We start from the raw sequence: 72,089 nt of genomic DNA, 5'->3' as shown, positions 1-72,089 counted from the left end.
TCCCAGAAAGCGGGAAAATCTCCGAAGGAAATTCAAGAGGCGACAGTTGAGGAGCTAGGAACGCGTCGACAAGTTAATTGTGCAGTGTGCTTACATTTCCTAAGTCTTTGGAGGATGTTTCCCCTCAGTAGTGGAATAGACTTTTTGATTCTTATCGAACTAAGATTTTCGGTAACCTTGGGAGTAATTGTGGAAGTTTTCTTGGACTAGTTTTGGTATTAGTATAATCGGATCAGTCTCAATCCAATATGGGCTTTGTGGCGAGTGAATGTGGAGTTAGGGATTCCCAATTATGTACATGGTAGTGATTCTTCCTGAGTAACGGCGGGTATACAAGGTGACAATAGGTTTGGTTTGGCTTTCGTGCTTGATCAGGTTGGGATGTAGTTAGCAATTGGATTCAGAATTCGGTTATCATGCTATTCTAGGGTCGTGTGTAACAAAGGTTGCAGGGTATTGCTTGGGTAAGCAACTTTTTATATAGGTGGATCGTGCATAGCCGGATTTTAGCATTGTGGTACAGGTTGGTGTTGTAAACGATGTTGGTTAGGCCTTTTCTTTTGGATAAGGTTGATCGTTTAGAAGGAGCATTCCAGTCATGAGCTGAGGGCTAGGTGGGGCATACCAAACTCATGCTGTGGGCTTAGAGGCAATCCAGACCTATGTTGAGGACCTCGTGGGGGTACTCCAGACATAGGCTGTGGGCCAAGTGATCTTAGTAGTTCATTCATCTGTTGGAGCACTTTCGGAATGGGTACATTGTTGAGGTTCAAGCGAGCCATAATCGATTGCGACGAATCAGAAGATTTAGTACGAAATACATAAGTAGGTCCCTGAACCTCAAGTTGTGAGTGTAGACCAGAGTTCGTATATAGTGGTGTTATGATCTAGGGTATTCCATTCTGAGGATGACTGGACCCGTCGGGGACATGCCTGGTATTCCAGCCCGAGGCTAATTGGGTCAGGTATGAGTGTTTGAGCTTATGAGGCGGTCATTAGGGGTATACGATTCAGGAACCAAAGGAAACATTATTATGTTAACCCAAGCGGGTTCTGATGGGTTTTGGTCATAAGACATCCTATGTTCTCATACAAACCCTAATGCTTGGATCTAGGTTTCTCTATTGTACATGCTTTGAATCCAAGACTATAAACCCTAATTCTGGCATGCAAGTAATCATATTAACATGTAATTAGGTTTAAGATCATACCTTGATTGTTATGTAGCAATAACAATCCCAATTCCTTCTTGTATTGACTTTGGAAGGCTTAGAGTCACAAGTGTCACTCCTCTAATGGCTCACAAACACCATAAGCAAGAGGATGAAGAGGAGAGAGGATGGAGGCTGCCAAAAACGTGTGTAAACCCTTACAAGAAGATTAGCCACGTTTTTGAGCCTTAAGGGGTCTTTATATAGTTGGGCTATTAGGGTTATCTAACAAGGAAACCCTAATTTGGATGCTTAAGCCCTAAGCAACCCATAGACTCCTTTTATCAAGCCCATGGACGATTTCCTTATGGGTTTCCCATTAGAATTCGTCCATCCCTTAATACAAGGCAATCCATGGCCCAAATTGCAATTATCCTATAATTACAATTCCAGTCCCTTAAGTTTAATTAATCTCTTTTAGTCACAAAACTAATTACCAATTAATTATTGACTAATATTAATTAAACAATATGATTTCTCCTTTAATATATTATTCCCATAATATATTAATAAAACATATTTAATCCTTACTCTCCATAATTCATCCTATCAAGTTGCTTTGGTGAAGGCAACCCAAAAGGACCATGCACCATCGGGTCAAGTACATACCAAAATAGTTATGGACTTAGACACTAATCCAACAGTCTCCCACTTGGATAAGTCCAACAACTATTCTGCGTATGACTTCAAATCCTGATCTGCAATCGTAGCTTTCCAAAGCCGCTATCAACTCTGATCATATCAGATACGCGTGTCCTTAGATAAGGGATCATATATTCCTCCATTCTAGATATCGTATGAGATATGATTTCAAATCATTCTCTTTGTACTATATCTTGATTTTCGATTTATGACGACAGACTAATTGAACAAATCAAATTAGCCCTAGCCCAGCCGAGCATTTACGTATGTCATCACTACACCATCGAGGGGCCCAAAGATATCGCTTTTATTCTTTGAATAAAAGGAACGGATAAACTTTGATACAATGCTTGCTTGCACTCACTAACCAAATCACACACAACAATATGTTTTATAACACCAATTTACTAGTGCGTTTACATATTATCAATGTGCAACCGATTAGCAAGATACAACTCACACATCTCGGTTTCAAGAATATAAGATGTTATCGTCTCACTAATCACTCGAGATAGTGATCCAAGTGAGCGTGGGTTTAATCCAATGCTCAAATCATATTCATAAGCACTCATGAACATTGCAGCAAACATTTGCTTATGTCTAACACGCTTTTAGACAATCCATACACCAATTCATGACAGTCTTCATTCATATCTACTTCCAACATATGAACGACTGTGGCCCGTTCGAATAATTCGATTATTCTTAATAAACTCAATTATTCTGGAAGTCAAAACATGCAAGGTGAAACACAAGAATAATACTAATCCCATATGGCCTCAAACCTTTGAGTATAAACAAAACACGTTTTATTTATCACCATATCGATTACTCATTATTTGTCGTTTCGGGTAATCAACTTTTTACTTGAATTATTACACTTGTCCCATGCTCCTAGCATGCACACAATGTTTACCTATGGTTCTTACTTTTGTGAAATAAACAAATTGAACACATTTCCAATCATTCTCATTTTACAACTCCAAATCCATTTTCTTAAGTGTAAGAATATCAAATTCTTGTTACTTATAGAATATACTATATTCTAACACTTTATGCAACGATCCTTTTGTAATGTCACCGAACCAAAGTCTCAAAGACTATTGCCAATGATATTACAAAGTCCTCTATCGGAGATTGTTACAAGACAATTCCTTAGATATGATGTCTCTCTCTCAAAGTACATTCCTTTGAACATCCTTTTGCATAAAAGTTTCTAATCTAGACATAGATTTTCAATATTTACTTCCCAATATGGACACGCTTCCATATTTTCCATATGACAACTCATTCTTAATAGAATCTTATCTATTTGTAATGATGTCGATATTGTCCATCTAATATGGAAACATTTCCATAATTTCCAATACTATACTTCCAACTACTCACAAGCAACCAATCCTCGTCGAACTTTGGATTGTCCTTTGATAGTTGTTTAATTATTTTAGTCAAAACCGATTCTAGTCCTTTTTCCCTCTAAATGCACTAGACATTTGGAAAATCTTAGAATGGTCAAACATTAAATCATTTGCAATCGATCCTATACTCGAAGCGTATGGGACACGACGCATAAGGTTTTATTTGCTATGTTCTCAAAATTCGAATTGTGAAGAGGAATGCCATAATCATAATCGAAATTTTAAGAACACACTATGTACCCTTGACAAAGTTTATTAACATTTCTCAACCTAATCCTTTAGATTTGAAATGAAGCATAATATTCTCTCCCTTAATTATAGCAAAACAACTATACAACCCTTACGACTTTGCAAGGTATAACTCTTGTTTTTCTATAATTAATATTGCCAACTTGCAAAACTTTCCATAATAATCATACAATCATAACTTTTATGCTCCCACTATCATGATGATTATTATAAAACATAACACTTATGCTCCCACTAGCTTTGACATGTATTCATAAACATCTTAACTTTCAGAAAAACAATACTTATTGAATTTCTTAAGTTCATGTTTCTAATACTTAGTGCTTTGATAATCTTTTATCAAGGCTTCTTGAACTTATACACTTTTGCCTTAGATAGTTCATATGTGTGTCTTAACAATTAAGACTAATTGCCAAACCTCACAATTCAAATTATGGAAAGGGATGCCGTAACCATGATCGAATTCGAGAATGCAATTTTACAATCACTATCTTTTAAAATCTTTCTTAGTGAAAGCATTTTCTCACAATCATTTTCATGAAGGAGGAAATCTTATGACACTTAGATTTAAACGGTGTATGTGTTCCTATCCATGTGAATTTGTTAAAACCAAAGTTTACGACAAATTCAAACTCATATGGATCGAACTTTCTTAATCTTGATTTCTTGCCTTATGGTAGCACAGCTGCCCACCACGTCTTCCAAGTAGTTAAGCAGCTCACCTTTTCCTATCAATGTACTTTCCATTGATCAAGGTCCTTGCCTTTTATGCATTCAAATGAGAACTCATAGGACTCACATGCATAATTAACTCGATTGGATTGGCACAGAAACAAAATAATGTCTTCACGATAGGTTATAAACCTCAACTCGTGTGCTAGTGATAATCGATAAGGTTTATTTGATTTGTTCTTGAAACTTTTCAAGACTATTAAGACTCCCACTGACTCCTTGACATATACGATTCTCTTATCAAAACATTTCTTGACAAACAAATATTCAAGAGTTAGTGTAGCTTTTATCAAAACAAAACACTTCATAATTTTGGTCTTAGTTGGTCTTTGTCTTATCCAAGACATCACAACTTTCCACAATTGATGAATGTTATAAACCTTCTTAATACTATTCACTCAATGTCACAATCTTGACTTTAAGACTTGTTTTGGAACGAAGTATGATTGACTTCTTGATTTGACCATTTCTTGAATCTTTGATTCCTCTTCTTGGACATACAATTGTACCAAGACTCACTTAGAGGATCAATTGAGATATGGTTCTTAATCATTAAGACTTATCATAAAGCATAAAAGCTACTCTCCCTTCTTCTTAGAATGGAGAAACTCTTATCTTTCTGCCTACTTGATTCTTCTTATTCGCTTTGATATTGATCTAAACCCTTTAATCAATTCAAAACTACACTTAATCTTGTAAGTGTAATCATATTTACTAAGCCTTTAGTAAATCATGACGAATATCTTTGTTACTCTTATGGTGAACTTGATCAACACACAACTTTGTGTACTCGATCTCCTAGTCCTTCACTTGACACTTTGTCAATGAATTAGTCTAATTTTCCAAATATGAAATTTCTCATTCCTCGTGCAACCAGGTTGCATGATTCCAAGTTTCTGTCCAATTGAAACTTGGGCGATGAGAAACTCTCCCTATTTGGTAAATTCTCGATGTTTCCATAAATAACATAACTAAGAATCATATCCATTCGTTGTAGAAATATGCAAACATCAATTTTTTTTCATAACGATTTCATTGCAAGGAAGTAAACAAATAAATAAATAAGTCAAACAAAATTTATTTTATTTATAAAAGCAGTGGAAAAACATTTGTCCTTACAATGCAAAATCTATTGAAAACTATGTAAAAAGAAAATTTCTAACAACTCTATCATAACTATCTATGCTCATAATCCAATCTTCAAGTCCATGAGATCGAGATCCATCTCTTGTGACTAGATTCATCTTGCTCTCTTATCAAGCTTCCTTTCTTTTCACCGATCCTTCAAAACATTCAAATGCAATCTTATCACATCATGTATTAATAATCAATGAATAGGAACCTAATGGAGTTAGATAGTGGATTCTTACCTAAAGCGTAGTCATACTTTTGACTCTCCCATCTCTTAGATCTCTTAGGTAAATAGGGCAACTTCGTCTCCAATGCCCCTTCTCTTGGCAATAAAAAGCAAACTGACTCTTTTGGAACAACACATGGAACTACCTCAGACATCGCCTTTCTCTTATGATCAAACTTTTCGATCATTGCATGTCTTTCATTGCCATTGTCTATATCCATAGAGGTCTCGAAGGCAGATTCACCAATCAACTTTGCTTTTCTATTGCGCCAAATCATTGCTGATTCAGCAACAATAAGCATATAGGTGAGATCTATAAGGGTCACGTCGTAGTTCATCATATAGTACTCTCTTACGAACTCACTATATGAGTTAGGAAGTGACTGAAGAACCCAATCAACAGCCATCACTTCACCGACAATGGATCCCATCATTCTTAATCTATCAATGTGTGATTTCATCTCTAAGACGTGTGCACACACTGACTTGCCCTCTTTATGTTTACTTGCCAAAAGGGCTTGAGTGATATTGAACCTTTCAATTTTACAATCTTGTGGGTTAGGGAGAATAATTGGAGGAGGAGGAGGAAGTGAAGCATGATTTCTTGTTCCTCGATCGAATCGTGGAATATCATCTTCATGTGGAATGCTTGTTCCACGGGATTTGGGAAGACCATAGTTGTCGAACTTTGACATCGGGAGAAAAACAAATTCAAGTTAGTTGATTGATTGAGTCCTTAGTAGATCACCCAAATGAAATACTAAGGCTAGGACCCAAGACAATATTCTACAACTCGGGAGAGGGATGCCGTAACCCTAATTGCAGAATATTTGAAGGTAAGTGAATGACGATTCACTAATTTCCACCATGAAAAATGAAAAACAAATTTAAGTTTTAAATCTATGAAAACTCCTAGATCCTTTGAGATTCATTGAACTTTCAATGGCATGTTTAAATCTCGATATGCCCTTCTTGTTTGTGACTGGGATGCCGAGGATCACAAAGCGGGTGTGAATAACCATGCAAACTACATGGTGCCCTCACATGTTACAATCACCTATTCGATGTGCCGGTAAACCACACACGCTCCACCGAACTATGACAAACATTGAGTCACCCTTTGGTACCTTTGCTTAGAACCATTTAGTGTGCTGGTAAACCACACACGCTCCACTAACGTCTTCGCAAGGGCACAAAGTGTAATTTCATGGAATTGCATCAATTCACTTTGCCTAAGTAACTAAGATTGGGAATTTGAAAAACATTTAGTTACTTGGTATTTCATTATACTTATAATGGAAGGTTTTGTCCTATCCTACCCGTTCGGCTAACGACCCTCCACTAGTCAAGAGTGCGGTGGGTAAGAGTGGATACCCATTCAATCGCCATTTTATAGGCAATTTCCTTAAACACCCCTTATAGACCAGCTTCGTGAATGAGGCCTACTAACGGTAAGACTGACTTTTACTCATACATATATATAATGTTATATTGTTAATGTTATATATAGTATAAGGTGTATTTTATACTTTTAAAATACTATATGGTTAACTTTAACAATTACACTTTTAATTCAATTAAATGGTTAACCTAAACCTTTATGGATTTATTAAATCTCTTTTAATTATACTCCTTAATTAATTAATAAAACCATAAGGGTGTGATTTGAACTTTTCAAAACATTACTAGGGTTTCAGAATTTAACATTCTTAATTAAACTTTTAATCAACTTTTAAATTCCAAAACTTGATGGCAAGTTTTGAAACATTTCAAAACATTAGGGTTTTAACTATTAAATTTCAAAACTTCAAAACTTTTGGGTTCAAATTTAAACTATAAAACCTAAAGGGGAAAATATGAAACTTTTCATAACTACAAGGATCAAATAACAAATAATCTAAACTAACATTTAGTTACATAATTATCCATATTTGATTTGTTTAATGATTTCTTGCAAAACAATTTATCAATTTACTCAAAATAATTAATCAATTATCTTATAAGGAAACAATTATCTTGTTAATTGATAATTATCTTTAATTAGATCAAGAATATAGTCATATATATCATAAAATCGGATTTATATTGATCTAGCATGATAGGGTAACTATCCATATGCAAAAATAGCAAGAAATCCCGAGATAATCATTATCTGACGAGTTGACTCGTCGAGTCAGGCATGGACTCGTCGAGTCTGCATGGACTCGGCGAGTTCAGCCATGGACTCGGCGAGTCCAGCCTCCACAATCCAAAAAATTGAAATTTTCAGTTATGCAATGCATCAATACAATTGAAACCAAGCTAGGTTCTGATACCACTGATGGGTTTTGGTCATAAGACATCCTATGTTCTCATACAAACCCTAATGCTTGGATCTAGGTTTCTCTATTGTACATGCTTTGAATCCAAGACTATAAACCCTAATTCTGGCATGCAAGTAATCATATTAACATGTAATTAGGTTTAAGATCATACCTTGATTGTTATGTAGCAATAACAATCCCAATTCCTCCTTGTATTGACTTTGGAAGGCTTAGAGTCACAAGTGTCACTCCTCTAATGGCTCACAAACACCATAAGCAAGAGGATGAAGAGGAGAGAGGATGGAGGCTGCCAAAAACGTGTGTAAACCCTTAAAAGAAGATTAGCCACATTTTGAGCCTTAAGGGGTCTTTATATAGTTGGGCTATTAGGGTTATCTAACAAGGAAACCCTAATTTGGATGCTTAAGCCCTAAGCAACCCATAGACTCCTTTTATCAAGCCCATGGACGATTTCCTTATGGTTTCCCATTAGAATTCGTCCATCCCTTAATACAAGGCAATCCATGGCCCAAATTGCAATTATCCTATAATTACAATTCCAGTCCCTTAAGTTTAATTAATCTCTTTTAGTCACAAAACTAATTACCAATTAATTATTGACTAATATTAATTAAACAATATGATTTCTCCTTTAATATATTATTCCCATAATATCTTAATAAAGCATATTTAATCCTTACTCTCCATAATTCATCCTATCAAGTTGCTTTGGTGAAGGCAACCCAAAAGGACCATACACCATCGGGTCAAGTACATACCAAAATAGTTATGGACTTAGACACTAATCCAACAGGTTCATCACCCAGTTTACATCGCGTCATTCATTATACCCCTGGGAATTGATTATCGAAGTGAGTTTCTCTTGAAGGAGTACCTAATCTCTTGACAAGAAGAGAGATACAGGAAGCATTGTGTGAATTATAGTTATGCTTTCTGGTGAAAACCTCAGGTTATCAAAAGTTAAGTAGTCAGTTAGAAGTTAAGTGCAGTGAAACTGACAATGCATCTGAATGGGCAATGTGTCAGGGAGACGGACCACCTCGAGACTGAAGATTCGGATTGAGTAAATGTAATTATATTACAAGGGCTTCATTCATTTTCACGTTTTAGAACCCTGCAAGGGTTCGTTGCGATTTCATTGGAAAGGCTAGGGTTATGTATCTTTGCCGGGGCTTCGGCCTCTTTCCCAAAAAAAAAAAAAGGCTAGGGTTATGTGCGGGGTTGTAGCCAAGTAATTCAAGTTGTTAGCATGTAAAGGATGATAAGAAACGATTTCGAGGACAAAATCAAATTTAAGTGGGGGAGAGTTGTAACATCCCGTTTTAAGTAGAGTAATTAAATAATAAATCAAGAACCCCGGGAAGTAATTATTATTATTATTTTATATTATTTGAGCCCAAAATGTAATAATAATTAGTGGGGTGTTGGTTCCAAGAAGCCGAATGACAAGAATTGAATCTCCATGGATTAAAGTATAACTTTGGGGACTTAATTTGTAAAGATTTATGGAAGTAGGGACTAAAGAGTAAGTTTTTGACCTAAGATGAGAAGATTTTGTAGAGGAGGGGCTGATTGGTAACAATTTGGACTTGATTTGTAAAGGTTTCAGAAGGCAAGGTTAGAAGTGTAAAATATGGATTTAGTTGGAAAGAAATAAGGAAGAGAAGGGGTAAACTTGTCATTATGGGGCAATGTTTCATAAATCGGGTATATAACCCAAAGCATCACCGGTAAACCCTAGCCCTAACCATTCTAACTTCAGTCGCCACCCTCCTTCTTCTCCCTTCCTCCATTCTCCAACCGTCGCATCCATGGCTGCTATGTTCGGCAGCCGCATCCAAGCCAACCGACGGTGCAACCACGACTGCGACGAGTAGCCTTCCGTGACGTTGGTTCTGTGGGTCGCTGGACCAAATAACACCGCTGTCGTCTCTATTGAAGCCGGAAGATCGTCTGTCGGGTGCTGCCACCGTTCCACCGATGATAGCGACCACCAGAATCCCCACGTTTGCTGTCGGTCGAGTTCAAGCATTTCCGCCACCGTCGCCTCCTTTTCGTGCTTTTCTTTCCCTTCTCCATCTCTGTTCCGACGTTGCGCCGCTGCTGTGGCTCCGTCCACTTTCTTCTTCGTGACAGTTAGGACCCATCAACCGTCACTGCTGTCGGACTCCTTGTGCTACCATCGCCGCCAGGTGGGTGGGTTGGGTTATTTCACAATAGTAGTTGTGCAAATGTGTTTGTGTGCATGTTTTCTGTAGGTCGGAAATTGTATGGGAACCACCATGGCCGCCAGACCTGGTGGCTGTAGCCATTTACCACCACCTACCGCCACGGTGCGGCTGTGTGTGTACTTAGTATGTGTTATTAGTGGTGGGGTGTGTGTTGAGAGGGTATTATTGTAATTTGTAACAAAAATATGAATAATGAAATAAAAGTCTAAACCACCACCGTAGGGTGGTGGTTGCCGCCACCAGCCGCCGTGCCGGGTGGTGGTGTGCTTGATTGCATTTGGACCTCGTTTGGGGGATGTTTGGATAATATGGAATCAATGAAACCCTAGTGGGCCCAAAGAAGCCCTAGTGGACCTAATGGAACCCTAATGGGCCAATAAGGCCCAATGTGACCTAGAAGCCCAACCAATGGACTAATGGGCTAGTATTGGGTTGGAAAACCCTAATTAGGGTTTGGAAGACTCTAAGGGCATAAACCCTAATTGTGGGAATCGTTTAGGGCACACACGAGAATTAATTATTAAACCTAAATAATAATTAATAATCATTGGCAAAATTAACCTAGAAGCAACATGGGACTTAATGGATTAAGTACTTAATGGTTAAGCAGGAACACTTAATCCTAATCATTATTTCAAGTGAAAAACCCTAATTTTAGGATTATGGGCTTGGATTTACTGGGACCCACATTTGGGCCAATGTAATGGACTTATGTATTAAGCCCAATCACATCATAAGAATTATTTAGTAAAGTGAGGGACTTAATGCATTAAGTCCTTAATGGGTTAAGTGAGAAACACTTAACCCTAATTGTCATTTTATGTGAAACCCTAATTTCACATGGGCCTTGAATTGGGCCTTCCTAGTGGGCCTTGGTAATTGGACTATTAATGGACTTCCAAGGATAAGCAAATGGACTAAATAATTATATGGGTTTTAGGATAAGGCCCATGTGAGAGTCTTGGGCCCAATTTGGAAAATTGGGCCATAAATAGGCCTTTATGATAATGTGATATTGGGCCATGGAAATTGGATTGGGATAATTGGATGGGCCTTAAGGAAAGACCATGTAGAGGTCTAGGCCCAATTTGGAAAGTTGGGCCATATGTTGGGCTTTGGCCCATCATTTGGCTATTAGGCTTTTATAGTGTGAGTTGAACCTTGGGCTTGTAACCCAATTATTAATTGGGTATTGTTTGATGTTGACAGTGCGGGTATCTGTCAACCAGCAGCTGGAGTTGTATCCGCGGGACTTCAGCAGTGCCATGTGAGTTATCCTCACTATACTAAGGGGTTTAAGTCACCAAGGCCGGCCCATTGGATGCATTATCCTAGCAGTGTTAGATGTTGATCATGAGTTAGTATTGCATGCTAGTGATGTATGCCAGTTGATATGCTAGTTTGGTAGGTCTGTAGGACTACCTGTGATATTGTCTGATTTCATGTATGTGTATTTATCTATTAAATGCCGACATGTTATGTGGGATGGGTTGAGGTTGTACTGCTCCGTGCGGTAGCCAACAAACCCTAGAGTATTCCAGATATGAGCTGAGGGCCCGATAGGCATTCCAGACTCATACTGAGGACTCGGGAGCATTCCAGATACGAGCTGAGAGCCCGGTATGCATTCTAGACTCGTACAGAGGGCTCGATGGCATTCCAGATACGAGCTGAGGGCTCGGTAGGCATTCCAGACTCGTACTGAGGGCCTAAGGGGTAATCCCGCTTGTAAAGTTGTGGACCCATTACATGCTATTCAGTTGTTATGATATGTTATTTGTTCATATGTTATTGGACTGTATGTGTATCGGTATTTTGGGGGTAACTCACTAAGCCTTCGAGCTTACATTTATTGATTATTGTTTCAGGTGCAGCAGATGACCGCAGGAAGGCAACGGCGTGATCGTACAACTCCTCATTTTCATGGGTTTTATGATTTGATTCTGGGGATACTCTGATGTTTAAACAATTTTGAAACCAAACTATAAAAACTTAACAGTTCTTAAATGTATTAAAAAGTTTTAAATTGGCTTAAATTTTATGGGTGTTACAAGTTGGTATCAGATCCTTGGTTTGAGTAAATTGGAGGAACACTTGTGTAACTCCAGTCTCAAATCAAGGAAAGGATTTTCAAAATGATTTTTCAAAAAGGTTTTCAAAATAAGTAAAGAAGGATGCAGGGTGTACGATCAGCCGAAGCCAGTAAGTATACCCCAAAATACCATACAGGTTATTTGATTATGAGATGTTAGAACAACATGTTAATACTAGGCTAGGGATCTTTAGGAATTGCATGATAGAATTGCCTGATGCCTACTCGCCTAGGGTTTCTTTTATATGAGATTGACATCATTAATGTAGTTGCTTAGTGTATGCATCACGGTTATACATAATTAAGATCTTATAGCTTGAGAATGTTTGATTTGGCCTTATGTTATGTTCTTGTTTTATTGGTAGCTTAGGGTAGAATCGGATATTCGAAAGTCTATAGGGTCCAGTCTTATGTATGGCTAGCATACACTAGTGTTGCAGGGTTGGTGGAAGTCTCATGGATGGGTGGGTTGTGTGAAGCCGAGAGGCCAGTTATGAGATATTTAGCATTCCTCTAGGAGTGAGGATTGAGTGCTCGCCATGTTGTGTATAGTGTTACGGTGTTGTGGTGATACTTGAGACAAATATGGGTAGGTGTGGAAGGTAGTAGGGGCCCATACTGCTGAAAGCACAGGACCCATAGGCGTGTCAAGTAAGTCACAATCCCTAGGGTTGGGTTAGGAGTTGGTCCCCTGTCATTATATGGATTATCAGAGATCTTTTTGGTGTCTTACCAGAATGGTGGTTTTGAGACGTCTTGAGATCGGATCCGGGTTAGGATCGGGAGCTGACAACCATGATAGGCCAGCATTGTGAGAGGGCCATTCCAATGAGATCATTCGGGAGGAGGTGATCGAGTTTGTCTGCGGACAGTTTCCGGAGACGTTTCGGTCTATTAAGACCGTCATGGTTGAATAGTTGTCGTGCGCCATGCAGCCATTGCTGGGACAGCTGCCGCAGCAGCTTCAACAGCTGTAACGACGACAGTGGGAGGAGCTGGTCGAGCTTTCCAGTACCGGGACTTGTTACTCGGACATATTCTGATGTGTAGAGGGCTGTAGTTACTTGGGAACAGAGAGATGTTCTGTAGTTGTTACATTATGCAGGTTAAGCGGGAGAGTCTAGCACATGAGTTTCTGGATTTGAGGCTTCGGGGGTTTACTCGAGGTCGGAATGTGAGTCATAGGGACTCCGGAAAGGAGTAATGATTATGTTCAGCTGGATTTTTGCAGCTGGAGGTAGAATGGTTAATTGATGGATGTGAAAGTCATTTTCTAGGAAAAGGATTATGCCCTTTCAGTTTACGAGCTCAAAGGATTGTGCAGGCTTGTGACCCTAGGATCAGGTTGTGTTCCAGCTCGAGTCAGTTAGTCGTAGGGTTTGGCGACAGTATTTCAGCACTGGTGAGCGCAGATGGGTCGATGTAGCATGCGTATCATGTAACGCGTGCATGATTACCGTTCCGACCCATAGGAGCTTAGATCTGATTCATCTTGGATCTTTTGCATCTGAGAGTAGGGATTGATTGTGCGATCTATTGCACTTCTGGGGATTGGAGGCTATGTCTGGGGAGTATTTTGTGGCCGGTTTAGGGCAGAGGTTGTTTCAGCTATTGCAGTTCAGTTGTGCATGATTGAGCTGGTGAGTAAGTCAGGGTGCGAGACCCTGAATGATATGATTTCTAGAGCCGAGAGCGGGAGATTTGTTGGAGCATTTATCCATTTGGACTTCAAGATTTGGGGGTGCGATCATTCGAGCGTTAGGGACTGTTGGTTTCCCAGGAATTTAGGAAATGTTTATCCAGTTATCAAAAGCATGCGATCATTTGGGATTGGCTGGTAATGGAACACCAGTTGGAAAGAGTTGGTTGTCATCATATCGATCGTTGGAGAGTGAGAAGGATTGGAAATTCTCCAACTTTCATGTATTATGAGGACTCAATCGAATCTAAGCGGGGGAGAATCGTCCCGGAATGCAGAAGTCGGAACGGTTTTGAAGGTGGGATAAGTTTCTCATTGTTGTCAAAAAGGAAGACAACCCAAGTGGCTGGTTGGTTTGAGGCTTGTGTGAGTTGGGAGTTCGGTAAAACTCCCCAGCGTGTGAATCAAGACATCTCGGTGCTTGACAGCAGAATTGGGAATTTCCATATTGAGCGTCAGCCATTGAAGGTTTTGTCTGTTGTTGTTCAGATTGCGGTTTCAAGAAGAGCCGGACATGCGTTAATCGGTGAGCCTCCTAGAAAGCGGGAAAATCTCCGAAGGAAATTCAAGAGGCGACAGTTAAGGAGCTAGGAACGCGTCGACAAGTTAATTGTGCAGTGTGCTTACATTTCCTAAGTCTTTGGAGGATGTTTCCCCCTCAGTAGTGGAATAGACTTTTTGATTCTTATCGGACTAAGATTTTCGGTAACCTTGGGAGTAATTGTGGAAGTTTTCTTGGACTAGTTTTGGTATTAGTAGAATTGGATCAGTCTCGATCCAATATGGGCTTTGTGGCGAGTGAATGTGGAGTTAGGTGAAACGACCCAAAAACACGACCCAAAAATTTTCGTTTTTCCATATAATCAAAACCATAATATAAGTATCATAACATAAAACATACGCGATGTATCCCCAAAACATAATAAAATATTGTGCGGAAAACTGTATCATACTACATCAATCCAAAACATCAAGAGACATCCCCAGGATAAAGGCTATGTTGTGGTGTGTGCGATGCTGTCACCCTGAGCTCTTCCCTTTGCTTGCGGAAGTACCTGAAACCAAACTGAAACTGTAAGCACGAAGCTTAGTGAGCTCCCCCAAACTAACACATACCATACAATAACATATAAACACATATTGGGCCTTGCCCACTGCATCGGGCCGAAGCCCGGAAACTGCATCGGACCGAAGTCCGGAACTGATTGGGACCTTGTCCCCTGCATCGGACCGAAGTCCGGAACTAACTGCATCGGACCGAAGTCCGGAACTGACTGGGACCTTGTCCCCTGCATCGGACCGAAGTCCGGAACTAACTGCATCGGACCGAAGTCCGGAACTAACTGACTGAACATGGCATAGCATAACACATCAACTAGCATAACACATATACGACATGCTACATCGGGCCGTGGCCCGGAACACATAGTACTTAACACATGAAACATAGCATACAAATCCTGTTCGAGCCACGAAGGCATCGAACATACTAACTACTGCATCGGACCTAAATCCGGAAACTACTGCTAACTAAACGGGCCGGCATTGTGGCCTTAGACCCGTTCCTACTGGAAGGAAACTCACCTCGTAAGCTGGCTGCTGAGTGTGTGGCTCGGAAAGCTAACGGCGGCTGCTCCTGAATCTCCTCGGCTACAAGTCCATAAACACACTCAATCAAATACTAAACACTGCGCTTGGGGTAAAATGACTCTTTTACCCTCGGTCAAAGTCAATTATCTTTTGGGCTGACTCGCCGAGTTGGGCCACCCAACTCGCCGAGTCCCACTCTCACTTTCACTCTTACTCACTGCTACTCGTCGAGTCTGGCATCGACTCGACGAGTACCCTCTTGATCCAAGAACTCAGACAATCTTCATCCGACTCGCCGAGCCGGATGAACAAACTCGACGAGTTGTTCTTGATCTTTAAGAAGATTGCCTTGGACCCACCGAGTTGATGAACAACTCGACGAGTCCCTCCATCACTGAGTTTACCCTCAACTCGCTGAGTCCACTCCCTAACTCACCTCGTCCACTCGACACTGATAAAACTGAAGAACTCGGGACTCGCGACCCAACTCGTCGAGTCGTTCTTCCGACTCGCCGAGTTGCCGCCATGCAACTGATTTTTACTTGATTTTGTTTGAATCCAACACATACAATTGATAGATCTGGGTCCAATAAGCTGATTTACCACGTAAAGTTTCCAACTTTACGTGTACAACCTCATGAATAAGGGAAATAAGGCTAAAAGATGCACAAAATGGGTAGATCTATGGTTATCATGCAATATAACTCCAAAAAGACAGTAGATCTGGGCTCTACAACACCCCAACATTCAGATCCATAGCTATTTCGACTTAATAAGGCGTTCATGCAAGTGCAAGGCTTGGAACAAGCATCGACTAGCTCTTAGGAGAGCTCTAATGGAAGTTTAAAGCATATAACAAGATGGAACTCCGAAAATACCTCAATTAACTCTGATTTGGCCTTGGATCTTTGCACTACAACCCTTCTCCTTGCTTCTTCCTTCTTCTCCTTCTTCACACCTTCACAAAATGGCACCAAACACATATAAGCTCTTCAAGGGAGGTTTAGGGTTCTAACACTGCGTTCTCAGGGTGAGGGAGGCGAGGATGGGGGCTATAAGGTGGTATAAATAGTGGGCAACCCGGGGATTTTAGGGTTTCACCCAGACAGATGGACTCGCCGAGTCAGGGATATGGACTCGCCGAGTCCCCGGCTCACGCGTGCCCTCAGGCGCGACCCTACTCGGCGAGTCAGGCTAGAACTCGCCGAGTCCCTCTTGAAAAACTCACTATAATTACCAATAAATCAACATACCGGGAACGGGTCGTTACAATTATCCCCCACTTGTCTCAGACTTCGTCCTCGAAGTCTGCTACGGCTGGATCTGCAAATAACTCCGGGTAGTGCGCTCTCATTTCCTCTTCAGCCTCCCACGTCCATTCAGACCCCTTCCGGTGCTGCCACTGCACATTTACTAGCTGAATTACCTTGTTCCTCAAGGTCTTGGTCTTCCGTTCCAGAATCGCGACTGGCTTCTCGATATAATTTAGGCCGCTATCAACCTGAATGTCCTCTAAGGGAACGACTGTTGTCTCATCCACCAAACACTTCCTCAACTGCGGCACGTGGAAGGTGTTGTGTATCTGACTAAGCTCCTCAGGGAGATCTAACCGATAAGCAACCCGACCCACCCGGGCCAAAACCCTGAAAGGACCAATAAATCTGGGGCCCAATTTGCCCCTCTTCCAGAACCTGATGACACCTTTCCAAGGTGAGACTTTCAGAAGAACCATATCTCCCACCTGGAACTCCAAGTCCGAACGCCTCCTGTCGGCGTAGCTCTTCTGCCGACTCTGCGCAGTCTGCAGCCTACTACGGACCTGCTGGATCAATTCCGTCATCTTGAGCACCACTTCGGTGCTCCCTATAACTCGCTGACCGACCTCGCCCCAACAAATCGGGGTCCTGCACTTCCTGCCATATAACATCTCAAAAGGGGGTCGATCAATACTCGCATGATAACTGTTGTTATACGAGAATTCCGCTAACGGAAGATACGTATCCCAACTGCCCCCAAAATCTAGAACACATGCCCTAAGCATGTCCTCAAGAGTCTGAATCGTCCTCTCGCTCTGCCCGTCAGTCTGAGGATGAAAAGCGGTGCTGAAATGGAGACGAGTACCCATCTCGTCGTGAATCGCTTCCAAAATCTGGACGTGAAACGAACATCTCGGTCCGACACCACCGATACCGGCACTCCATGACGTGCCACAATCTCTCGCACATAGATATCGGCTAACTTTTCCGCCGATATACTCTCCTGAATCGGAATAAAATGGGCACTCTTCGTCAACCGATCCACTACTACCCATATCGAGTCCACCCCGCGTGCGGTCCTGGGGAGTTTGGTGACAAAATCCATGGTGATATCCTCCCATTTCCACACGGGAATGTCTAACGGCTGCATCTTGCCGTGAGGTCTCTGGTGCTCCGCCTTGACCTTCCGGCAGGTCAAACATCTCTCCACATGCCAAGCGACATCTCGCTTCATGCAGGGCCACCAATAATCAGGTCGAAGATCTCGATACATCTTCGTCGCTCCTGGGTGGATAGAAAATCGAGACTTATGAGTCTCGTCCATCAATACTTGCCGTACCCCACCCCAGTACGGTACCCACACCCTACCATGAAGCGTCAACAAACCCCGACTGTCGTAATCAAACGAAGCTACTCGGCCCACTATCCTCTCGCACTTCTGCCTCTCCTCCTTGAGGCCCTCCATCTGAGCCTCCTTGATCCGCTCCAACAACGGAGTGATCACTGTCATCCTCATACACAGATCTCTGATAGGGGCCGTCGACACCTTGCGGCTCAGGGCGTCGGCCACCACATTGGCCTTCCCTGGATGATAAAGGATCTCACAGTCATAGTCCTTCAGCACGTCTAACCATCTCCTCTGTCTCATGTTCAAACTCGGCTGATCCATAAGATATCGCAAACTCTTGTGATCCGTGTAAATAGTACAGCGGACCCCATAAAGGTAATGTCTCCAAATCTTGAGGGCAAACACAACTGCCCCCAGCTCCAAATCGTGGGTAGGATAATTAGCCTCGTGAGGCTTCAACTGTCTCGAGGCATAAGCTACTACATGGCCTCGCTGCATCAATACTGCTCCCATACCTGTGATCGATGCATCACAATAGACTACGAAATCCTCTACTCCTTCTGGCAAGGTAAGGATCGGAGCCTCGCACAATCTCTGCCTGAGAGTCTCGAACGCCGCCTGCTGCTCAGGCCCCCAACGAAAAACCACCGACTTCTTGGTTAGCCGGGTGAGCGGCACTGCTATCTTGGAGAAGTCCTGAATAAATCTCCGATAATACCCTGCCAGCCCCAGGAAGCTCCGAATCTCAGATGGAGACCTCGGGACCTCCCACTGCATCACGGCCTCAATCTTGGCCGGATCTACCAAAATACCCTTCTGGTTGATGAGATGACCAAGAAACTGCACCTCGCGCAACCAGAACTCACACTTGGAGAACTTTGCGAAAAGTCTCTCCCTCCTCATAGTCTCCAACACCTCCCGCAGGTGCTCCTCGTGCTGCCCCTGTGTCTTGGAATACACCAAGATGTCATCTATAAACACTATCACCGACCGATCCAGCATCGGTCTGCACACGCGGTTCATGAGATCCATGAACGCGGCTGGGGCATTGGTGAGCCCAAATGGCATCACCACGAACTCATAATGACCATACCGGGTCCTGAAAGCAGTCTTCTATACATCCTCATCTCTAACCCTCATCTGATGATAACCGGAGCATAGATCGATCTTGGAGAACCAAGACGCTCCCTGAAGCTGATCAAACAAGTCATCTATCCTCGGAAGTGGGTAACGGTTCTTCACCGTTACTTTGTTCAACTCCCGATAATCAATGCACATACGATGCGACCCATCCTTCTTCCTCACAAATAAGATCGGCGCTCCCCAAGGCGAACTGCTCGGCCGAATGAAACCCTTGTCTAACAGCTCCTGAAGCTGTGTAGACAACTCCTGCATCTCAGGGGGAGCAAGTCGATACGGTGCTTTGGCTATCGGAGCCGCACCAGGAACTAGGTCGATCCTGAACTCAACCTGCTTCTCTGGAGGTATCCCCGGCAAATCCTCGGGAAACACATCCGGGTAGTCACGAACAATAGGAACATCATCAATCGTCGTCTTGCCCTTCTCCCGGGCATCCAAGACGTAAGCTACAAAACCGGCGCAACCCTGCTGAACATAGCGCCTCGCCCTTGCGGCGGAACAAAAGATCGGTCCTCGCTGGGGCCTCTCGCCCTGAATCACTATCTCTCCCCCACTGGGAGTGCGAACGCTCACTAGCTGAAGCTCACAATCAATCACCGCCCCATTGGGGCTCAGCCAATCCATGCCCACAATAACTTTATTCCCACGCAGGGGAATAGGAACCAGGTCCACTGAAAACTGCTCATTAAATATCTGAAGGGAACACCCTCTATGTACTCTGCCGACCCTCACGGTCCTATCATCTGCTATCTCAACCTCTAATGGACAATCCAGCTCCCCTGGAGCTCTGCTAAATCTCTTGCTAAGCGCAAGCGATACAAATGATCGGGTAGCCCCCGAATCGAACAATACCAAAGCAGGGATGCCGTTCACCGAGAACGACCCTAAATAAAACATATCATCAAGTAATATTCAAACGATATTATAACAATTAAGAGATGGAGGAAAGATACATACCCGTCACCACATCAGGAGTCGCTCGCGCCTCCTCTGCTGTCATCTGAAATGCCCTGCTCTTCGCCACTGGCGCATCAGATCGGCCCTGCCGGCCATCCGTAATCCTCAAGGTGGCAGGGGCAGGTGCAACCACCTTCCCTGCTGCAGCTAAACTGGGACACTGGGACCTTTTATGTCCCCTCTGATTGCACTGAAAGCAAATCAGATCTGATGTTGTAACCGTAGTAGCAGGGGCCGTACAATCTTAACTCAAATGCCCAGTCCGACCGCACTTGTAGCAGCCGGAACTCCCTGCCTTGCACGCCCCCTCGTGCAATCTCCCACACTTGCCACACCGACCGTGGCTCTGCTGACCCCTAGACCTGTGATCTGAAACCTTGGGCTTTTTGCCCACACTGCCTGAACCCGAAAACGCCTCTGGTTTCCTCTTCTTCTCCATCTCGAGATCAATCTCCCTCTCTCTAGCTCTGGCAATCATGTCGTCCAGCGTTTTACAACTGGACCGGCTCACAAACATGCGAATGTCACTCCGCAGCATCTCATGATAACGGGCCTTCTTCATCTCCTCATCGGCTGCATACTGAGGAACAAGAAGGGCCCTCTCCCTGAACTTGGCGGTGATCTCCGCCACTGTCTCTGTAGTCTGGGTAAGGTCCTGAAACTCCCTAGCTAACTGCTGCACCTCAATGACTGGTGCAAACTCCGCCCTGAACCTGGTAGAGAAATCAGCCCAGGTCATGGCATCCAATGCCGCATCATCCCCGATGGCATGTCCGACCTCCTCCCACCAATCCCGTGCCCTGTCCTTCAGAAGACAGGACGCCAATCTGACCTTGTCCCCCTCGGGACACCTGCTAGTGCGGAAAGCGTTGGCCACATCCGCCAACCATCTGGTACTCGCTATGGGGTCCCGCGCCCCATGATAGTCTGGAGCCCCGCATGCCCTGAACTCCCTGAACGTAAGTGTGCGCGACCCCATCACGGCCGCCATCTCAGCACGGAAAGTACTCGATCTCTCATCCATCAGCTCTAAAATACCCTCCTTGATCGAACCGAAGATCACAGGAGTCTGCTCCAGTATGATGCGGGTAACCTCAGAAGAAAGGAACTCTCTAGTCTGCTCATCCATCTGCCCGACCTCCGGGCCTGATCCCGATCCTGATCCCCCTCCGGCATCTGAGCTGCCGACTGCTGGTCTCGGACGCAAAACTACCATTCTGAAACATATCATAACCACATCAGAACACTGAAATATCTCAAGGGATCATGATACTACTACTAGCTTCCTGGTCTTGTCTTGGCCTTCCTTGATTCGAGTACGGATCCTCTGCTTTCAGTAGTATGGGCCCCTACTACCTTCCACATCTATCCGTACTTTCCTCAAGAACTGCCTTGACTCCACCAAGTCACTTCTACCGCTGCTATTCTCTGCTACTCTCATCCTAGGCTTGCCCTAGAGAAACCTCAAGCTCAACACGACTGGTCCTCAGCTACTGTAGGTCTCCTCATAATGCCAGCTAGCCACCACCTAAACACCATCACATGTGATGAGGATCAGATAATCCTTCAAGTAAAAGATCCGTCCCTACAACGGCTGGACTCAAACAGGAGCTGCGCAATAGGGCCAGTTCCAGCACTCTGGGATTATTCAAACCTGATTACATGTGGTGTGACGTGTTCACCTAATGGCTAACTCCCAATACTCAGAACCCCACCAAGCACGAAGCAAGCAACATTCGGACAAGGGAAATAGACTCAGGCAAAGCTATTCTTATAACAAGAAACTGCACTAGCATAGGATGCTAAGATCATACTATCAGGCATAACCTAAACAGGCTATCCTACTGCTGTCTACTCAATTCTAGCATGCAATACTCATAAAGCTGTAACACATAAGCAGGCACATAAGGCATTCTCCTAGATCCTTAGCCCTATACTAACATGCTGTTCTACTGAAACTGAAACTGAACAAATAACTTGTATGGGTAACTTGGGAGTACTTACTTGAGCTCGGCTGACCGCATGCACACACCTCTATCTTGTTAAAAACAATTCTTTCTTTCCAAGTGCTTTCAAAATTCTTTTTGTAAAACATTTTTATTTTACTAAAATCTTTTATTTCCCTTAGTTTGAGTTCAGATACACCCGGAAGTGTATCCGAATCCCTCAAACCAGGGCTCTGATACCAACTTGAAACGACCCAAAAACACGACCCAAAAATTTTCGTTTTTCCATATAATCAAAACCATAATATAAGTATCATAACATAAAACATACGCGATGTATCCCCAAAACATAATAAAATATTGTGCGGAAAACTGTATCATACTACATCAATCCAAAACATCAAGAGACATCCCCAGGATAAAGGCTATGCTGTGGTGTGTGCGATGCTGTCACCCCGAGCTCTTCCCTTTGCTTGCGGAAGTACCTGAAACCAAACTGAAACTGTAAGCACGAAGCTTAGTGAGCTCCCCCAAACTACCACATACCATACAATAACATATAAACACATATTGGGCCTTGCCCACTGCATCAGGCCGAAGCCCGGAAACTGCATCGGACCGAAGTCCGGAACTGACTGCATCGGACCGAAGTCCGGAACTGACTGGGACCTTGTCCCCTGCATCGGACCGAAGTCCGGAACTAACTGCATCGGACCGAAGTCCGGAACTGACTGGGACCTTGTCCCCTGCATCGGACCGAAGTCCGGAACTAACTGCATCGGACCGAAGTCCGGAACTGACTGACTGAACATGGCATAGCATAACACATCAACTAGCATAACACATATACGACATGCTACATCGGGCCGTGGCCCGGAACACATAGTACTTAACACATGAAACATAGCATACAAATCCTGTTCGAGCCACGAAGGCATCGAACATACTAACTACTGCATCGGACCTAAATCCGGAAACTACTGCTAACTGAACGGGCCGGCACTGTGGCCTTAGACCCGTTCCTACTGGAAGGAAACTCACCTCGTAAGCTGGCTGCTGAGTGTGTGGCTCGGAAAGCTAACGGCGGCTGCTCCTGAATCTCCTCGGCTACAAGTCCATAAACACACTCAATCAAATACTAAACACTGCGCTTGGGGTAAAATGACTCTTTTACCCTCGGTCAAAGTCAATTATCTTTTGGGCTGACTCGCCGAGTTGCCCCACCCAACTCGCCGAGTCCCACTCTCACTTTCACTCTTACTCACTGCTACTCGTCGAGTCTGGCATCGACTCGACGAGTACCCTCTTGATCCAAGAACTCAGACAATCTTCATCCGACTCGCCGAGCCGGATGAACAAACTCGACGAGTTGTTCTTGATCTTTAAGAAGATTGCCTTGGACTCGCCGAGTTGATGAACAACTCGCCGAGTCCCTCCATCACTGAGTTTACCCTCAACTCGCTGAGTCCACTCCCTAACTCACCTCGTCCACTCGACACTGATAAAACTGAAGAACTCGGGACTCACGACCCAACTCGTCGAGTCGTTCTTCCGACTCGCCGAGTTGCCGCCATGCAACTGATTTTTACTTGATTTTGTGTAGAGTTGTAACATCCCGTTTTAAGTAGAGTAATTAAATAATAAATCCCGTTTTAAGTGGGGGAGAGTTGTAACATCCCATTTTAAGTAGAGTAATTAAATAATAAATCAGGAACCCCGGGAAGTAATTATTATTATTATTTTATATTATTTGAGCCCAAAATGTAATAATAATTAGTGGGGTGTTGGTTCTAGGAAGCCAAATGAAAAGAATTGAATCTCCATGGATTAAAGTATAACTTTGGGGACTTAATTTGTAAGGATTTATGGAAGTAGGGACTAAAGAGTAAGTTTTTGACCTAAGATGAGAAGATTTTTTAGAGGAGGGGCTGATTGGTAACAATTTGGACTTGATTTGTAAAGGTTTCAGAAGGCAAGGTTAGAAGTGTAAAATATGGATTTAGTTTGAAAGAAATAAGGAAGAGAAGGGGTAAACTTGTCATTATGGGGCAAGGTTTCATAAATCGGGTATATAACCCAAAGCATCACCGGTAAACCGTAGCCCTAACCATTCTAACTTCAGTCGCCACCCTCCTACTTCTCCCTTCCTCCATTCTCCAGCCGTCGCATCCATGGCTGCTATGTCTGGCAGCCGCATCCAAGCCAACCGACGGTGCAACCACGACTGCGACGAGTAGCCTTCCGTGACGTTGGTTCCGTGGGTCGCTGGACCAAATAACACCGCTGTCGTCTCTATTGAAGCCGGAAGATCGTCTGTCGGGTGCTGCCACCGTTCCACCGGCGATAACGACCACCAGAATCCCCCACGTTTGTTGTCGGTCGAGTTCAAGCATTTCCGCCACCGTCGCCTCCTTGTCGTGCTTTTCTTTCCCTTCTCCATCTCTGTTCCGGCGTTGCGCCGCTGTTGTGGCTCCGTCCACTTTCTTCTTCGTGACAGTTAGGACACATCAACTGTCGCTGCTGTCGGACTCCTTGTGCTACCATTGCCGCCAGGTGGGTGGCTTGGGTTATTTCACAACAATAGTCGTGCAAATGTGTTTGTGTGCATGTTTTCTGTAGGTCGGAAATTGTATGGGAACCACCATGGCCACCAGCCATGGTAGCTGTAGCCATTTACCACCACCTACCGCCACGGTGCGGCTGTGTGTGTACTTAGTATGTGTTATTAGTGGTGGTATGTGTGTTGAGAGGGTATTATTGTAATTTGTAACAAAAATATGAATAATGAAAGAAAAGTCTAAACCACCACCGTAGGGTGGTGGTTGCCGCCACCAGCCGCCGTGCCGGGTGGCGGTGTGCTTGATTGCGTTTGGACCTCGTTTGGGGGATGTTTGGACAATATGGAATCAATGAAACCCTAATGGGCCTAAAGAAGCCCTAGTGGGCCTAATGGAACCCTAATGGGCCAATAAGGCCTAATGTGACCTAGAAGCCCAACCAATGGACTAATGGGTTAGTATTGGGTTGGAAAACCCTAATTAGGGTTTGGAAGACTCTAAGGGCATAAACCCTAATTGTGGGAATCATTTAGGGCACACACGAGAATTAATTATTAAACCTAAATAATAATTAATAATCATTGGCAAAATTAACCTAAAAGCCACATGGGACTTAATGGATTAAGTCCTTAGTAGATTAAGTCCTTAATGGGTTAAGTAGGAACACTTAATCCTAATCATTATTTCAAGTGAAAAACCCTAATTTTAAGATTATGGGCTTTGACTTACTGGGACCCACATTTGGGCCAATGTAATGGACTTATGTATTAAGCCCAATCACATCATAAGAATTATTTAGTAAAGTGAGGGACTTAATGCATTAAGTCCTTAATGGGTTAAGTGAGAAACACTTAACCCTAATTATCATTTTATGTGAAACCCTAATTTCACATGGGCCTTGAATTGGGCCTTCCTAGTGGGCCTTGGTAATTGGACTATTAATGGACTTCCAAGAATAAGCAAATTGACTAAATAATTATATGGGTTTTAGGATAAGGCCCATGTGAGAGTCTTCGGCCCAATTTGGAAAATTGGGCCATAGATGGGCCATAAATGGGCCTTTATGATCATGTGATATTGGGCCATGGGAATTGGATTGAGATAATTGGATGGGCCTTAAGGAAAGACCATGTAGAGGTTTAGGCCCAATTTGGAAAGTTGGGCCATATGTTGGGCTTCGGCTCATCATTTGGCTATTGAGCTTTTATAGTGTGAGTTGAACCTTGGGCTTGTAACCCAATTATTAATTCGGTATTGTTTGATGTTGACAGTGCGGGAATCTATCAACTAGCAGCTGGAGTTGTATCCGCGGGACTTCAACAGTGTCAGGTGAGTTATCCTCACTATACTAAGGGGTCTAAGTCACCAAGGCCGGCCCATTGGATGTATTATCCTAGCAGTGTTAGATGTTGATCATGAGTTAGTATTGCATGCTAGTGATGTATGCCAGTTGATATGCTAGTTTGGTAGGTCTGTAGGACTACCTGTGATATTGTCTGATTTCCTGTATGTGTATTTATCTATTACGTGTCGACATGTTATGTGGGATGGGTTGAGGTTGTACTGCTCCGTGTAGTAGCCAACAAACCGTAAAGTATTCCAGATATGAGCTGAGGGCCCAATAGGCATTCCAGACTCATACTGAGGACTCGTGAGCATTCCAGATACGAGCTGAGGGCTGGTAGGCATTCCAGACTCGTACTGAGGGCCCAGGGGGTAATCCCTCTTGTAAAGTTGTGGACCCATTGCATGTTGTTCAGTTGTTGTGATATGTTATTTGTTCATGTGTTATTGGACTATATGTGTATCGGTATTTTGGGGGTAACTCACTAAGCCTTCGAGCTTACATTTATTGATTATTGTTTCAGGTGTAGCAGATGATTGCAGGAAGGCAAAGGCATGATCGTACAACTCCTCATTTTCATGGGTTTTATGATTTGATTCTGGGGATACTCTGATGTTTAAACAATTTTGAAACCAAACTATAATAACTTAACGGTTCTTAAATGTATTAAAAAGTTTTAAATTAGCTTGAATTTTATGGGTGTTACAAAGGTGGTGTTAATCTTGTTCATACATGAAATTTTATGTGTTGATCCATGATATTCACACACACAAAATCGATAAAACCTCCGTTGTTGGATCTGAAAATCCTAAATCATAGGTTTGGAAGACAAGACCATCACACATAAGAAATCGACACCACCTCCATATGTTACCTCGAGGTGGATTTGTAAATAGTGGTGGTCGAAAAACACCAGAAGAATGTGGAGAGATAAGGAAACAACGAATTGGTAACCCTGATGTTGCAGTTACTGGAGAATGATACTTTGAAAACCGTTAAAGTAAACCTAATGTCGCCTTTATCTTCATCGGTAGCCCTAGGCTCTGAAACCCTAGCTACACTAAGAGATGAGGTGCTCGTGTTTTTAGATCTTTGAGAGAAGGAGAGAAACAAGGTTTTTTATCTGGGTTTTTTGGTTTGTTACGAGAAGGGTGACGATCTGATGAGAAGGGAGGGCGGGACCGATGGTAGGATTTTTTCAACATATTTTCTTTCTCCTTCAATGACACTAAATTCCTCTCTTTCCTTATTCGGCTTGGCTAGTGGTGATCATTGCTTTGCCTCTCTCCTTCTCCGGTGAGCTGTTACCTTCATCGGAGCTAGAGGTATGGTGATGACAATGTTATAGATCTAGCCTGCAAATTTAAGGTTCAAGTGTTCTTGATTAGAGGGAGAGAGAGAGAGGAGGGTGGAGTAGGGGTGATTCATTTTGTATTTAATTATTGAAATGTAAAAGAAATAGAAAAAGAAAATGATAAGCACAAATTAGTTCGTTCAACTAATTTCAAATCCATTACGAACCAAAACCCCAATAAAAAAACATCTATTTTAGACCGGTAGTACTGGTCCAAAACTTTTTGGACCAAATGACAATTTTTGGCCAACGATAATGACCGATTTTGCAATTTTATCAATTAATAAAAATCAAGATTTTAAAAAGTTCGACATGGCACATCATGACTTTAAGGTTTGTACTTGACACCACACTTTGACAAAATGTTGCCTTAATATATATATATATATATATATATATATATATATATATATATATATATATATATATATATATATATATATATATATATATGAAAATGAATAATAATAGAAAATATGTATAAAATTATTTATTATATACAAAATCGCCATCTTAATTCACGTCTTACAAACGATTTGACTCACCACGACTCGTAAAAGCTTGAGGCTTGAGATTGTTGTCAAATAATGCCTAACTTTATTTAGAACATTGATAAAAATTAAAGGGATAATATGAGTAAATAGTAACCAAATTTTATAAATTTCAACAAAGTACCTCAAGTTTTTTTACAAAATGTCTAACAACCAAGTTTAACTTTTGCTTCACTATTGTGTTTTTTTTTCCTATTGTTATAAATCTTTATTTATGTAGCCGTGATGAGTAGATATGATGTGGCATGTTTTAGTGAAATAATTTCATTAAATTAACCAAGTTTCAAGTATGTTCTAATGTTATGAAGTGTTGCAACATTACAAAGACAGTATCATTAAATAACCAAGTTTTTTTTTCTGCATAAAAAATAACTAAGTTTAATGATTGTCGTATTGTAAACTATATTGACTATTTCAAACAACCGAATTGATTTTATTAGCAAAACTTGGTCACTATTTAGTAATAATGCCCCAAAAGTAAATGTAAACTTCTGGTGAAAACTCTAAACTTATATTAATTCAAGGTCTTTGATATCAAATCTGGTACCTCAACGACAAGTGATTTATCTTCCAAGTAATATTAGGATCAATATTTAGGCACATATAACAACAATGTTCAAAAATCCAAAAATTTAAACATGTAGTCGGATAATTTGCTTACATCTATGGTTATTGCTAGATTCTTATTATGTATCGTGAATTTTGTTGCACATTATACATAAGATATGTAAATCTTCCTAAATGTCAAAAATAACCATGCTTTATTTTCATGTAAATAAGGTTCCAATCCAATAACTAGCTCCATATTTGAATCCCAAATCAGATTCTCTGTTAAGTCGTTTCTTTTGGCATTAAGTCAAAAGGAAGCACTCATAATAACCTAAGCGATTAAGAAGCTGTTTCCTTTTGACTTAACAAGCTTAATATGTTAAGCACTTAATTTTGACTTATTAATTTATATCTTATAAATTCGATTATTATTTGTCAAAAGTAATATATTTAATTATAAAAAATGATCTGTGATTCATAACAGATCTCAAATAAACATTCACCATCATTTCTATAAAGAAGGGTAAAGTGATCATTTTCTTTTTTCAGACAAACAAACTAGTCCCAAAATTGTTCCAGAAATGAAGAAAAATAAGAAATTTTAGGGAAATTGCAATCACGTTCACTTCAAATGAAAAAGAGCAGGAATAATCCTATTCCTACGTGGAACCAATACTCATATCATATGATCCTTTGAAACGAATCTAAGCAAACTATCAAGCGTAGTTATTTGATCACTATACAAATGCAAATCCAGTATCATAATTGATAATTCATCGCAATCAGAAACCAAATTCAACCAAAGTATATCTAAGATACAAGAAATTAAAGTGAAGAAGCATACTGTCAATTAGGTGATTTGAAGGTAGAAGTCTGTGGAAGTGAAATCGGACCTCTCCTTGATTCATTATCATCCAAAAGCCTTTGAACCCTCTTCTTAGCACAATACTGCCTATCAAAATGCTTCACCTACAATACAAAATCATCAAAAACATAGATCATGACTTCTATTTAACTTTCCTGATCAAATTAAGCCGTTTGATTGCATAATGAAGAACGTAGATATTGTTAAAAGGGGGTTTTTTGGTTGAATTACCCAGGTGCGACGACAGACGTTGTCATAATCTTGTCTGGTTTTCTTGCATTCGACAGGATAGAGGAGACCTACGGAGGCGATTTCTGTGGGTTTCTTGTTCGATTCTTTCTCTAGGCATGCGTAGAATGCATCGCGAGCCTAGTAATTAGGGAAAAATTTCACGAATTTTTCAGATATTAAAACGCAATCACTTGATATGTGACGGATAGTTACCTTGTAGCAAGCTTGTCTAGCGTCAGAGAGGACGTCCGTATGGATTTTGTCTGGGTATTTCGAGGCGTATGCTTCCATCGCCATTTTCGTAGAAATTGCTTGTTTCTTGCTCTGTAATCTGTATGATGAATTGATGATCATTTGGTGGGCTTTTTGCCGCTGATCACAGATTCACAGCAAAATGGTTTCAAATGGGCTTCCAATTTGGGCATAAAAATTACGATTCATGCCCATCTTCAAAAGAAAGCACATTCATATTGCATCAAAGATTCAAGACATAATCAACATCAAAGTCATCAATTCGCTTTGGGCTTTTGACAAATAGATCTTTGTGTAATAAGACCATCCACAGCATCTTTCAAAACATTTGCAAAGTCAGATACTTTAAGCTTATGATGATATTTATGTGTATAATAATGTATTAACTAGGTATATAAAATTATATTTATATTAATTCTATGAATATTATATTATAACTTTATGTTAATATCGAGCGTTAAACATAAGCAATTAATACAAAATATTTTTTGTTATTATTTTTTTTTTAAATAACAAATCTAATCTACTCTTAAACCACTCATTAATTTCACATATGTCAATTGCGAGACTTAAACTCTTAACCTTAATGACGGAAGGTAACACCGGATACCGCTGGATTATACTACGGTAATATTTTTTGTTAATGAAATAGCAAATTAATACATAAATATTTAAATTCTAAGATATTAAATGATTATAAATACATTTGAAATAGTTGATGATGTGTAAGTGGGACCATTTTGTTAGGAATATCGGTATATTGTATTGATATAAAGGTTTATTGCAAAGTTGACTCGCCATATATGAAAGATTAGTTAGCATTATACCGGTGTGAATGATTAGATTTATAAATAAGATATCATTTATAAGGTTACAGTAACAAATAATATTTAGCATGTGTTAAATATGACCAACAAAATTGATTCGAGTTTCCAAAATATTCTATTTATCAGATTACTTTTGGATTATATTCGATCACCTTTTCTTTTTTGTTATATTATCAAAAGTTATGTGTTGTTGTACATTCCTTCGTAACAAGCATCCAAATCAAAATGATTTTAACAAGTAAACAGATTTGTCGTAGGTAACTACGAAACTATCTTAAGATTGAAATTGTAGAAGGTGGATGATGAATCATGATGTATGTATGCATGTTAGCATTATTGATTTAATATATGAATATTTGTATGTTATGCAGAATATAATAATATAGTTAAACTATTAATAAATCTATGTAACCTTATCTCTGTTAATAAAATAATTTTATCTTTGTTATTAACTTTGAATTAATAATTGTTACACTAATTTGTTATTTTTAATATATGATAACATAGATACATATTAAAACCATATCATTTCAATAAATGTTATTCGTAAGTTATACATGAAAATAAAAATAAATTTAATTTTTGATCTTGAGTTATTTCTACTATTAATGGCTAATTACTTTAGTTAGATGTCTTTTATTATCATATCATTTCAATAAAATATATATGGAGGTTGCATGTGAAATTGATATTTCACGTAGGTTATTTACTATTACATTTAAAGTTTTATTATTTTTAAATAATTTAATAACTAATTTCTTTTTGAAAACCTTTTATTATTAGACAAAAGTAGATTTGATTAACCTTTTGGTAATTTTACATTTTGATTTAGATTTAAAGATTATTTAACATTTTGATTACATTATATTTTAAAGTTTTAACTACTTAAAAAAAAGAGTTAGTAGACATTTTTTAAAGATTATTTAACATTTTGATTATATTTTGCATTTAATATTATATTTAAATCAACTAAGTATAGATTAAACTACACAGATCATTCCTTTTGTAAATAAAAAAGACACATTCGATCCTTATTTTTAAAATTTAACTCGGATCGTCCCTTATTTGATTTAAATTTGCACTTCATCCTTGAAAGACAGTTTTATCGCAAACTTAGGTTTCTGCCAAAACTGAAATGACCACGATACCCTTATATTTTTATTCTTTAATTAATTTCATGTTGTTGTTGTTATTATTTTGTAATAGGACTCCCTTTATAACGTTATAATAATAAATAATATTTAGCATGTGTTAAAACTGACAAACAAAATTGATTCGTGTTTTCAAAATATTCTATTTATCGGTTTACTTTTAGATTATATTCAATCACTTTTTTTTGGATTATCAAAACTTATATGTTTTTGTTTATTACTTGGTAACAAGTATCCAAATATCAAAACAATTTTAACAAGTAAAAAGATTTATTCATAGGTAATTACGAATCTATGTTAAGATTGGAATTACAAGCCGGGTGATAAGCATGATATATGTATGCATGTAGAACATCATGTTACATGTTGTAAATATATACGGATCATCATAATCTATATAAGAATTGTAGTTGAGCCTTTGATGACATAAATTTTAGCATTATTGATTTAGTATACGAAGATTGGTGCGTTATGCAAAATATAGTAATACAGTTAAACTATTAACAAATATATGTTATTAAGATAATTCTATCTTTGTTTTTTAACTTTAAATTAATAAATGTTACACAAATTTATTATAAAATATTTCTAATTAATTTAAATATACGATAACATAAATACATATTATAACCACATTATTCAAATAGATGTTACTTGTAGGTTGTATTTGAAAATAAAAATTAATTTATTTTTTTGATTTGTAGTTATTTTTAACTATTAGTGGCTAATTAGTTTAGATAAACGTCTTTTATTATCATATCATTTCAATAAAATATATATGGAGGTTACAGTGAATTTGATATTTCGATATAAGTTATTTACTATTACATTTAAAGTTTATTACGTTTACATAATTTAATTTTTTTGGAAACTTTTATTATTAAAAAAATATATTTGATTAACTTTTTGGTTATATAATATTTTGATTTAGATTTTATATATACATTATATTTTAAGGTTTTTAACTATTTAAAAAGAAAGTTATGAAACAATTTTAAGATTATTTGACATTTTGGTTATAATTTGTATTTAACATTATATATATATAGGGTTAGGTTCATTTGAGATCACCTATATTTTGTGAAACCGTGAGATGCATTTTTTTTATTATTTTTTATTATTTTTTAAATTTTTTTTAGTTAATTCAAGTTCCGAAAATAACATTGAAAAAAAAGAATTTTTGGATTTTTCCATTTATTTTGCATTTTAAAATTATTTTTTAGAATATGTACAGTGTAATATTCTATTAGAATATTTCACGTATTTAAAAAAAAAAAACAAGATTTTTTTTTATTTTTTTTAGTTAATTCAAGTTCCGAAAATAATATTTAAAAAAAGAATTTTTAGATTTTTCCATTTATTTTGCATTTTAAAATTATTTTTTAGAATATGTCAGTGTAATATTCTATTAGAATATTTCACGTATTTTAAAAAAAAATTGGATTTTTTTTATTGCTTTTAGTTATTTCAAGTTCCGAAAATAATATTTAAAAAAAGAATTTTTGGATTTTTCCATTTATTTTGCATTTTAAAATTATTTTTAGATTTGGTCTCACGGTCTCACAAAATTAGAATGGTCTCAAAACCTGAACCTATATATATATATATATATATATATATATATATATATATATATATATATATATATATATATATATATATATATATATATATATATATATATATATATAAGTTGGACAATTATTAGGAATAATACCTGATCTTCCTTGGGTTAGTTAGTTGACGCGACTTTGATTAATTTCATATATCCACCGCTAGGGGCAGAACATGTACATTACAACTAGGGGGGGGGGGGGGGGGGGCGAACGAAAACTTTAAAATAAACCTAGAGAAACGATCCATTATTTTTTAGATCAGTTCTCAGTAGCACAAACACTGTATTTACGAGTATTTCCAAAAAAAATAAAAAATTCTGGTTTTCTGTAATCTTAAATAAACTTGATGTTTTATTAAACTCTTAATAAGCATATTGTTTTTTCATGTTAACTTACTATATAACAAAACTAATTACACTTAACGTTAAACAATATAAAACAAAATTTTAACAAATAGACATCTCAAATAAAAACTATGTTTTTCTGATTTTAATAATTTTGTTGTATTGTTTTGTTGGCAAACGTTTGTTATACAAAAACTGAAGACTTATTTTAAACAGTTAAAATTTAAAATTTCTTAAACAAATTGAAAATAATGATGCAAAAACTTGGATAAATATGATAATTATAATTAAACTTGAGATTAATAATCAAAAGATATCGTACCCATTTTCCTATGCAAAAGGAGTGTTTGACATTTCCTTCTCCCTACACTACTAGCATGCTGTGTTCCTCAGAAAAAGCTGAAAATGAAACAATATAAAAACATCACTCTCTGGTCTCTATTTTATAATCTCCTTCACATAGTAAAAAATAGAAAGCAGTAAGACTTCTTTTTCTTCTCCTCCATTCTCATTTCTCTAAGCCGTACAAAAGCAAAATAAGTACATTGAGATGAAGAAGTGGGCGGTGTTGTGGTGTAGAGTAGATGTGAACTTCAGAATAAATGATTTATTATGGTGATTTGTGCATCATGAGCAGCAACAGCGTAATGCCTGCACACTTTAGGGTGTTTTTAGATCATTGAGTTATTGAGTGGTAAATTAGGTATTTAGATTATTTATTGTATTTTTATGGAATTAATTAGTTTCCTTAATGAAGTCTTGTTGTTTCAATTTGTTGAGGGACCAGATCGAATATTATACTGGTATTAAAAAGCCAAAAAAACGGAGGGGCCATGGCCCCTCCTGGCCCCTATTGAGTTCCGCCCCTGTCCACCGCCTCAAACTGGGATCTCCTCTCAATACTTCTCGAACCTTTCATTCCCACCGTCACTATTTCCCATTGGCTTAAGCGGCTGTCATTCGTTAATTACGACGTGTTATGTTCTGCTCTCACCGCCTACTACTTCTAATTTCAAACCAACAACAGATAATATATTGCTACCTATTTCCTCCACTGGCTGATCTAACTGGATTAATCATTACCCTCCCTTCATACCACAAACCGATTTTCGACCTCAAAGCTAAGCTTAAGATTAGGGCTTTGTTTTTTCTTCTTGGGTAAACTGAAGCTTTCATAAGCGACCATCTTGCTACCGTGTTCTACTATACGATTGTGCTAAATCAAGTTTTCTCACCACATGATGGTAAATGGGTTCCAGCAGTCCAAGAGAAACTTTAAGCCCTTAAATATTTCTTTTGGTTTTTTATCTATCAGATTAGGTGGTAGACTCTGATGTAAGTATCGATCTCGATTTCTACTTTGATTTCTGTTATCCGATTCCGCTGCTATCATGTTTTATAGCCTGATACCTTAGTGAATTGAGCTAAACGCCAGGGAAGCATATAGAAGAGGGTATAAAACAAGTAAGTGCCATGTAATCGACGTTCATAATCAGGAGTGAGAAGAGCAAAAGGGTATACGACATTTAATCGAAGCATCTCGACAAGGAAATCGCCAAATTGGTAAATCCGATTGAAAATCTTGAAAAACGCATGTTGTATGGATCGAGGAGCCCTCTAAGGTTCTTTTCAATCAATTTTAGTATTGTGCTTTTTTTAGTTGTAGTTTCGACCTCAATTTCCAATAGCCTGTAATTATATTCTGATTTTTTTCAGCACACCTTCAAGGGCATCAAAAGTTAGAAGCTTTTGGGTTTTTTTGTTCTTTTATTTCTCTTATTCTTATTTATTTGTCGTTGATCATCAATCATCATCTCTTCATTTGTTTTTTGTGGTTTGTTATAGGAGGGTTTGTGACAACTTGAAATTTTCATTCGGTCAAACCCTAAAAGTCAACCACCTCTTGTCATAAGTTAATGTCATTATTTCTTATTTTTAAGAAATTTAAAGTTCGTTTGATTATTTTAATATTATTTTTAAGCGAACGAGTGAAAGAAAGTGTCATCTCGGGTTTTGAAATTTAAAAACCGCAAACACCTAGTGTCTTAGAAGTTCACGACCAAACTTTTAGGTTTGGGTCGAAAAATCATCCAAAAACGTAAACTCATGCCTTAAGCATGAGTTTACTCCCCAAAAACTAGTCATTTTGTGTTTACTCCCCAAACACCAAAAGAGTAAACTCTAAAATATCCTCTTAAGTATTATCCAAGTTTTTTATTCAAAATCTTCAATCTAGTAAGTGTTTCTATCCTTTTCAAATTAGTATATCACTTAATCTAGTGATTATACATCCTTTAATCCATCCATTTTTGTGGTTTGATTAGTTTTTCCAAAACACCAAGAACACACACTATGTTCTTGGACTTAAAGTTCATTTCAAGCTTCCATAATGTAAGTACTTCTATCCTAAAGTCATTTTAAGCTTGCTATACATGTTTATACCAAAGAAAAGTCCCAAGAACACCAAGATAAAGGTGTTCACGATTTTGGGAGGTCCCAAAACCGTAAACACCAAATATAGAGCCAAAATTGCGTGTTAAGGTGCCTAGATGCTTCACAGTGCCTTAGGGACTTGTCTAGGTACATCCTTGAAGAGTTTATCACACAAAAAGCACCAAAACCTTCCATTTTCATGTGTTTATAGTCTGGGGATGTCCCAAAACCGTAAACACCCAAAAAGGTGTGTAAATGTCCCATAGTTGTTCCTTAAGCCTAAATCTAACCTAGACTAGTGCCATGATTGAGCTAAGGACTTGAAAACCCCAAATACCATAGACTTAGGAGTTTAAGGTAGTAAACTCATGAGTTTAAGGTAGTAAACTCATGAAAAATGGTCCTTAGACCGTAAAATCCATTTAGGAGTGTTTTGATGCCACACAACACTTCCTAAGGCTAAATCATGAAGTAGGAATGCTTGGAATAGCTTAGAAGACTTCAAATCAACAAATGGTCAAAAGGTTAGGAGTTTACGACCGTAAACTCAAGGGGTGTTGATCTTTAGGGAGTAAACTCATTTTAGGAGTGTTCCTTGAACCCCAAACACACTAGCCTTTCCCTACAACACTTAGATGCACTCCTTAGCACTTATAACACTTATACAAAGTGTTTGTCATGTCATAGAGTGTCTTGACTTGTTTATTAGTTGTTTAAAGACTAATTGTTTATATACATATGTCATCATATGTAATTAGGATCTATGTGCGTGTCTAAGTCTTCACTTGACACCAAGCACTTATCCGATACTTCCTTCCGATCCACTCGCATCAGGTGAGTTCATACCCCTTAATCAACGTTTTAAATGTTTTTAAATGTTTTATGGGGGTGGGGATACAAGTAGAATCATGCTAGTTATTATATCAATCACATGTGATTAATAAGCAACATTCAAATGATTGGCTACTCATTAGCCGTTTTACCAAACAGTTTCCTTCAAATGATTTTCATAAACATTTTATATGTGTAAAACTCCTTATTAAACTGATCATTTTACACCGTATGTTTCATTTCAAACTCATTTACAATTGTGTTTTCAACCCAATGTTTATTTATACTTAAACTGTTTTATCAAACACCTGCTTTCAACCCGTTTTATAGATTGACATCAAGTCAATCTTTTCTTAGATAATAATTATGTTCAAAGGTTTTACAAAACTTATTTTTATGATTTTATATTATCAATTGCATGCATATATATATATATATATATATATATATATATATATATATATATATATATATATATATATATATATATGTATAGTTATATAAGAAATGTTTAAAAGACTTAGGAAGGCTATTCACCCTATTTCCTTTTCGCGCTTGAGATGTGGTCTGGTGGGATATTGGGTACCCGTCCGAAGGTCGTTTAAATATTAGTTATATATCATGTGTACATATATAGTCATAAAGGTTCTCCCAGTTCATTCAATACCCTTGGGTAGCAGGGGTATACTTCCATGTTCATACGTACCAATTATATTACTAGTAAGCTACCATATGGGTAGTTTAGGAAGATACTAATACTAATACTAGAATTATGAATCATCCAAAGAGTCAGTTCATACATGAGTCATAATACATAGTGATGAGAAACAAACATAATACATAGTGAAGAGAAACAAACATAATACATAGTGAAGAGAGACAAACATAATACATAGTGATGAGAAACAAACATAATACATAGTGAAGAGCAACAAACATAATACATAGTGCTGAGAAACAAACATACATGCTAGATAGAGAGAGAACACACGATACAGCTAGCACACGTAGAACATTACAGTACACTATTACACTATTACATGATTACGCTTACATGAGTATGTTTATATAGATACATTTACATGAGTGCGTTTGCATATACGATAATAGAACAGACATCACTAGGTGCTATAGCATGAAACGGTTTCAGGATCTAACTATACCAATGAATCACAAAGCATTGTGATAATTATATTGGGTATAAGTGATCATAGTAATGTGGATGTTCACGGCTTGCAGATATGCAGGGGTCGTGTATGGGTCCCAAAATCCCTTTGACAGGGGAGCGTCTAGCCTGGGATCTAGCCATCACATTATGCCTTATCCCTCAAATAAGGAAATATTAGTACAGAAGTAGTCACTTATTACAAATACTACAGTACTTACAAAATTACCATAGACTTAATGTAATTAGTACGGTTGTAGTTCGATACTACACCATAGTATGTTTCATTTTCCCATTACATTCACTTCGTGAACATTCACATGACGTGCGGTAATGTAGAACTATATTTTTGGATTAATGATAGTTAGATTTGGGAAAATACACACTCTTACAAGAGCCACACACACAGACACTAGATGCCGTGGTAGAAGGATACGATTAGTAGGAAACATAGGGCTTCCTAGGATCATACAAAACATTTTCATACTTACAGTTCATATACATTTTCAACACTTACAGTTCATATACAATTTATATACTTTCAGTTCATATACATACAAATACTTACATAAAAACTAAGACACTACAATACTTATGATCTCACCAACTTTAAAGCTGATACTCTCTTTCAAAATAACTTGTATCCTCAGGTCAACCATAAACAGGTACCGATGCAAGGTTTAGAGAAGATGGAGCTCGTTCAAGACTCATCTTTCATTTTGATTTATACTTTAGTGTTTATTATAATTTGACAGAACACACTTGTGTTAAAATTATATTATTAATGCAATGGATGATGTTGTTGCTTGTTTACTACTTTTTATTATTGTGACATTGTACATGACGTCCTCCGCCCCAGAACGTTTCCGTTGTTCATGGTTTTGGGGTGTGACAGGGTTGTTTCCTGTTGGGGTTCCACTATTGTAGAATGTAGCATACATCATGAATGTTTCATATTTATCGTCTGTTTATTTGTTTCTGTTTGATTTATAAAAACAGTCCTATTATATTATAGTTTTGAAACCTTATTATTGATAGAGTATTCTTATTGACATGCACTTTTATTTGGCATAGGAACTTCAATAATTGCAAAGAACATTACATATAAGATGGTTTTCGGATTTCAATTTATATTTTCTTTCATTGAGATTTATATAGAGACTATTGATGAGGAAGTTCATTTTCAAGAAAAACAATAAACAGTTGTCAAGAAGCAGCAAATGGCGGAAAGGTTAGTTTAGTCTTTTATCAACTCTTATTTGTCATCTCTAAAAGACATAAATTATGCATAATATCTGAAATTGTGATTTTTTGTTTATTTTATGAAAGAGTTGTGACTTTTGAACAGTATTTGACATGGTTGTGAGTTTTTCACAATATCCAAAAGTGATTGCAATAATTTTAAGAATTGTTATTTATACTTCATCTAAAATAACAATGTGATTCAAGGTGAAAATATGTTTTAGTTAATTGATGCCTTGACCAAGGTTCTTTGTTGTTGACTACACATGCACACTAGAATATTGGAAAGATGGATACAATTGTTGCAGGGGCAAAACCGAAAAAAAGTTGGGTAAGAAAGTGGGTGGTGGTTGTTTGGTGAAAAAGAAGCGTAAGTTGTTGTAGGAGGAGTGGTGGTGGTAAGGTGCATCTGTATAAAACCATTTCTCCATAAGTCATTTTTAATTTTGTTAGTTTTTGAAATTTCATAAATTTTTATTTCTAAACAATCGTTTAAGAATTATTGATTTGTGCCTCTCCTTACATTTTTATTTACACTTGAGTGATTTTCTCTAGGAGTGAGAAATCCAACATTTTATTTTTCTTTTTTTTGTTGGGGCATTGGTTATTGAACATAAGTTTGTGGTGACTTGATTACACTTCCAATTCAGGTTACACACATAATTTCTATTCCATCTCATACTTTCCATATTTTTATAATTGCTATAATAATTTAATTGACTTGAAACCTTATGTATACGTGCTAGAGGTTTTCTGTTATTTCATCCAAATAAATGCATTATAATCTATTTACTTTTGGTTATTTGATGCCTCCAATTTTACTGTCAGATCTCAACTTGTAATTGGCTTCTTGGTGAGAGAATCCCCTGTATTTGCCATTGCCATTGTTGTTATAGTAGTTGTAAGAATCTATTTCATACCCCTACCTCATATCATCAATGTGCTTTTTTTTGGGGGAAATTACAAAAACATATTATATTTGGGAACTTTTGTAGTTTAACTGCTTATACTTTATTTTATTTTTTTTGCATCAAACAATAAAATTTTCACACGTCAAAACAGGTATGCTCTGGGTTAGGTAAAAGCTTGAAAAAAAAATTTGTTGGTCGTTGTAAAATCTGATTATGTATGTTAGCTTTACTTTAGATACTGTTTATGTGGTTTTCTTAATCATTTTATAATGTCATGTATTTGGATGCAATTATTTCAAGACAATTTTTTTCACCGAAAACATATCATGTTAGGGGACAATATTATCCATCAATGTGTATTAAAATCCGTGAACCTGACCTTTACCCTGTTTATATATAGGTAAAAACAAGTTGATGATGACTATCATTGGATTTCGTGGATACAATTCACGATTTCATCTAACACCTGGTGGCTTCTCATAATTATAACATGATGGCTCAAGGTATGAGAGTTATAACGACATCCTTTTACCTATTTCCATTCAATTATATTCAATAAAATTATAAGACTATTCAGAAATGTGTTTTTTTTTTTTTTTCATTTCAGTTACATTAGCTGCTACTCATGTTGACACTAATCTGACAAACACAACTGTAAGTCTTGATATTTTGAATTGTACCCTTTGGCCCTCTGTTATTGATTCTCTTATCATGTGTGTCTTTAGAACTGTTGGTTTGAAATGGTACTATCATCTTAAGTTAGTATTTAAAACTGTTGAAGGTACCAAGTTATTACTTAGAAGTCATCGTCTAATTATTCGTGGGTCACACCAACCAAAGGTAATTTTTTTTTCTTAGATAAATTTAATTGCACCTGTCTATTTTAGTATTTATTTGTAGTGTAATTTGTGATTTGTAATAATATACTCACACAAAAGTTTGAATTATTGTTATATAGGAAAAAAGATCGAACTTCTACCAAGGACATTGAAACGACGTAAATTTTTAAAACAAATTTTCACTTTTCAAACAATATAGTTATCGTTTAAACATTCACAAATCTCATGTTCAACAATTTTTATTAAACAAAACATAACCCAAGATCACAAATAAAATCCTCTGTCTGTGTGTATGGATCATGTCGGTGCCTTCCCACGATCGTCACTAGTACCTGAAACACATAACACATAACACGATAAGCATAAATGCTTAGTGAGTTTCCTAAAATACCACATACAACACATATTTAGCCACTCGAGGCTATAACTCTGTATGACCCTCTGGTCAATGTGTATCAGTGGGACCCTCTAGTCCCATAACTCTATGGACACTCTGGTCCTAACTCTGTGGACCTTCCCATCCTAACTCTGTAAACTCTGAATCATACATAGCACAAATCACATAGAAATCACATCATACAAAAGCATACAAGATACTCTGTCACATAACTATAATTACCACTCTAGGTAAAGTATAGTGAGAAGACTCACCTCGGGTAACTCCGATAATCTCGCACACGAATATACTGATCTAGTCCCCGCCTAATCACATAAACAATATCCTCAAATAAATAATGGCTCTTAAAGACTAGATTAAATCCCTTTCTACTATCCTACAGAAGGGTAAAAGACCATTTCACCCCTCCTTGACCCAAAAGTCCAAATATTGACTAAAACCCTAAAAGTCAACAAAAGTCAATAGGGAATAGTACGTGGGGCGTACCAACTCATGTACGCAGGGCGTACACCGACGATCTAGAAATGGGGTCTTAGACCCTTACGCTGCGCGTACTGAGATTTACGCCGAACGTAAGTCTTAGTTTCATGCATTTATGGATTTTTGGTCTTAAACGGTTAAGACATAAACTCAAACTCCAGATCTGGCTTTTCTAAGGTCACTTAACCCATAAAGTTGAAACCTTTAAGCATTTGCATGGTTGTAAAGGTCACCATTCACTTCAAACATATGACCTCTTTCCCAAACAAGCCCTAACTCATGCATGACTTACTATTCACGTCCAAGATTGGATTTTTATGATCCTACAACTCATATTACTCTGAAACATGGCAGATCTAAGCTTATGGAGACCATTTGCTCATAAAGTCTCCACCTTGGGACCAAAAACCCTAAAAATTGGTCCAAGAAGCACAAAACAAAAGGGATTAGGAAAGCTTTGAGATTTTTACCTCTAGGTGAAGCTTCTCCCTCTGTAGAACTCAGATCTAAGCTTGTACTTCAACTTTTAGCCTCCACAAGAACCTCCTCTTCTTCTTCACTAACACACAAATGCACTTCTAGCTCAAGAACACTCACACACTAGCTTTAGAATGATAATATTGTCCTCCTAGGGTTGCTCTCTTCGAAAATGGTGGTTGAGGATAAGACCATATCATTCCTTTTATAGTCCTCAAGTCACATTAGGGTTTTGCATCTGGGACAGTTACGCCCAGCGTACCTAGGTGAGTCCGCATCCAAAATAAGCGCTTGAGTATGCGCATCGTACTCTTCAGTATGCCCAACATACTCGATATCCATGCATTTCCTTTAGGGACTTAACTTGAGAACCTGCTAGAGAAGAAGGATTAAATAGTTATACCTGAATTTTGGGATGTTACAGACATTAAGAAAGTTGTAAGGCCAAAATGGTCATTGCATAGACTACCGACCAAGATATTAACTTAAACGACCTAGGGACGAATTGGGTTTTTTGTATGTTTCAAAAATAATTCTTTTGCAATTGTCATTTCTATTTTCCTATTAATATTTTCCCCCTATTTTAGTGGTTTTTAAAGATTTTTTTGTTTGGTGAGTGTACTTTAAAGATCATGCTATTAAAATATTATGTTGATGATCATTTTGCCCTTGCTTTCTCTGCTTTCATCTGAAGCCTTAAGTACATCCTATTATATATGAAAAGGGATATTTTTTCTTTGTATATCCATTTCCTTCATCTTCAAGGGCAACATGGTCAATTTATCAATTTAACGGTTGGAACGGAAGAGAAATGTAAAAGAATCTTTTTTGTTCTTTATACAATATTGAAATTTTTTATATATTAAAAAAATCCTTTGCAATTTTCATTAGAAGTTCCTTGTTTACTATTTATCGCCTTTTTTATATTTTGAAGTTTGTGTTTATATTGTTGTTTATTAGGTAATAGGTATTGATGTTTGAGATTGAGGCCGACTTATGTTTGAATCTAAAAAATTCAAAGTTTATTATTCTATTTTTTTCTCCTTTGTTTTGTTTTGCTTATATGGTTATATTTTTATTTTCTACTGATAATTGGGTAGAATAATAATAGTAAAACAAATAACTAAAAAACCGGTTAAAAAATAAATAAATTGTTTAAATTGGTTATTTGGCCTGAGTATATAATGTGTGGTTCATGCATAAACATTCCTTAAGGCTATTCGGTCCACACAAAAATAGTTGATCAATGTTTGATTTTGGGTTTAAGACCTAATTAAACCCATTTAACTCTCAAAACTCCCAAAATTAATAGGTGTGAATTAAGAATATTTAATAGTCATATACATTGAATTCAAGGTATTCACTCTTAATCTTTCATTCCAACTACTTATAATAGAAATTTGAAGTATGATTATGAAATATGACTTTTGATTTTGGGTTTACATGTTATAGTTAAGATTAGATAATGGAAGTTCGACAAAGGTTAACATGTTATTATGTTGAACTACCATGTTTTTAAATCTTTTGTTATCAAGTTCCCATATTAATGAGATTATGAACCCTAATCTGGAAAATGTCTTATATGTGAGAATTAAGGATAATAAGGATATAAGCTATCTTGACATGTTATCTACTATTATTAACAAGTTAGGATCTATTGATAAATTCTCATTTATTGTAAATTCTAACTGATTGGTAAATTCTCATTAATCGCAATGTACTTCTGTTTTTTTATATAATATCACACTTTCATTGGGGAGTTTTTACTAATATAAAATCACGTATTGTGCAGGTTACATTTTTATTGACTTATTTATGTAAATAAACAACAACCTACTTTTATTTCCTATTTTACCAATATTAATGTACTTTCATTTTGTTGTCAAATATAACGTCATACTTTTATTTTCTATTTTGTAAAATATAGAAAAATGAAAGTAGAGTGCTATATATGAGTATATACTCAGAACTGCAAACCGCCGCACCTCATTTATAATATCCAAAGTACATTGGTATTTTTTATTTGTCTGTTGTTTGTGTGTTGTGTGATGTGTGATGTATGTGTGTGCTAACTGATGTGTTCTTTGGTCTAACAATTGAAGTACTAACAAGATGAATGTTCCATTATTTGGGTGTCCACACATGACTAAGGACAAAATCATCAAAAACCTCCTTCAAGAAACGAGGCTCAAACAATAACACCATCTTTAACCTAATGTCATGTTCAGAATATAAACAAACAGTTCATGAAAAAATATCTACAAAGAATAAACCGAACAAAAAATCTCACATCTAACCCTGCAACGCGGGGTCACTCACCTTGTTAAGATTAATAAAATTAAGTATAGAGTAAATTACATAAATCATCCCTCATATAAGTGTAAAAAGACACATTCAGTCCTAATTTTTAAAAATTAACTCGGAGCATCCTCACTTGGTTTAAAATTGGACACTTCATCCCTTAAAGATAGTTTTGTTGCAAACTTGGTCCATGCCAAAATTTAAATGACCATAATACCTTTATGTTTTTATTTTTCAACTAATTTCATGTTGTTGTTGTTGTTGTTGTTGTTGTTGTTGTTGTTATTATTATTATTGTTATTGTTATTATTATTAATTTGTAATAGGATACCCTTTATAACATTACAATAACAAATAATATTTAGCATGTGTTAAATATGAGCAACAAAATTGATTCGTGTTTCCAAAATATTCTATTTATATGTGTACGTTTAGATTATATTCAATCATTTTTTCTTTTTTGTTATATTATCAAAAGTTATATGTTGTCGTACATTTCTTTGTAACAAGCATCTAAATATCAAAACACTTTTAACAAGTAAAATGATATGTTCGTTGATAGCAACGAAACTATGTTAAGATTAAAATTACAGATGACCGAAGATGAAGCATGATATATGTATGCATGTAGAACATCATGCTCCATGTTGTAAATATATACAAATCATCATAATCTGCATAAGAATTTGTAGTTGAGCCTTTTGACATAGATGTTAGCATTATTGATTTAATATAGGAATATTCGTGCGTTATGTAGAATATAATAATATAGTTAAACTATTAACAAATGTTATATATATATATATATATATATATATATATATACACACACACACACACACACACACGTAGGTTAAGAATTATTCAAAGTTAACAACAATTTCATTATTCTTATATATATATATATATATATATATATATATATATATATATATATATATATATATATATAAGAATAATAAAATTGTTGTTAAATTTGAATAATTCTTAAGCTACGTTGATACAAAATATTGTTTATTTTGAATTATGTGATCTCATTTATTTCAATGATTTCTACCTGTGAATTTCTCGTAAATAACATTAATATAATTATGGATAATTATATTTATAGTTGTTAAGATTATTTAATTTTTTTTAAATTATTCGGTTAGCATTTATTTTCTATCATTGTAATTATTAAAAGTAACAATATAATTTATATATATAATATTATTTTCACTTTAACTATTATTGTTATAAGTTATTTTTAAGCTATTTATTTAGAAACTCTTAATTATTATAAAACAAGTTTTAGGAAAAAAAATATAGTTAATTTGGGATTGTAGTTTAGGTTTTTGTATTGATCACATAATTTGTAACTTTTAACAATATATGGAATAATCTTAGATTTTATTTTACGTTTAATTAAAACTAGGGAAGAATCCCCCATGTTGCGGGGGTTGGAGGATATTTCATGGCTTCTTATTACTGTTACTATCTATTTATTTATGCATGGATAATAAGGATTTCATTAATCCACATACGGAAAAAAAACACACACACACACACAATAAGGATCTTCACATATAAACAACCAAAAGAAGCTTAGGAAACCCAATTCCTTGTATATTAAAAAAGACGTATATAACCGTTGTTATTTACAAATCTGACCACATTTAGATGTACAAACATCCATTCCAATTACAAATTTTCCAATGAAACCAACTTGACCAATGGCTGATTTAGGGAACTCAAGTCCTTCTTTGTATTCTTGACTATTAGAAGCAACTCCCATTCTCATAATTGATCCATTTCTAGAAACTGTCATCGAACAAAAGCTTTATTCGCTAATAAACACAATATGGATTCCTAATTTACAAATAATTAGTAGTGGAATCAAAGGATTAGACTGGAAATAAACAACACTTTATAGAAAAACAGGTGTTAGTTTGATCTAGTTTGATTCTAAGTCAAATCAAGATTCAAGTCATCTTCGATCATAAATCAAAAATCAAAATCAAAACCCCATTTTGATCGAAAGTCAAGACTTTTACAATACAAGCGATAAATACAATGGAATCAGGCATTGCTGAGTTTATAGGAGAGAAAAGAAGAAATAAATCTTACTTCAAATCAACTTGTTCCCAAATAATAGTAGCAACCAAGATGAGAGCAAAGTTCTACCCTTGTTGGGATTCTTTATGTCAAATATTGGACGCTCTAAATTTTTGTTACCATGCTCGTCATTCCTAGGAACTTCAGATGTGGATTGAAGCGTAGAACCTCTTGTTAACCACCTAAAAGTCAAGAAAAGCTAATCAAAACTTATACTTTTTTACTTCAATAAATTCGAATAAGTTACATAAAATAAGAATTTACCAGGAAGTAATGTAGCCATTTGTTACAAAAGTTGGCCAAAGCATCTTCACAGGCTTTATGCCCAACTTTTTTGAGAATTTGATGCAAGATTTCATAATTGATCTGTCATCTTTGTTGTCGAAATACGAAAATACCAAATTGCCCCACCCCTTGAGTTCTTTTGGAGAAAGCAGATTATATTTCTACCTCCATTGAATAGTTTTCTTAACCAAGGATAAAAATTTCTCAAAATCAGCATCAAATACAATATATAATATATGAAGCTCATCTTCACTAAGCATGGAAGAATCAACCGATTTATGTTATTGACCACCTCAAAACTCATAAAATGCTTATGGTAAAAAGAAAACCATTTGGATAAGGGTTAATGTTATAATTGGCAACCTATAATATGTCATTTTCTTTTTTAGCTATGTTTCTTTTAATTATATTCAATAGTTAATCGAACTACTTTATGGGTTTTATGTGATATTGAATGTCATAATGGACTATATGTGTTGGTGATTTTATATCACTAATGTTATTTAAGTGTAATGGGGTTAATTTGTTGATCAATGTCACTTTGACAATTATTGAACAAATCGGTATGATGTGGAGTGCACATTTGTTTAATTTTGTCTTTGTTGAAAGTATACTGGTATTTAGGGGTGAAGCCCCTAAACCGACGAGGGTTCGGGGGCAGCGCCCCTGGGAGCGGGGTCTAAGGGGCGGCAGCCCCTGGCGGGGGTCCAAGGGGCAGATCCCCTGGCTGGGATCGAGCTGGTTTGTGATCCATATTCCAGACCAAGATTTAAGGTTGTTTATGACCGTTTGTGGATAGTTTTAGGACATAAAATTGTCATGTAGTAGTTTTAAGACATGAAGTTTTCTGTTATATGATCATATCCGAATCTGTGGTTTGTACACTTCTTCTTCATAACATCAAAAAAATTCTCCCTTCTGTTTTCTCTGAATTCTAAGTCTTATCCGATTACAGATTAGGAGTACCACCCAAATACTTTAATCTGAAAGTGAAAGCCACAATTCTCAGAATTTACAAGCTTTTTCTATACCCCAATTCTAACAAAGATTAAAGTATTTCTGTGATCATGGCAAGTGGTGATTCTGTGAAGGAAATGACAAGCAAGTTTGAAAAACTGAACAAGTTTGAAGGGCAAGATTTTCGTAGATGGCAGAAGAAGATGAAGTTTCTCCTTACCACTCTGAAAGTAGTGTATGTTCTGAGTACACCCATGCCAGTCATACCAGAATCTGTTGAAGATGAACCTTTGGAGGCAACAAGAAGAAGATCAAAGTGGGAAAATGATGATTAAATATGATCTGGTCATATTCTCAATGGTATGTCTGACTCTCTTTTTAATATCTATCGAAATTTCGAATCTACAAAAGAACTATGGGATTCTCTTGAATCCAAGCATATGGCTGAAGATACTTCTAGCAAGAAGTTTCTTGTTAGTAACTTTATGGGTTACAAGATGATTGACTCCAGGCCTGTTATGGAACAATACCATGAAATGTTAAGGATCCTGGGACAATTTGCTCAACACAATCTGAAAATGGATGAAGTCATTGTTATGGCTGTGATCATTGACAAACCGCCCTCTTCCTAGAAGGATTTTAAACACAATCTGAAACATAACAAAGAGGAATAGACTTTAACTCAACTTGGAAGCCATTTATGGATTGAAGAGTCCTTAAGGACTCAAGAACTTGATAACAATCCCAAAGGCAAGAACCAAGTTGGTTCCTCTTCTGTGAATATGGTGGATGGAGAAGGATCAAAGAATCAAAAGAAGTCTAATGGAAAAAGGAAGTTTAAAGGAAAGGATGACATCTCTTCCAACAAGAAGGCTAAAGTGGTGTGTTGGAATTGTAACAAACCGGGTCAAATCAAGAAAGATTGTCGTTTGCGTAAAGTGAACAAGGATGGTGCAGGACCAAGTGGATCCAAGGATCCTAAAAAGCAACAAGGTCAAAATTCTGTTTTCATACAGAAGTTTAACTATATTTAGAATTACATTTATGTGATTTCTGAAGCATTTTATGTGCACGATGATAATGTAGCATGGTGGGTTGATTCGGGAGCAACAAGTCATGTTTGCAAAGATCAATATGTTGGATTAGTGTCTAAGCCTGTAATAATAATTGGTAAGTACTTGACCCTATTGTGCATGGTCCTTTTGGGTTGCCTTCACCAAAGCAACTTGACTGGAGAAATAATAGAGAGAGAGAGAGGTTATTATGATTTATTAATATGTTATAATAATAATATATTAAAGGAGAAATCATATTTGTTTAATTAATATTAGTCAATAATTAATTAAGAATTAATTTTGTGATCAAATGTAATTAATTAAACTAGAGGGGCTGAATTGTAATTATGTGATAGTTACAAAATAGGGTAAGGATTATCCTAAGGATAGGTTGGACGAATTTAAGGTGATAAGGCCTTAGAATTCGTCCATGATAAGGATTCAAGGCTTATCTTATGGTTTGCTTGGTGGGCAAGCAACTAGATAAGGATAAGGATTGAAACCCTATCTCTACACCTATATAAACACCCCTTTGGCTCATGAATTCATCCATACCTTCCCAAGGCTTCTTAGGGACGAATTTTATACCTCTCCTTCTTTCCCTATAGCCTCTCCAATTGCTCTTGGTGTTTGTGAGCCATTAGAGGCACTACACTTGTGGTGCTTGCTTTCAAGACTTAGGGGTTGAAGATTCATGTTGTTATTACAATATAACAACAAGAGGTATGTAATCTAACCTTCTTGGTTAATTTCGAAAATAGCAATCATCTTTAGGGTTTCATTATGTGTTCATAATGTTGTGTATCTAATAGTGAAAACATAGATCCAATGCTAGGGTTGCATGTACACATAGGATTGTTTGTATAAAACCCATCAGTGGTATCAGAGCCATTGGTTATTTTGTTTTCAATTAGTTTATTCAATTGTATGAACTTGACATATTAGGGTTTATTGCCAATAAACCCTAGGAGGCTATAATTTTCGAGATTAGAGTTTACACACCCTAATTTGCAAGAGTTTGAATATGATCTTTAAATCCTTTCCTTAAACCCTTAAATTTCGAAATCTAGGGTTTGTTTTAATCCCTTGATTTTCGAAATTAGCCTCCTCCCCAAGATAAGATCCTAAATTTTAGGGATTTGGATTATCCCATATCTTGTAATTATCTTCTAATTGTTATATATGGTAATTATAGATTTTGCATTATCCTAACCATAATTTCGAAATCTAGAGAAATAATTAAGGGATTAGGATATCTTAAATGTATAAATGGTAATTATCCTCATGATTTAGATAATCCATTATGATTTAATAATTAAATTAATAGTCTAATTCAAGATAATTATTAAATAAAGAGTTTTAATATTTAAAATTTTAATTTACATGTCATAAATTCGAAATTTTTTTTTTAAGAGAAACTAAAATAAATTGTTTTGAAAAGTTTCAAAACTTGCCCTCAAGTTTTGGAATTTAAATTTTGATTAGAAGTTTAATTTTGATGCATATTTAAATTCTAAACCCTAATGTTTTGAAATGTTTCAAAACTTGCCCTCAAGTTTTGGAATTTAAAAGTTGATTAAAAGTTTAATTTAGGAATGTTAAATTCTAAAACCCTAGTATTGTTTTGAAAAGTTCAAATCACACCCTTATGGTTTTATTAATTAATTAAGGTGTATAATTAAAAGAAGTTTAATAAATCCATAAAAGTTTTGGTTTACAATTAAAAGTATAATTGTTATATTTGACCACCTAGTATTTTAAAAGTGTAAAACACACCTTATACTATATATAACATTAAAAGTCTAACATTATATATGTATAAGAAAAGTCAGTCTTACCTTTAGTAGGCCTCATTCACGAAGCTGGTCTATAAGCGGTGTTTAAGGAAATTGCCTATAAAATGGCGATTGAATGGGTATCCACTCTTACCCACCGCACTCTTGACTAGTGGAGGGTCGTTAGCCGAACGGGTAGGATAGGACAAAACCTTCCATTATAAGTATAATGAAGTACAAAAGTAACTAAATGTTTTACAAATTCCCAATCTTAGTTACTTAGGCAAAAGTGAATTGATGCAATTCCATGAAATTACACTTTTTACCCTTGCGAAGACGTTAGTGGAGCGTGTGTGGTTTACCGGCACATTAAATGGTTCTAAGCGAAGGTAGAAAAGGGTGACTTAATGTTTGTCATAGTTCGGTGGAGCGTGTGTGGTTTACCAGCACATCGAATAGATGACTGTAACATGTGGGGGCACCATGTAAGTTTGCATGGTTATTCACACCCGCTTTGTGATCCTCGGCATCCCAGTCACAAACTAGAGGGGCATATCGAGATTTAAACATTCCATTGAAATGTTCAATGAATCTCAAAGAATCTAGGAGTTTTCATAAATTTAAAAACTTAAATTTCTTTTTCGTTTTTCGTGGTGGGAAATTAGTGAATCGTCATTCACTTACCTTCAAATATTATGCAACTAGATTACGACATCCCTTTTCTAGGTTGTGGCGTATTGTGTTGGGTCCTAGCCTTAATATCTCATTTGGGTGATTTATTAAGGACTCAATCAATCAACTAACTTGATTTTTTTTCTCCCGTTTTGTAGATGTCAAAGTACGACGGCAATGGTCTTCCCAAATTCCGTGGAACAAGCTTTCCACATGAAGATGATATTCCACAATTCAATCGAGGAACAAGAAATCAGGCTTCACTTCCTCCACCTCCTACAATTATTCTCCCTAACCCAAAAGATCGAAGAATTGAAAGGTTTAATGTCACTAAAGCCCTATTGGAAATGAAACATGAAGATGCTAAACCCGTGTGTGCTCACATTCTAAGAATGAAATCACACATCGATAGGTTGATAATGTTGGGTGCGTCATTCCCGGATAAGTTAGCTGTGAACTGGGTTCTGCAGTCACTTCCTAAATCATATAATGAGCTCAAAAGAAAGTATTATATGATGGATCATGACGAAAACCTCATTGACCTAACTTACATGATCATTGCTGCTGAATCAGAAATGATTTGGCAAAGCAATGGAGCATATTTGTTGGGAAATTCAACCAACCAAGCTTCCGTGGACACTCTAGGAGAGGCCACATGTTTCTGCTGCAAAGGGAAAGGGAAATGGATACGAAGCTGCCCAAAGGAACCAAAGAGTCTAAGAGATGGAAGAGTCAAGAAGTGTGGCTCTGCTTCAGGTACAAAATCCACTATCTAACTCCATTAAATTCCTATTCTTTATACATAATGTGATAAGATTACATTTGCATGTTTTGAATGATCAAATAGAAGAAAGGAAAGTTGATGGAACAGCAACAGGAGTCTGATCACGAAGAAATGGATTACGATCGCATGGATTCGAAGATCAGATTTTGAGCTTAAGAAGTTATGATAGATTTGTTAGGAGTATTTGAATACATTGTTTTTCATTTGAATTTTGTGTTGTAAGGACATGTTTTCCGCTGCTTTGATGAATAAAATAAATTTTGGATTTATCTTATTTGATTATCCTTGAAATGGCATATATGAAAATTGATGTTTGTGTACTTCTACTATTAGCAATATGGATTTGATTCTTAATTAGATTACTTGTGGAAGCGTCAAAAGTTTACCAAATAGGGAGAGTTTCTCATCACCCAAGTTTCAAGTGGATAGGAACCTGGAATCGTGCAACAAGTATTGCATGATGAATGAAAAACTATCAAATTTGGGAAATTTAGACTAGTCTTTGACAAAGTGTCAAGTGAAGGACTATGAGATCAAGTAGACAAAGTTGTGTGTTGATCAAGTCCACCACAAGAATGACAACATATTTGTCATGATTTACTAAAGTTTAGTAAATATGGTTATAATAAGATTGAGTATAATTCTGAATTGATTAAAAGAGTTTCAATCAATAGCAGAACGAATAAGAAGAATCAAGTAGGCAGAAAGATAAAAGTTACTCCGTTCTAAGAAGAAGGGAGAGTACCTTTTATTGTGATAGGACTTAATGATTAAGAACCATATCTCAATTGATCCTCTAAGTGATTCTTAGTACAATTTGTATGTCTAAGAAGAGGAGACGAGAATTGTGAAAATGGCTAAATCAAGAAGTCAATCATGCTTCGTTCCAATGTCAAGTCTTAGAGTTATACTCCAAGATTGTGAATTAGGTGATAAGTCTTAAGAAGGTTTATAACATTCGTCAAATGTGAAGTTTGGAAAAAGGGTTTTTCTTGTTCTTGCACACTTGAAATTGGTAAGTTGTGATGTTTTGGATAAGACAAAGACCAACTATGACCAATTATGTGAAGAGTTTTGTCTTGATAAAGGCTGCACTAACTCTTGAATATTTTTTTTGTCAAGAAATGTTTCTTAACAAGAGAATCTTATATATCAAGGAGTCAGTGGGAGTCTAATGGTCTTGAAAGGTTTCAAGAAGAAATCAAGAATAGACCTTATAATACAACACTAGCACACGACTTGAGGTTTACGACCTATCGTGTTGACACTATTTTGTTTCTGTGCCATTCCGAATTGAGTTAATTATGCAAGTGAGTTCTACGAGTTCTCAATGGATTGTATAGGGGCAAGGCACCTTGTTCAATGGAAAGTACATTGAAATGAAGGGGTGAGCTGCTAAATAACTTGGAAGTAATGGTGGGACCCTTCATGGCAAGAAATTAAGAATAGCAAGTTCTATCCATAAGAGTTTGGATTTGTCACTAACATTATCTTGTGATTATGGTTATGACAAATTCACATGGATGAGAACGATTACACCACAAAATCTAAGTGTCATAAGGTTTCTTTCATTCATAAGAATGATTGTAAGGAAACGCTTTCACTAAGAGAGATTTTGAAGATAACATTATATGATTTGGGTTTCTCAAATTCAACTTTGATTACGGCATACCTCTTCATAGTTCGAATTGTGGGAAATGGAAAATAGGTTAGAACATCTTAGACTCATTGATATGAGTCCTAGAATCGTTTAGACATATACATATGAGCTGTCCAAGGAAAGGTGTATGAGTTTAAGAAGCTTAGATAGAGTCTTATCGAAGCATCTAGAAATATGAACTTAAGAAATTGTTTTCTAGAAGTTCAGCTGATTTCTGAATACATGTCAAAGCTAGTGGGAGCATAAGTGTTATGCTGATAATGAAATAATCGTCATGTAAGTGGGAGCATGATTATTATGGTAAGTATTGCAAGTTAGCAATATTAATTATAGAAAATAAGTGTTGTACTTTGCAATGTCATAAGAGTTGAAAAGTTGTTTTGCTATAATTAAGGGAGAGAATATGGTACTTCGTTTCATAATCTATAACTTAGATTGAGATTTTTTTTAATAAATTTAGTCAAAGGATACATAGTGTGTTCTTAAATTTTGATTATGATTACGGTATCCCTCTTCATAGCTTGAATTGTAAGAACGTGACACATAAAATGTTATGGCAGAAGATTGATAGAGTATCGTATCTTCATGTAAGACATTATGCATGGTGTCCCATACGCTTCGGGTATAGGATCGATTGCAAATGATATAATATTTTACCATTCTAAAATTTTCCAAATGTCTAGCGCATTAAGAGAGAAAAAGGATAAGAATTGGTTTTGACTAAAGATAATTAAACAACTATCAAAGGACGATCCAAAGCTCGCTGAGGATTGGTCGCTTGTGAGTAGTTGGAAGTATGGCATTGAATGGACCATATCGACATCATTATGAATAGATAAGATTCTATTAAGAATGAGTTGTCATATAGTAAATATGGAAATGTTTCCATAAATGGGAGTTCGAAATTAAGAATTTATGTCTAAATTAGAAAATTTTATGCAAAAGGATGTTCAAAGAATGTACTTTGAGTGAGAGACATCACATCTATAGAATAGTTTTGTAACTATTTTGATAGAGTACCTTGTGATTTCGATGGCCGCGTCTTTGTGATTTTGTGTCGTAACTTCACAAGAGGATCATTGCATAAAATATTAGAATTTGACATATTCTATAAGTGACAAGAATTTGATATTCTAGAGCTTATGATAAAGAATTGGGATTTGTGAAATGAGAATGATTAAAAATGTGTTCACTTGATCTATTTCACAAAGTGATAAACCATAGAAAACCAAAGTGTGCATGCTTGGAGCATGGGACAATTGTGGTTATAATTCGAGTTATAAAGTTGATTATCTGAAACGTTAAACAAGGGATAATGAGTAATCAATATGGTGATTAAATAAGGTGTTTTATTTATACTCAAGGGTTTGGGACCATGTAGGATTAGTATTACCTTTGTGTTTCACTTTGCATGTTTTGACTTCCAGAATAATTGAGCTTATTAAGAATAATCGGATTATTCAAACGGACCACAGTTAATCATACATTGGAAGTAGGTATGAATGAAGACTGTCATGAAATGATTGTAGATTGTCTAAAGCGTATTAGACATAGCAAAGGTTTGCTACAACGTTCATGAGTGCTTATGAATATGATTTTGAGCATTGGATTAAACCCACGTTCACTTGGATCGCTTCATGGATTTTATCACGAGCGATTGGTGAGACGATAATATCTTGTATTCTTGAAACCGAAATGTGTGAGTTATATCTTGCGAATCAGTTGCACATTGATAATATGTAAACGCACCAGTAACTCGGTGTTATAAAACTTATTGTTGTGTGTGATTTGGTGAGTGAGTGCAAGCAAACATTGAGTCGAAGTTTATCCGTTCCTTTTACCCAGAGTGGGATAAAAGCGATATCTGTGGGCCCCTCGATGATTTAGTGATGACAAACGTAAATGCTCGGCCGAGCTAGGGCTAATTTGATTTGTTCAATTAGTCGGTCGTCGTAAATTGGAAATCGAGAAACAGCACATAGACTGAGAGAATGATTTTAATCCATGTCTCGTGTCTATACGATATATAGAATGGAGGAATATATGATCCCTTATCTGAAGGATAGGTTACTGATAAAATCAGAGTTTGATAGCATCTTTGAGAGCTACGATTGCAAATCGAGGTGTACTTACATTTATAGTTACTAGACTTATGCAAGTGGGAGACTGTTGGATTAGTGTCTAAGCTTGTAACAATAATTGGTAAGTACTTGACCCGATTGTGCATGGTCCTTTTGGGTTGCCTTCACCAAAGCAACTTGACTGGAGAAATAATAGAGAGAGAGAGGTTATTATGATTTATTAATATGTTATAAGAATAATATATTAAAGGAGAAATCATATTTGTTTAATTAATATTGGTTAATAATTAATTAAGAATTAATTTTGTGATCAAATGTAATTAATTAAACTAGAGGGACTGAATTGTAATTATGTGATAGTTACAAAATAGGGTAAGGATTATCCTAAGGATAGGTTGGACGACTTTAAGGTGATAAGGCCTTAGAATTCGTCCGTGATAAGGATTCAAGGCTTATCTTATGGTTTGCTTGGTGGGCAAGCAACTAGATAAGGATAAGGACTGAAACCCTATCTCTACACCTATATAAACACCCCTTTGGCTCATGAATTCGTCCATACCTTCCCAAGGCTTCTTAGGGATGAATTTTATACCTCTCCTTTCTCTATAGCCTTTCCGATTGCTCTTGGTGTTTGTGAGCCATTAGAGGCACTACACTTGTGGTGCTTGCTTTCAAGACTTAGGGTTTGAAGATTCAAGTTGCAATTACAATATAACAACAAGAGGTATGTAATCTAACCTTCTTGGTTAATTTCGAAAATAGCAATCATCTTTAGGTTTTCATTATGTGTTCATAATGTTGTGTATCTAATAGTGAAAACATAGATCCAATGCTAGGGTTGCATGTACACATAGGATTGTTTGTATAAAACCCATCACAATATTGGTTCAAGGACTTTCAACCAATTGATGATGGATCTATTATGAAAATGGGAAATGTTGCAACTAAACCAATCAAGGGCATAGGATATGTTTTACTTACTTTTACTTCTGGGAAATGTTTGTGTTTGAACAATGTTTTATATGTTCCAGGGATTCGTAAGAATCTCGTGTCTGAAATTGTATTAAATAATTGTGGTTACAAACAAGTATTAGAAAGTGATAAGTATATCTTGTCAAGACATGGTTCTTTTATGGGATTTGGATATGTATGTAATGGAATGATTAGGCTTAATATTAATTATCCTTCTAGTGATAATTCTGTTTGGATGGCTTTTAGTAGTACTAGCAATAATTTTCATAAATCTGAATTATGACATGCTAGACTAGGATACATTCATTACAAGTGATTAAAAGACATGTCTAAAATGAGTTTAATTCCTGCTTTTGATATGCAAAATAATGAAAAATGTAAAACATGAATGCTAAATAAAATCACTAGACAATCTTTCAAAGATGTTGTTAGGGAAAGCAAGGTGTTGGATCTTATACATAGTGATTTATGTGATTTCCATGCAACACCTTCCCTTGGAAACAAGAAGTATGTTATTACTTTTATTGATGATGCATCTAGATATTGTTATATCTATTTTCTACATTCTAAGGATGAAGCACTGATAAAGTAAAATTTATAAACAACAAGTTGAGCTTCATAAAAATGAATTAATAAAAGTATTACGTACTGATAGAGGTGGTGAGTATTATGATACAATTTATTTTGAATCAACTGGAATAATACATCAAACTGCAGCTCCATATACACCACAATAAAATGGTGTAGTTGAAAGGAAGAATATGACTTTGAAAGAAATGGTTAATTCCATGTTGTCATATTCTAGTTTAAGTGAAGGGTTTTGGGGTGAGGCAATGTTAACTGCATCTTACATCTTAAATAGAACTCGAGATAAAAGGAGTAAGAATACTCCTTATGAACTTTGGTGTAAAAAGGTACCAAGTTTGAGTTATCTCAAAGTTCGGGGTTGTAGAGCAGTTGTAAGGCTTGTTGAACCCAAAAGGAAAACATTGGGTGAGAGAGGTATAGATTGTATCTTTATTGGATATGTTGAGCATTCCAAAGGATATAGATTCTATGTTTTAGAATTTAATGACTCTGTGTCTGTAAACACAGTGATAGAGTCAAGAGATGTTATCTTTAATGAAGAAAGATTTACATCTATACCTAGACCAAGGGACATGGTTCATCAATCTTCCAGCAATAGTACTACTAAAGTTGAAGATGTTTCTGGTGGTGCAAGTTCTGAACCTAGGAAAAGCACCAGAGCTAGAAAAGCTAAGTCTTTTGGATCTGATTTCCAACTATATTTAGTTGAAGGAACAAGGAATGAGACTATTTCTCAACATCAATATTGTTTTAATATTGAAGAGGATCCAAAGACTTTCAGTGAAGCTATGGCTTCTAGGGATGTTCATTTCTGGAAAGAGGCAATTCATTATGAGATTGATTCTATCATGCGTAACAATACTTGGGTATTTGCTGATTTACCTCCTGGTTGAAAGGCATTAGGATGTAAATGGATCCTTAAAAGAAAAATGAAGGTGGATGGCACTATTGATAAGTATAAAGCCAGATTGGTTATCCAAGGCTTTAGACAAAAGGAAGGCATTGATTTATTTGATATTTATGCTCATGCAGCCAGAATTTCTACTATTAGATTATTATTAGCTCTTGCAGCTATACATAATCTTCTGATTCACCAAATGGATGTGAAAACTGCATTCTTGAATGGTGACTTGGATGAGGAAATATACATGAAACAACCTGAAGGGTTTGTGATGCCTGGAAATGAACACAAAGTGTGCAAGTTGAAGTAATCTGTAACAACGTAAATTTTCAAAACATTTTTTCATTTTTCAAACAACATAAACCATCATTCAATATGCTCAAATCTCATGTTTAGAAAATGTCATCATAATAAAAGTACATCCCAAGATCATAAAATAAATCTTCCGTCAGTGTGTACAGATCATGCTGGCGCCTTCCCACGGTCCTCGCTAGTACCTGAAACACATAAGACAACAATTGTAAGCATAAATGCTTAGTTAGTTCCCCAAAATACCACTTACACACATACGCCCTTCCATGCCATGAACTTCCGGTCCATGTGTCTCAGGGGACTTCCGTCCCAACCCGGTAAACCTTCCAGTCCTACCCGTGTCGACCTTCCGGTCCATAACTCCCTGACCTTCCGGTCTACATCATAATGCCTTCCGGCCCATAACATAATGTCTTCCGGTCCATAACAAGCATATCATACATAGCACATACAAAACAGGTAACTAATCACAAAAAATGCATATATCTTATAGCATATCAGACCTTCCAGTCACACATAGGTACCCTTCCAGGTACAATATAGTGAGAAGACTCACCTCTGATATCTTGGTAAATCACTGACTCGGTAGAAATACGATCTAGCTTCCGCCTAAACACATAAAGTAATATTCTCATAAATATAACTTCCAGAACTAGATTCTACTTTCTCTAAGCTCCCTCAGAAGGGTGAAAGACCATTTTACCCCTCCTTTGGCTCAAAGGCCCTCGTTGTTGACCAAACCCTAAAAGTCAACCAAAGTCAACGGTCAAACTTGACCCGACTCGGCGAGTGCACTTGGGCAACTCGGCGAGTCCGCCTGTGTCCACTTAACTCTTTAGTCCATTTAACACGTTGAGTCCCTCCCTTTACTCGACGAGTCCCTAGGTAAGAATCGCGGGGCTACCCTGACTCAACTCGCCGAGTCCCAAGAACAACTCGGCGAGTACATGCCATGCACAAGTTCTATTGACCTCCTGAGGTCAGATCTGTTCCTCAAATCCGTAGATCTGACCTTCCCAAGCAATATAATCACGTAAAGCTCGAAACTTGATGCTTATAAATATACATAATGGCATCAAATGCTGATTTAGTCCCAAAAATGGCAACCTAAGTCCAATCACCCCACAAAGACTCATAAAGCTTCATGGGTTGAAGTCTCCGGACCCCTTTGAGTCCAAATCCCAACACAAACTCAAGAGGGGACTAAATACTCTACATATTCTTCTTCTAAAGGGCCACAACAAAACCCAAACTCTATGAATCAACACCCAAAACTAGAGAAGGTCCGAAGGAATACCTTAATATGAAGCCTTTGATCCCTGAAGACATTAGATTTGCACTTCCTTCAGCCTTCTTTTGCCTTGGTCACCTTTTCCTTCAAATTTTACCAACAATTGATCAACAATGGCCTCTCTTCTCCTCACAAGCAATCTAAGACTCTCTCTCTGGGGTGTGGTTGCTGCAATGGACGGCCATAAGGGCCTTTAAATAGGCTCCAACCCCGGAGGATTAGGGTTTCATTAAACAGCATGGACTCACTGAGTCCACTCATGGACTCGCCGAGTCCAACGCGAACCCGGATGATCAACTGCGACCCTACTCGGCGAGTCTAAGCATCAACTCGCCGAGTTCCTTCACAAATTCCAAAAATAAAATATCAAAATAATATACCTGGGATTCTGGATTTTACAAAATCATTATATGGTTTGAAACAAGCACCAAAACAATGGCATCAAAAGTTTGATGATGTTGTCTTGTCTAATGGTTTTGCATTAAACCAAGTTGACAAGTGTGTATATAGCAAATTTGATACTTCTGGTAAAGGAGTCATGATTTGCTTATATGTAGATGATATGTTGATTTTTGATACTGATTTAAAAGAAGTTGATAAAATCAAGAACTTCTTATCATCTAGTTTTGATATGAAAGACATGGGGGAGGCTGAGGTAATTCTTGGTATAAGAATTAGAAAAGGAAACAATGGGATTTCAATTTCCCAATCTCATTATATTGAGAAGATATTGAAAAAGTTTAACTTTGATAATTGTTCTCTTGTTAGCACTCCTATAGATCCTAGTCTTAAGCTTCTACCTAATAAAGGATCTCCAGTGTCTCAACTTGAATACTCAAGGGCTATTGGTTGTCTAATGCATGCCATGATTAGTACTAGGCCTGATATAGCATATGCTGTGGGAAGGCTTAGTAGATATACTAGTAATCCTAGTTCACATCATTGGCAAGCTGTGAGTAGAGTATTCAAGTACTTGAAAGGGACCATTAATTATGGTTTAACTTATAGTGGATATCCTTATGTTTTGGGAGGTTATTCAGATGCCAGCTGGATTAACAACTTAGAGGATCACTCCTCTACAAGTGGTTGGGTGTTTCTTTTTGGAGGAGGTGCTATTTCTTGGGCATCTAAGAAACGGACTTGTATTACTAACTCAACCATGGAGTATGAGTTTGTTACATTTTCTGCTCCTGGTAAAGAAGCTGAGTGGCTAAGGAATTTGATTTATGAAATTCCATTATGGCCCAAACCGATATCTACCATTTCTGTCGGATGTGATAGTGTTGCAACATTGGCTAAGGCTTATAGTCAAGTGTACAATGGAAAGTCTAGACATTTAGGTGTTAGACATAGCATGATACGTGAGCTCATCATGACTAGGGGTGTGCAAAAAAACCGCAAAACCGTAAAACCAAGCCAAACCGGCCGATCCGAAACCGAAAAAAACCGAAACATAAAAAAACCGAAACCGAAAAAACCGGATATCAACGGGTCGGTTTTGGTTTGGATACTTAGGTATCCGCGGATAACCGAACTGAACCGCTTGATATATATATATATATATATATATATATATATATATATATATATATATATATATATATATATATAATATTATTCATTTTCATTGAACTTTTAGCCATATCCCAAACAAAAATCATGATCGGCTATTTCAATTTTACACTTCTACGTTATGTTTTCTTCTATTTTTATTTTTATTTTTATATTTATTATACCAATTATATTGTATGTTATTTGACTTTATTATGTTTTTATAATTCTTTGGACTGAGTAATTTTTAGAAAGAAATCGTTGGAATGAAGTTTGTAATTTTAATTGTATTTAAATTTTTATATTTAGCGGGTACCCGTGAACCGAACCGTGGTTACCCGCCTTTATACGGTTCGGTTCGGTTCAGTTTTTTTGCTAATTCGGTTCGGTTTCGGTTAGTGCATATGAAGTACCCGCCCCGTGATGACGGTTAACAATTTTATTACTATCCGAACCGAACCGCCCCGTGGACACCCCTAATCATGACTGATGTGATATCTGTGGAGTTTGTAAGAACTCAATTGAATTTAGCCAATCATCTAACCAAAGGGTTAGGAAGAGATCTTGTGCACAAGGCGGCTGTAGGGATGTGTTTAAAGTCCACTTAAAATCTTTTATATTGAGATACCCAATTCCCATATAATGTAATATTAGATGTTGAATTCAATGTGGAAAGCTTGATATTTGAAGATTGGAACACATTATTATTATCATCCCAAGGTATGTGTTCAGTACTGCAAGTTAAGGAGGTTGAATTTATATTCTTAATAGTTCTTTTGAAAAATTGCATTTGCAGGTGCAAGAATAAAAGGACTACCTATATAAGCATGAAGTTTAGTTGCTTCAAGAAGTTAGGACTTGGCTTCGATATGCTTATTGAAGGATGGGACACAAGCTAGTAAAATATAGTGTCAAGTTAGAACTTTGAGAATGTAAATTGTTGTGTATATTATCTTCATGTATTCATTTAGAATAGAAAGGGTTCAATCCTTAGAGACACCCTGATATTCGAATATTTGGAATGAGTAATATACTAATGTGATTTTCAATCGTCACGATATTTCGTTTATGCATCAGTTTGTTGTTTGTTATGATTTTAATGTTAAGTTAATCAAGATTACACTTAAATGGGAGAGGTTTGTTGGTGATTTTATATCACTAATGTTATTTAAGTGTAACGGGGTTAATTTGTTGATCAATGTCACTTTGACAATTATTGAACAAATCGGTATGGTGTGGAGTTCATATTTGCTTAATTTTGTCTTTGTTGAAAGTATACTGCTATTTAGGGGCGAAACCCCTAAACCGACGGGGGTCCGGGGGCAGCACCCCTGGGAGCGGGATCAAAGGGGCGACAGCCCCTGGCGCGGTCCAAGGGGCAGAGCCCCTGGCTGGGATCGAGCTGGTTTTGTGATCCATATTCTAGACCCAGATATAAGGTTGTTTATGACCGTTTGTGGACAGTTTTAGGACATAAAACTGTCATGTGGCAGTTTTAAGACAGGGAGTTTTCTATTATATGATCATATCTGAATATGTGGTTGGTACACTTCTTCTTCATAACATCAAAACATTCTCTCTTCTGTTTCCTCTGAATTCTGAGTCTTATCCGATTAAAGATTGGGGGTACCACCCAAATATTTTAATCTGAAAGTGAAAGCCACAATTCTCAGAATTTCCAAGCTTTTTCTATACCCCAATTCTAACAATATGTAGGATTCAATTACTTTTCGTTGTCATTTTATGACATTAACCCTTTGGATAAATAAGCATTTCAATTGTCACATGTGCATATTTAAGTGAAACAATGTTCATAAACAGGTGAGAGAGACTACGTCTATGGTAATCTTCCATATCAGCACTTGTTGAAACCTTGTTGACATCCCTATTTAACAAGAAAATTACTAATAAACTAATTAATCTAGTATATGAAAGTAAGCAAGAATCACACGCCTAGAAAGGTGTTTGATTGTGAGGTGGTAAGTGTATCTCAGAAATTTCAAAGTTCATATAGAAAACTCAAAATATTTCTTACACTGATTTTGTCCAAGAAACCATTTTTCTCTTTGTAAAAATGCATCCATTTTCGTACAATTTGTTGACAAAAATGAACCCCAAATCACAACAGGTGATGACAAAAATTATTGAATATTGATAATCAATTCAAATAAATTTTTAAAAAGAAAATACTTGATTGAGTACCGAAAACTCGGAAGTTGAATATAAATAATTATAATTTAAGCAACTTTGTCCATTCAACAATTTTAATTTCAAAAGCAGCCATGAACCTCAGGTACAGAATTAGATAGAATCCCAAATAATATGTAGGCTTCTTTGACTTTATTAATTAATAACTCTCAAAAATTGACGTTCAACAAAGTTGATGCGGAAAATTCACATTCAGCTACCAAAAAAAATCACTTTACCAATAGTTAATTTAGATTTGGTTAATAACAACAAAACGTACATACCTGCCTTGCAAACCAATGTGACTATATATGAGGTTGTAAATGGCATGCCTACACAACAATTAATGATTTTTTTTTGAAATCTCATAGTTCATAACAATAAATAAAGGAATTCTTATTTTTTTAGTTTTTACTAACATTGTTATAAATATGAATAATGCATGAATGTGGATTAACTATCACAAGTTGTGTCGTGATTAGGCATCCTTTAATGTTTTTTCAAACAACCTTAAATCTTGAATCCAGATAAAGAAGCCGATATTTTTATTATTTAAATAAAGAATCAACAAAAAAATTAGACTCACCTAGAAACTTGTCATTCGATAATGCCTTTTCTAATCTTTTCTGAAATGGTGTCACATGCCAACTAACATTCTGATCATGTTCTCTTAAATGAAATAGAATTACAAGATGGAGAAAACTAAAGATTCAAATTGTATATAAAAAAGGATGAGTGGTTACATTTTCCAATAACTGCTTGGGATCATATTGGTACAAGTGTATACTCCATTTCAGCTTCAGTAAGTTCCATTGATGCGAATGACTGGTTACAGACACACAAAACTTTAATCAGGATAAGTTAAAAGAAAACCATTGGAATGATATTAGTAATTTAAGGAATATGATGTCAAAGAACCTTAAAAAGAAGTGAAAACTTTGGGATTAATGATAGTAACTGTAACACCCCTAACCCAACAGCACCAAGAAAGGAAAAGAAAACCTTAAATTAAGGAAGGGACTCGTCGAGTAGATGGAGTGACTCAACGAGTAGGAGCGCAGATAGTGTCGCGAGTTAAGTGACCTACTCGACGAGTCAGAGGACTGACTCAATGAGTTGGTCAGGTTTTGGGAAAACCCTAAATGCGGGCCTTGTACCCTATTTAAGGAACATTATAGGCTCTTTTCAGCCTCCATGATACTCCCTCAAATCCAGAACGAAACCCTAGTGCCTTTCATGTGTTGGAAACCATTTTTGAGGGTTCTTAAGTGTTCTTGAAGCTTTGAAGAAGAAGAAGGAGCTGGAGGATTCAAGGAGGTGTTGTAGATCTAGAAATCTCATCTCATCCTCATCATTTTCTAGTAATCAAGTTTTCATCTTGACCTTTACTCTGATAAATCTCTTCTTTGTCATTTTTGGAGGTTTTGGTCCAAGAACCCTAGCATGTGAGAAATAGACGTACCAAAGGATTATGTCTTCAGATCTAGAACCATTGAGGGTTGTTATGGCATAAAGGTGAAAGCTTTATGCCATAGGAGACCCAATGCAAGCTTATGGGATGTTGTTTTGGATTTTCTAGCCCAAAAGGCCCATGTATGGAGGAAAAAGGTAGGATCTTTGCATGATTGTGAGGTGGTTGGGTCCTGATCTATCTATGGGTGCTTGAGTTTTGGGTATGGTGGCTTGTAAACCAAGATCTATTTCCTTAAGAGTTAGGGTTTGCATGGAAACCCATTAAGTGAGGTTATTAATGGGTAAAGTTGGAAACTTTACCCTCAAGAGGTCATTTCCAGTTAGTATTCGGAGTTTTAGTCTTGGATTTGGAATGGAAGGGCTTAATCCATTAAGTTAGCCCAACAGACAGAGGAACTCAGCGAGTCTAGGGAGAACTCGACGAGTTGGAGTGGGTTGTCCCAAGTTGAGTCGTGTTAGAACTCGATGAGTTAGAGAATGACTCGATGAGTTGACTCAGTTTATCATGAGTCGGATCAGTCAGCGAACTCGGCGATTTAAGGGAGAACTTGATGAGTTGGATTGCGATATTAGGATTCTGAGCTTGAGAACTTGGTGAGTTGATGGAGCAACTCGGCGAGTCCAGTAACCTGAAAGTGTTGACTTTGACCGTTGACTGTTGACCTTGACTTTAACCAAAGTTTGACTTCAGGAGGACGTTTTGGGACTAAGTGTTGTTATTTGTAACTCCCGCAGATCCGGGCTAGTCAATTTAGAGGCAATAGGGTTCAAAAATGACTTTTCGACAAAAGATTATTTAGAATAAATAATCTTAGCCAAGTTATAGAATATGACACAAGCTTTCCGTACATATAAAGAACGCCAAAATCCGAGCTATAACGAAGAAGTTATGGCCCGCCGAAGTTTTACGGCAAAACCGGCACGGCACCGGGAGACGTAAATAGTGAATTTACGATAGAAGACTTTTTAGCCTTAGCAATCTAAATAAAAGTCGTAGAATATGTTAAACTAAGAACATCAATAAAAAGAACGCCCAAATCTGACTTCGTATGAAGAAGTTATGATTTTTCTAAGATTCGGCTTAGCAGTGCACGACCCGAAACTCGAATTTTAGTTCGAGCGGTTTTTGGCTTACGCGACCTAAATGAGAGTTGAAGGTATCATTAATAGGAACTCAACAGTAAAAAGAAAGACGAAAACGGAGTCCGGATGAAGGAGTTATGAACTCTTCGCGGTCATTTAACAGTCTAAACGCCTCCTACTGTTAAATTTGAGATCGGTCGAGAATTAGCTGACGGAGTCTAAACGAAAGTTGTAGATCTTTATTTTACCTACGTGTGGATATAAAGAACGTCGAAAACGGAGCTCGTATGCGAAAGTTATGATTTTTCTAAGTTTGAAGGCTGATACGCGATAGGGGGTGACGTGGCACCACCAGAATTGGACACGTGGCACCACCAGAAGGCCACCACATGGACCAACTCGGCGAGTAGGTCCCCCTACTCGGCGAGTAGGCCAGTCAGCACCCCTATAAATAGAGGTGTCGGGTTCCATTCATTCTCACACCTTCAACCTTCTTCTTTCTCTCTCTATACTCTCTCTCTAAGCTCCCTTAAGCCCCTAAAAGCCTAGGTAAACCCCCTAGCACCCGAAGGAAGCCCTGAGGCTCCCAGAGTCCCAAGAAAAAGGGTCTTTCGGCTTGGGAACGCTGCTCCAGCGAAGCCCGACTTTGTGAAAAATCCGCTGTTTTATCGAAGGAATATCGTTTTGAGAGTATCGAAGCGCTGTCTGAGTGCTGAGTCACCACCTTTCAGGTGAGTGCATAGTCCCTTTCATCCTACACATAGATATGAAGTATTTTAATATAAATTACGTGCTATGTGTACATATTGTCAGAATACTTGTTGTCTATGCTGGATGAATGATTTATACATGTTTTAAATGATTTAAACTGTGTATTTATTTTATATCTACAAATATGTTGGGATAAAACATGGGTAGATGAAATAGTTGGTGAGTGATGAAATAAAATAATGAGAGATAGGTGATGATAGATAGGTGATTATGAATCGGTGATGTAGGATACTACAACCTTGTCCGACAATTTGGAGATGTAGTCATCTACCAGAGTATAGATGGCGACCGCAGACTATTATAGACAACCCCGTGGAAACACCAGCAGGCTAGTAACCTGTAGGTGATGAATTACGAGTTCAGGCGATGTTGTAACTACGTATTCATGCGATGATAGTCTAACCCTTATTATGAATTACGAGTCCATGCGATGTTGTGGCTACGTATTCATGTGATGATAGACTAACCCTTATCATGATTTACAAGTCCAGGCGATGTTGTGGCTGCGTAATCATGCGATGATACCCTAACTCTTACTAGACACATATTGAGGGAGTAATCCTTGGATTAGTATTGTCTATGCAATGTAGGCGATGATCCTTAGGTAAAGTTCGTAGGAACAATCATGTAAGGAAATACGATGTAAGGAGATGAGAAGTAAATATGATATAGGAGATGACCCTTGAGATAATATCTTTAGGGAAGACTAAAAGAAGATAATGGGGATGGGTAATTGGGTTGATTGTTTGATTGTTTAAACATAATAACTATATTATTGTGGGTTGAAAACCCTATGTACTCACCAGGTTCCCCAACCTGACCCACTCAGTTTATTTACATCACAGGTGGCGATATGAAGTGACATTACACTGAGAGATTTAAAGAGATGTAGATCACTAGTGTAAATAATTGTAAGTTCTGTTTATGCTTATGTTTCTGTATTAACAATGACATCCCAAACGTTTTAAGATGAATAAAAATACGTTTCTTCGAAAATGTTTTAATAACGTATTTATTGTGTTTTTCTGGGAACAAATTCTGCAACCTTTTTATAAAATGAAGTACTCTAATTTTTATAAAGCATAAACAAAATCGGTCTTTTCTGGCCGTGATTTTGGGGATGTCACAGTTGGTATCAGAGCATTAGTTTAAGCGAACTAGGAATATGGATTTATTTCTAGACTTAAACTTAGAATGCTAAGTAATGATTGTGAGGAGTGTGTCAAATAGATTTAGGTAATGCACATGAATAGACACAAGCACTAGCTTATTTTAGGAATGATGCCTAAATTTCTTTTACGTGCTAAATGATGCTATAGTTTGATCGGATCTATGGTCTGTTGCCGACCGGATCGGAAACCTTATGTGTCTAGGATTCTAAACGTACGAATACGATATTAGAACTAGCATATAAACGTTTCGGAGTGATAAGGATGATTTAAACATCAATCCTAAGTAAAGGTCTAGATTCACCTTATTCGGTGTAGAGATCAAGATGGCAAAAACCCGTAGCGGAAACGTAAATGCGAATGGGAACCGAAACCAACCCCCAGTGATTGAGCAAATACCGGTGATGGAAGCCGCTGCTGAGCCAGTCTCAATGGCCGGAGTGCAAGCGATGATCCAAGCGATGTTGGATCGTCAAATGGAGGAAACTAGGCGTTTGCTCCAGCAAAATCGAGAGGAAGCGACCGTTCAGATCGAACAGCCTGAGTTGAACGAAGGGCAGACTGAGGAGGGAAACTACAGTGGGACTGTTGGTCAAGCCAACCCACCAATAGTCAGGCAAAACCACCAGGATGGAGGAAATGATGAACGTGGATGCAAATACAAGGATTTCATGGCGTCCAAACCACCGAGTCTATCTGGAAGCCCGACGCCGGTGGAAGTCATAAACTGGATCTCCGAGATGGAGACGATGTTTGAGAGTTGTGAGTGTAGCAACAGGCAAAAGACCGCTCTCGCGGTACCTCTGTTGAAATCTGGAGTACTAAGCTGGTGGAAGCTACTAGGTGATTCGATGCCCAAAGGAGAAGCGAGCAAAATGTCATGGGAGGATTTTCTGGTGCAGCTAAAAATGCAGTACTGCTCTGAACAGGATCTTCTGGAAATCAACAACGAGTTTCAGAATCTAAAGAAGGGAAAGATGAGTGTCATCGAGTATGCTGCAAGTTTTACGGAGAAAATGAAGCTTGTTCCTTATCTAGTTCCAACTGAACTCTCCAAGGTCAATAAGTTTGCCCACGGATTACCAGCAGACTTTGGTCCATTGGTCAAACAAGCAACCACTTTGAAAGCCGCCATCTGGGCAGCCAAGAATGTCGAGACCCAAATAAGAGAAAAGGGTCTGGAGAAAGTTGAAGTTGGTGAGAAGAGGAAGTTGGAAGGATCCTCAAGACCTGATAATAAGGGAAAGTTCTCAAAGTCTAACATGGACGACCGAAGGAATGAAGCCAAGTGGTGTGAGAAGTGCAAGAAGAAGCACTTCGGAAGATGCGATGGAGAAGTGACGTGCTATAAGTGTGGTAGGACCGGTCACTATTCCAGAGATTGTACATTCGACAACAAGAAGTGCTACGAATGTGGAAATAATGGGCATATTTCAAAGAGCTGCCCAAAGAAAAATAAAGCAGCAAGACCAGAAACGCCACCAAGGCCAATGGCATTTCACATGATCCTCGACGAAGAAGAAAACCGTACGAGGAATCAAGGATGAGGACTTCATATCCGAAGATCAAGTTATGCAGTAGCCATAGTATTGTATGAAGTAGCCTATTAGAGGCATATCATAGGGTGAACTTGAACACCTATGTAATCTGTAACGCCCGTGTTTCTAGGCTTGCCATTTTTAGCAATGCAATAGTCTAGGTTAACCTTGTAACTCAACTTGAAATAATAATAATGTATTATTTGTGAATTATTTGAATTATGTGATTCATGTGTGTATTTTCTTAAATTTTATAATTTAATAAATTAAGAATAAAATAAGCGTCAAAATTTAAGTGTGAGATAAGCCCGACATATTTGCATAAAGTTGTAGTGGTCGAAACAAGGATTCCGGAGATATAAGGAATGCCAAAATCCGAGTTATAACGAAGAAGTTATGACCTGTCGAAGTTTCGCGACAGAACCGACACGACGCCGAATGATGTAAAATATGAATTTAAGATAGAGCGATATTTAGCCTTAGCGATCTAAACGAAAGTCGTAGATTTCGTTAAACCGAGAGCGTGCATAAAAGGAACGCCCAAATCTGACTTCGTATGAGGAAGTTATGATTTTATGAAGTTTCGACTTAGCATTATACAACCCGAATACTCGATTTGAGATCGAGCGGTTTTTAGCCGAAACAATCTAAATGAGAATCGAAGATCTTGTTTTTAGTAGCGAAGCAATGAAAAGTTAGGCGAGAACGGACGTCAGACGAAGAAGTTATGAATTTATAACGAAGTTTTTTTGTCCCGGCCTTCTAAAAATAAATAATAAAAATAAAAGTCAAAATTTGCCGACGGAGTCTAAATGAAAGTTGTAGAGTATGGTCTGACCTTCGCGTGGACATAAAGAACGTCGAAAACGGAGCTCGTATGCGAAAGTTACGCAATTTAGAAGTTTGACAAGTCAATTACGCCCCGCGTAATTTGAGTACGCCCCGCGTACTCAGTCGGATGCAACTTGTCTGACCAATACTCGAGTGTCACCAGTCGACGCACGCAGTGACATCAAAGTACGCCCCGCGTAACCCGAGTACGCCCCGCGTAATTTGAGTACGCCCCGCGTAATCCCAGACCCAGCAGCCTATAAATAGAATTCAAATTCAGCCATTTTCTCTTGTTCAAACTCTTCCCTCTCTCTAAGTTTTGCCTCGATTTGCGTGCCATTTATACCCCAAAGCCCCGGTAATATTCCCGAGCCCCGAAGTAAGATCCGAAGCCCCGAGGATCCCGAAGAGCGTTATTCCCGAGCCGAAACGCTGCCCGCGAGGAGCCCGGTTTTGTGAAGATCTTCCAGATCTACAGAGAAACACCTCTTCTGCAAGACGTAGTGTTGCCCGATCATCTTCTGATCAAGTGAGTGTGTAGTTATTTTCATTCCAACGCAATATTATGAAGTATTTCATATAAAATACGTGTTAGGTGTATATATTTGGTTGTTATACGTGTGAGTGTATATTCACTCTCTTCTATCTTATAGATATGATGTATTCTCTATGAAATACGTGTTATGTGTGTATGCCTCATCTGTTATGTGGAATATGTATTGCTTAAAGCATGTTATACATGTTTTTAAACTATGTATAAAAACGTATATTTTTATCTACTAATATGTTGGGTAGAACATGGGTAGATAATTGGTGTGTAATAAACAGATGAGAGGCCTCAGTGTTATTGGTGTTATTCTAGTCATTCAGCAGAGTATGGATGACGACCACGGACTATTCTAGACTGTCCTGTGGAACACTAGCAGGCTCATTACCTGTAGGTGTTGTGAACGACGTGTTCACCGGTGTACTCTATCCCCCACATGGTTGCCTTTAGGACACTTATTGTTGAGGAAGCCCCTCTGCAGTAATGTCCGTCCCGATGAAAAATCCTGAAATAGGTTCCTTATAATAGACGTTATTTTTAGGAACGTAAGGTGAGGATAACGGGAATGGGTAATCGGGTTTATTGTTGATTGTTGAAATTA

The 72,089-nt window shown here is 37.2% G+C and overlaps 1 protein-coding gene across 5 annotated transcripts; it reads right to left on the bottom strand.

Moving 5' to 3' along the window:
• Positions 1-14,813: 14,813 nt before the first annotated feature.
• On the bottom strand, positions 14,814-30,110 carry LOC144997885 (Cytochrome c oxidase, subunit Vib family protein). Of its 5 annotated transcripts, none has more exons than XM_078957746.1 (4): positions 29,859-30,110; positions 29,646-29,783; positions 29,394-29,518; positions 14,992-15,010 (listed from the first exon to the last, which is right to left on the bottom strand). In XM_078957746.1, exons 1-3 carry the CDS (start codon positions 29,997-29,999, stop codon positions 29,396-29,398), a joined length of 402 nt encoding a protein of 133 aa, XP_078813872.1. In that variant the 5' UTR covers positions 30,000-30,110; the 3' UTR covers positions 14,992-15,010; positions 29,394-29,395. The 5 variants fall into 5 exon arrangements, 4 of the variants coding, with proteins under 4 accessions (XP_078813872.1, XP_078813870.1, XP_078813871.1 ...); XM_078957744.1 differs by lacking the exon at positions 14,992-15,010 and adding an exon at positions 22,536-22,677; XM_078957745.1 differs by lacking the exon at positions 14,992-15,010 and adding an exon at positions 27,432-27,450.
• Between the last annotated feature and the right edge of the window lie 41,979 nt (positions 30,111-72,089).

This window comes from Lactuca saligna, chromosome 5, assembly GCF_052625555.1.
Source record: "Lactuca saligna cultivar CGN05327 chromosome 5, ASM5262555v1, whole genome shotgun sequence".
Lineage (NCBI taxonomy): Eukaryota > Viridiplantae > Streptophyta > Magnoliopsida > Asterales > Asteraceae > Lactuca > Lactuca saligna.
This window is presented reverse-complemented; position numbering and strand designations above follow the sequence as displayed.

Excerpts from the sequence above, each read along its gene's own strand:
- LOC144997885 (XM_078957746.1), bottom strand. The coding sequence starts at position 29,999 with ATGATCATCAATTCATCATACAGATTACAGAGCAAGAAACAAGCAATT. Across the intron at positions 29,784-29,858 it reads CTAGACAAGCTTGCTACAAG|GCTCGCGATGCATTCTACGC; the intron begins GTAACTATCCGT and ends CCTAATTACTAG. Across the intron at positions 29,519-29,645 it reads ACGTCTGTCGTCGCACCTGG|GTGAAGCATTTTGATAGGCA; the intron begins GTAATTCAACCA and ends TTTGTATTGTAG.